This window comes from Helianthus annuus, chromosome 14, assembly GCF_002127325.2.
Source record: "Helianthus annuus cultivar XRQ/B chromosome 14, HanXRQr2.0-SUNRISE, whole genome shotgun sequence".
In the NCBI taxonomy this organism is placed as follows: domain Eukaryota; kingdom Viridiplantae; phylum Streptophyta; class Magnoliopsida; order Asterales; family Asteraceae; genus Helianthus; species Helianthus annuus.
This window is the reverse complement of record NC_035446.2, coordinates 126,194,771-126,266,859: the sequence shown is the minus strand read 5'-3', so window position 1 is coordinate 126,266,859 and position 72,089 is coordinate 126,194,771. Positions and strand designations below refer to the sequence as shown.

At 39.4% G+C, this 72,089-nt stretch overlaps 2 protein-coding genes across 2 annotated transcripts; one reads left to right on the top strand and one right to left on the bottom strand.

Moving 5' to 3' along the window:
• The first annotated feature begins 21,929 nt into the window (after positions 1 to 21,929).
• LOC110909343 (acyl carrier protein 1, chloroplastic) lies at positions 21,930 to 25,006 on the top strand. Its single transcript, XM_022154369.2, has 4 exons — positions 21,930 to 22,279; positions 23,566 to 23,664; positions 24,462 to 24,584; positions 24,681 to 25,006. The coding sequence occupies exons 1-4, from the start codon at positions 22,232 to 22,234 to the stop codon at positions 24,807 to 24,809; spliced, it is 399 nt and encodes a 132-aa protein (XP_022010061.1). The 5' UTR covers positions 21,930 to 22,231; the 3' UTR covers positions 24,810 to 25,006.
• A 4,085-nt stretch (positions 25,007 to 29,091) lies between these two features.
• Positions 29,092 to 34,591, bottom strand: LOC110909342 (zeta-carotene desaturase, chloroplastic/chromoplastic). Its single transcript, XM_022154368.2, has 14 exons — positions 34,172 to 34,591; positions 32,999 to 33,123; positions 32,636 to 32,770; positions 32,452 to 32,524; positions 32,286 to 32,359; positions 32,088 to 32,192; positions 31,760 to 32,004; positions 31,515 to 31,602; positions 30,590 to 30,632; positions 30,322 to 30,478; positions 30,086 to 30,214; positions 29,934 to 30,006; positions 29,670 to 29,834; positions 29,092 to 29,520 (listed from the first exon to the last, which is right to left on the bottom strand). The coding sequence occupies exons 1-14, from the start codon at positions 34,365 to 34,367 to the stop codon at positions 29,365 to 29,367; spliced, it is 1,764 nt and encodes a 587-aa protein (XP_022010060.1). The 5' UTR covers positions 34,368 to 34,591; the 3' UTR covers positions 29,092 to 29,364.
• Positions 34,592 to 72,089: the final 37,498 nt, after the last annotated feature.

Genomic DNA, 72,089 nt, shown 5'->3' with positions numbered 1-72,089 from the left:
GATGGTCTTAGCATCATCCATTCGTCAACTTCGAATTCACCCATCTTGACTATGGATCATCAATTACATTAGACCTAAAGCCCACAGTTCCTGGGTTTGGCTCTTCTTCAGCCTGCATGAGCTCGGGTTCTCCGGCATCAAGACTGTTATAAACTTTCTTAAACTTTTTGATCTAGTTTTCCCTATGGGTTGAAATTGAAAAGGTGTTAAACGGGTTGTGTCAAGAGTTGGCGGGTTTAACCCGAAACACAGATTTTCTACACGAACCTTAACAAAACTTTTGTATTCGCTAGTTAACACAGAAACGCCCAGTGTAACCCAATTTTTTTTTATTTTGCGTATTACTGCTTTAAAATTACAAATTTACAAAAGAAAAAACACACACGCGCGCACAAATTGTCTCCAAACAATTGTACTTGAACTATAAAACGCTACGCTCATTTTAATAACTTTTAAGGTCTTGTGTAATGGGGTTTTTTACATCACGGGAACAAGGGCCATAGCGCCGTCCAACACCACCACTGGGAGCGCTATGGGGGGTGAAAATATATATATATTTTTTTTGGAGCCGCGATACGCATAGCGGCGTTAATCCTTTGCACCATGTTTCCCCCACTCACACACACACACACATATATATATACATACATACATACGTATGTATAATTGAAGGGTTATAAAAACCCCTTACCATTACACTCTCTTGTGATATAAAGCCTTATAAAGCCCATTTCTTACGCATTTCGCCACTTGTCGCATAATGCCCCCAAAGGGGCTTTATGACTACACATGGCCTAGTAATACACAGCCGGTTTAAATTTTGGCATAAAAATACCCCTTAATGTTTTTTTTTTTTTTTTTTTTTTACAAAAATAGGTAGTTTTTTTTTTACAAAAACAGGTATATCTAACGACAAGCCCATCATGTTAGGTCCTAAGGCCGATTTGTTTAGCTAAGTGTCTTCACTGGTCTACTTAAAATTGACATGAACACGTGTTTGATTAAACAAACCCTCATGAATAAGACGTTTTGAGTTTCAATGGACCCTCCAACTCTAAGACTGGTGGGTGTGGGCGTGGCCAAGGGGCGTTGTTGGCTCTTTAACGTCGGGTACACCACCCCGGGTTGGCGTTTTGGTGGGCGTTGCCCGCTTGGCGTGGCAATAGGGCTTGGCGTGGGGTGCTGGCCTGGGGTGACGTGTCTGGCAATGGTTGGCTGGTTGTTGATGACCGTTTGGCTAGCCGTTAGACCCATAGTCTGAATGGCACCTTAACGCCGGTATGGCCACGCCCCTTCCACACCCCACTTTTTTGGGTTTGGACTGGTGGAGCTCACACCTGTCACGTGTCGAGCAACGCCTCTAACCCAAGCCCTTCCACACCCCATAATCTAAGATAATATTGCCAACTCCTTGAAAAGATATTGATTTAGAGGTTAAATTTCTTTAGAACGAGAGACACGCGTTCTCTCTAATTCTACACAATCTGGATACCCATAACAGGGTTTGAATCCTTGCTACTTGGTTTAGCCGTTTAGGCCTCTTAGTGTGTACTATGGAAGCTAACTACTAACTAATAACTAGTGTCATAAAAGAATAAAAAAAAGCACTGCTTATTATTTTTAATAATTTCTATTCTCATTCCTAAAGATTTGAGGATGGATATGGTCTTATCTTAATGAAGGATAATAAAACCAACTAACGAACTAAAGGCCTCGTGTCTAGATGTTTAAATATAATTATTCCACTAGGAATTCAAAATAAGCAGGTTTGGTTTAATATCTATACATATAACAAAGTAAACCAATAGTGGACACGTGTCATTTACTGGAACTATCTATTTTTTTGTTTTCCCGCCTCTTTTCCCTCTTTAATTATCTCCTACTTAATTATAAATACATATTTTTATATAATTAAATATATCTATTATCTCCTCCTTAATTATCTCCTACTTAATTATAAATACTTATTTTTATAATTAAAAATATTCATTATATAGATATTAATAAATGATAAGACTAAAATTCAAAGATATATAAAAATAATCTATTCACTTCACATAAAATTATCTTTAAATTATATAAAGAGTTAATTACATACTTTGTGCAAACCACAGGGACTAACTATGTAATTAACTCTTATATAAATAAAATATTAATACATGTGATTTTCAGTATTCTCCATCGACTTTTTTTAACGAGTTAATTATATAGTTAGTCTCTGTGGTTTACACAAAATAACAGACTTAGGTACTAATAGTTTAAAATCACCTTCTAGGGTATTAACTTTTCATTTTGTAACATTTGGACTTGTGAGCGAGTGTTGTCTTCATATGCTTTGCTTTATTTATAATGTCGACTTAACTTTTAATTAGCAATTCCTAATTATAATGCTGAGTAAAGGACTTTAAAGAATCTACTTAATAAATGGATCGTTTTGTCAATCAATATATTGATTAATATAACGGGTTATTTATTAATAATAATTTCAATGATTATTGCTCTATAATTATTTCATTTCTTTTTTTTTGCTTGTCTCTTATATATTTAATATTTTTTTTCTTAAATCTGTCTTTTATTTTTTTGCTTATTAATAACTATTTAATATTACATTGATTCAACCACGTATAACACACAAGTTTCTAACCTATTAATAAAAAAATAAATAAAGTAAAATGTTATAACTTATGTAATACACAAGCATCTAATTTAACTTAATAATAAATAAAAAACAAAGTAAAATGTTACATCAAAGTTCATTTTTTTTTCTAAAAACATATATTGATAATTGTGTGTGTTAGTTGATTACATTATTCGTATTTAAGTCATGTAATACACGTGGTTATTCAATCTTGCAATATACGGGTTTTTAAAGATGTAACTTTTTTATTATTTAGTATATAAAATTATATTTATTCAGCCCGTGTAATACACGGGGTTCTAACCTAGTATGTTTATAAGTTATAACACTAGTAGACAAATTCAAATGAAATGAAACAGAATCGACAATGATGAAACCATTAGTGTTCCCATTTATATATTTTATATTATCTAAATTCTAATAAAAGACTCCAATTAATGCCACGTGGCATATTCTCCTTCAATCTTAAAAATAAAAATTTTAATTATATTTAATTATATTTTTTGATAATTAATAAATGAATATCATTTATTTTTATCCTTATTCTAATAAATAATTTCAAATAATGTTTTGATAAGATTTAGTTAATAAAATCATTATCATTATCATTGTAAATTAAAATTTAAAAGTCTACGAATTAACCCAAAATAAATATTAATGCATTACAGTACATAGTTTGTAACCCAAATTAAAAATTAGTGCACTACATGTATATAGTTTGATATCAGACGTAAATTTCCTAAACTGATTTTTTACCCTATGCTAAATAGTCCAATGTTACACATAATGATTTACGATTACTGCATTATTTTTTATCCAAAAACATGTATATGCATTGAGGTGTTGTACACAAAGCTTAGGGGTGTTTTCAAAATAAAAAACTTAATATTACACTTTTAATCTAAAATTTATTTGATTTTTCATTTTTAACCCAAAAGTTTTCATATTTTGCAATTTAATCTCACTTTTTACTTTCAACTTTGTTCCCCTATACTTATCATATTTATCAATTTTTTGTTTTACGTTTCATTCTAAATTTTTCGAGTTAACACGGTGCAACGTGCGTGTGTGATTCAACGTTATTATGTTTCATTTAACACTTCATTCTAAGTTTGCAAGTTAATAAGACGCAACATATGTGTATGGTTCAACGTTTTTAGGTCGTTTTTTCCCGTTTAACATAACAGGCTGGTCGCAACGAACGGGTACTAAGTCGACTTAGTTATTATTTTCTATGTTTTATGTTATGATCTAATTTCTTCACATTAATACGTGCTGGTTGTTGGCGGTGGTGTGACATTGGTACTATTTGAAACAATTTTACACCCCTACCGTAACGCGGTGGGGCTTAATACTAGTGAGATAATATGCATATGACATATCAAAGTATCAAAAAGAAACTTTCATTATCCTTTTTCTAAATAGAAAATTATAACATACATTAGGTTTGTTTTGATTGACTGATGGTTATTTTATTTTTATTTTGTTATTCTCTTCCACCTATGTTCTCATGTCACCATGCTAACATAATTGTCATATATCGTTCCACATTCTCCCTTCAAGCCCCTCACACCATGTGTCATAGAGCCCACTAAAGATCTGCAATCTTAAGAGTCCATCCAAATAGCAATTTCATTTGACTTTGTTTCAATTTTTGTAGTAACTAATTTAGTTACTAACAAAAGTTATCAGTGAAACATCAAATTAATAAAGTTTAGTATTTATATACGTTTGATAGATAATCTAATTTCTTAGTGGTCAAGGGTGATAAAATTGTATATGATTGTTGATGATAAGCAATAAAGCAATCCAGTGGCGAAGTTAGCCCATTAATTCAGAGTATCTTTCTATTTGTTTAGGGGTATCGTTTGTATAAAACTGGAAAAAAACACTAAAAAAATACACTATGAATACGGGATTAAGCTGTAGCACGTACTACCCCTCTTAATACATTAGTTCTGCCGCTGAAGCAATCATCAATGATCAAACTAATATGGTTATAACTACTAGAAAACATAAGAGTTTGGACGGTTGAAAATTTTGTTTTGTGCCGGTCATAACCTAAAACTCCCAAAATATTACTTTTATTATTTGCAAACATGTTAATCGCCTAAACCCGTCTAAAGCGTAACCATTCTGGACGGTTTGAAGTGGGCCCTAAAAATGGTTTTTTCCATAATGTATTTTTCCACAACAAAATAGGTGAACGCCCATGTAGTATTTTCTAAAAGCTAATTTTAGGAGACCGCCCAAAAATATGGATTTTTCTCACCCACTAAATTGATATTATCTATATTTACATAAACCATGAGAGGGAATAATGCCAGGCATATGCATATTGCATAGGGGCTTTAAAGCCTTTTTATTTAAGCATTGGTTTAAAGTCTCTATTATGATTATCTAATTATTTAATTTTATTTTATATTTTTTTAAGTTTATATACATTTTTTCTTTAAAACAAAATTAAAAAACATAATATTAGTAAAACAATTAAAATATTACAAACTACTTAAAAATAAAAAATTACAAAGTTACTTAAAAAACAACCAACTTAAAAATAAAAATAAAATCTACTAAAAAACTACATATATTTTGCTCGGATTTTTGACTTACGAGCCTCTAAAATGACTTTGTCCTCCTCGGCTAGGTTGGAAAAGTCTTTCTCGAGAAACTTCATATCTTTCTCGATTTGTTTCTCCATTCTAAGTTCATGCTCCTTTTCCTGGATCGAGTGAAGCCGGTTGAGTCTAGCGTCGAACTCGTCCAACCTTGACGGGCCATCTGATGGCGTTGAAAAGTAGGTGTCTCGTACTCGTGCTGCTATCTTGCTTCTATCCCTCTACCCTTTGGTTACACCTAAACATACATACCCTCCATATGAAAGATCAATTAATTTTAATAGAGAAAAATGTTCGGATAGTCCATGTAGTTTGCTCATTTATCACCTTTAATCCCTAACTTTCTAATATTACAGCTATAGTCCCCAACTTTTGCAATTTCGTTCTCGGATAGTCCCTGGCACGGATGGAGGTTAAGTTTTGGTGTTAAGTGGGTGTGAAATGACCAAAACACCCTTACTAATAAATAAAACATAAAAATATAATTAATTATTTAAAACCCTACCCCACCCCACCCTATCCCATTTCTTTCCCAACCACTGTTCTTCCCCAAATCAAAATTATTGAAAACCTTTGTCCCATCTCTCCTGAGGTTTGGAGTCTGTGATTTCGACAAAATGATTTCGAGTTAACTGAGTTTTTCGAGATTCATTGTTTTGTGTCACAATCACCTCCACGGTTTGGAGTTGCCACCGGTTTCGTGTTCCATAGTTTTCGAAGTTATAGTCATCATCTTCATCCCTGTAACAACCACCTGCAACTCCGGCTACCGATCATCGGACATCATATTCATCAGTAATCACCTCTGTCAATCATCATCTCCATACCATTACTTTCGGCGACCGCTCAGTAATCACCTCTGTCAATCATCATCTCCATACCATTACTTTCGGCGACCGCCTTCTACACCGAAAATCATCACCACCTTAACTATCTTCAATCACCAACGACATCACCTCTGAATCATCCTTCACCCACATCGTTCGACCTCCAACCTCACTATTACCGGTCACCACCACCACCACGTCACACTTCTCTCGATCACTGGTGTTCACAAGTTCGGGGTTTCGAGACGGTTCCACGACTCCTCTTGGCCATCATCGTATACTATCATTCACCATAGTCACTTTGATCATGTCACTCTCCGACAACTTTTGAGTTCTCAGTCCTAGTGGATCCCCGGTTTCCGTAAATCACCACTACCCCGTGCGTAGGTCTGTAAACGAGCCGAGTCAAACCGAGCTCGACCCGGCTCGAGCTCGGCTCAAACTCAATTCGAGCTGGCTCGGCTCGAGCTCGAATTTCAAATCGAGCTGAGATTTGAGGCTCGAGCTCGACTCGATTAAAATTCAAGCTAGCTCGGCTCGGCTCGATCTAGCTCGAATTAACAAAAAACCGCAAAATTTACTACTTAAAAAAACCCTAAAAATGAATATTTTCATAGACTAAGGCCATAATTGCAATTATATTTAACCAAATGGCTAAATATGCAAGTATAAATACTTAAATCTCTTTGTACATTTTCCTTACCTTCTTTTATATATAGGGGAGATACTCCCTTAGTTTTTGTCTTTTGAGCGATGTGGGACAAAAATACGAAGGATGTAAACCTTATCGAGTTGGCTCACGAGCTCGCGAGCCGAGCCAGGCCAAGCTCGAGCTCGAGTCGCTTACAAACCGAGCCTAGCCGAGCTGGCTCGTTTACAACCGAGCCAATTTCGAGCCGAGATCTTTTCGAACTTTTTTCGAGCGAGTTTCGAGCGAGCTGCGAGCCATGGAGTTTTTTTAACACCCCTACGGCCATGCGCCACCAACTGTAACACCCCGTGTTTCCGAAAGTCAAAGTCAAAGTCAAGATTGAAGTCAAAGGAAGAAAAGATCGCTAATTGTGATCTGTCACTCCTTGCTCAATCCCTGCTTGACTTCTTTGACTGAAGTAGCTTATTTTATGTTTTTACGTTAGTTGTATTATGTGGAGTAATTAGCTAAATTCGAAGTAAGTATATATCTCAATACGAACCGCTTTACGACTGTGAATAGTAGGAAGTAACAATGCGATAAAGTCAATTAAACGATCATCGAACTAATCTAAACATCATCGAACTCGAAACTCGAATTACGCAATTTTGGTGGTTACTATACGTGTGTGTGTGTGCCTTATGTGTTACTTGTGCATGTTTACTTTATGTTATGTGTGGTAATCAATCGAATTGCAATCGAAACTCAATCGAACTCAATCGAAATCGAATTATGATAATTGATGGCAAAAAGACAGCGCGAAATATAGATGCTTGTATGTTAGATATAGTAGTTGGGATTAAAAGTAATTTGAATAGGAAACTCTATCGTGTTCTCATCAAGCGCAATCGAAATCGAAATATCAAAAATCGTCGCACTGAACACTCGAATCAGGCAGCTGAACGATCAGGCAACCAGCTGATCAGACAAGCTGTCCGATCTGCCTGGCCGATCGGCCAGCCTTTACCCCTTTTGGCATCCTATAATACCCCTGTCATTGTCAAACTTTCTACTTTTGGAAACCTTTGTCCGACCAGCACGCTCAGCTCACTTTTTCTCAGATTTCTCTCGATTCCAGTAAGATTTCATCCTAAATCTTGTACTTTCTTGATCTACACGCACTCCTACACCTTTCTATCTTTCGAATCTTAACTTTTAACCATGAAATCATCAAGACTCAAGTGTTCTAGGATGATGTCATCATGGGTTCTTGAAGAACTTCATGTTTTGGCCTCAATCCACCAAGAATAACTTGGATCTAGCCGATTTCCACATAAACAAACAAAGATCTTTCATAGATCTAAACATATACACGGTGAAAAGGATTGAAGGATGGTTTTCCAACTTTCTTTCAACTCTTTTACACTCATTGCCTTCAAACCGATAGAGACGGAGCTTGTACCGACTTACTAATCATTCTAGTAGTTGTGCGGTTCAAGAACCGGATTCTATCCACGAGGTTCACCGATTCCGGGTTAAACATTAAACAACCGTCCCGAACAGTTCACTGACCGGGTTTGGGTGATTCCTGTCCGATCAGGAGAACCAAGTAGAGACGAGTTTTCTGTTGTTTGACTCGTTCTCAAAACACCTCAATAAAACGACAAACAATCAGAACAATCAAGTGTTAGACGAATAGGCTGATCAGGTCAGGGTGCTGACCGATCGGACTGCTGTCCGAACGGACAGCCAGCCGATCGGACAGTCAGCCGATCGACTGGCCAGCCGATCGACTGGCCAGCCGATCGGCTAACGCATGTTCCCACACTTAATTAATTTATTCTTTTGAAGTTGAGTATTGAACGAACTGCTGTTCGATCGAACGACCGCCCGATTGGATTACTCTTCGGATCATGAGATACTATACTTCAACACTTAATCCATTTTTCATCATGTTCGACGCACTAGGAGTGCCACCCGATCGAACAGCCGTCCGATCAGGTGACACCCTGCTGAGAACTTGTTTTGCTGAGGTACCTAGCCGATCGGGTTGCCAGCCGATCGAACGACCGTCCGATCGACCGACCTGAAAGGTAAAGATACTTCAATGTTTTCAAATGCTACAACAAAAACTTTGTTGGGATTGAACCCTACCAGAGGAACAGATAATGAAAGCCAAAACCGGATCACTAAAGTGGATTAATCATAAGCAGTTGTTTACATTAAGCTTTCCCCTTGACAGTGAATCCAACATCTGATATGCTCCAAGTACTGCCCTTATCAACAACTGCTGATCCTGTAAACTACTGTTAAGCTAAAGCACTGATAAAGGTTAAAGGCTAAAGCTCAATCTACTGACGAAATCCAAGTACTGCTGAAGAGTTAAAGCACTGCCCATTCAAGGCCTGATCACCCTTTGAAGAAAGCTCTGTTGCTCAAACAACAGTGGTTGACTACATCAGTGGAATGAAGAGTCAGTGTTTATACATCAGTGTTTAGAATGCAATAAGTGTCTGTATGGTCAGTTGTTATAGAACAGGAGATAGAGTTTGTTAGTTTGTTAGATGTCACTTTCATGGTGACGTCAGCTGAGATGCCTCAGTGGTTTGGTTTGCCTATAAATGGAGCAGTACTCTGTACTGTTACATTTGATCATTTTGGGTGAGTCCTTCTCCTCAATTCAATCCTTTCATCTTGTGCAACCAACCTTGGAGTATCAGGCTGAGGGGGAGCTTAGTTTTATAAGCATGCTTTGTAATCTTTTGACTTAATTGTAATCATTCAGCTTAAAGTGAAGCAAGTGTTTATCAAAACTATTTTCTCTTTTGATTGTGTTTACAAAGTTTGTTGTTCATTTCCGCTGCACTTAAACTCTGTTCATTTCTGTTGATTTGTTTAATTTATACAAACAAACACAATCATGACAGCCTCCGATTCTAACAATTGGTATCAGAGCTTTGACAGTCAAATTCGATCTAACAATCAATTTGACGTAACAGTTCAGCTCAAAATTCATTGATACTAAGGTTGATTGTATTTAGTTGAAAAACAGAGTAATGAGTATGAACGTTCAAAGTTGCTATTCAGATACTCTGTAAAACAACCAAGAAGTCATAAGACACACAAACTTCACATAACAAGTGATATCATGCATAAAACACCTATAGTGCTCAGATCTGAAAATATGTCTGATAACTATGGTATAATCATTTCCTTTACAAAATTGATTTCAATTGTTAATATGAAGTTTGTGCTGTTTCCATCATGTTTAATACTAAGGTATGAACCTCCTGTCAACAAAAGACCTAGTTCATAAAAACAATAGTGTTTTTGTTAACACAAAAGGAGGGAAATTAAAACTTTAGCTACTACATCTTATGTGTTGAAAAACAGGTTGAGAATCCGGTTGAAAAGGATCAAATCAATTCTGTTAAGAACACATTGAGAAAATCACGTGCAAAACAGACGAAATCATACGTGATGTGAGATTTAACATAAGCTTATGCAAAAATGTCCAAGTCTTTCCAAACATTGCTATAAAATGATTCTGGTCTGGATATCTCCTCAATAAAATCTCCCAGTAAGTATTTTTGTACTTATGAATGGGAAGGGTAAAAAGGGAAGAAGAAATTCAACAAAACTCAAGAGTGTGTTTATCTCAAAACTTTTGAAGTCAAAAGAAAGGAGTATAAATATAAAACACTTAAGAGTCCAAAGTTGGGTAAACAGTGGTCATCAAGCAATTTTGTGCATTCACAGATTCAAGGAAGTTCAAGTAAAAATGGTATCACCAATGATGAAACTGATAAGAGGACTAGACAAATTTCCTAACATGTTTCCTCTTCTTGCAATCAATTAACAAGGAAATGGTCACACAAAATAGTCATTTCAAATCATTGACCATTTTCTTAAAACTTGAGACTGATATGACTATGAGTTTTAATTGGAAAATGTACTAAGACTTCTTTTGATGATTGTTTTCAGAATAACCTTTAATTATTTTTTGAAAAGGTTTTTCTCAATAAAACAGGATATATTATTTTTTATTTTTTTCTGAAATAATATATTTTGTATTTTTACTTGTTTTTTATAGTAAAAATATCAATCTCCTGTCAGGATATAGAACCTCTATTTTCGTTGGTGATATTATCCTTAAAAACTGATCAAAAGGAAAAGGTACTAGTGCCAAGGTCATATCAACCTCAAGTTTGTTTTGTTACAGACTAAAAATTGATTGCTAACAGATTTTAAACTACTGAGATACTCATGTTCTAATTCAAATAATTAGACACAAAATGAGTAGACTTAGTAAAAAGATTTTCATCATTTGGGATACTAAACCACTGTCAGGAATTTATAAAGTTTTAAATCTTACAGAAAACATGTGGAAAAACCTAGAACATAAATTCCTGAAAAACTGCTGACAAATTAAACTTGATAAGTTGCATCTAAAATGTAATTTGTTAAGTATAGCATTTCTGCAGATTGACAGGTGTTGGACATAATAGTGTGTTTACACAAGACAAAATAAATTACCACATCTAAACAAGCAGATGCTTAAATTTTAAATGTCAAAAGTTCAAACACTGTTGCACTAACAGTTGCTGAGCTAAGGGTCTTTCATTTTTCTACCACTGTCTTTCCCTTAACTACTGTTGTGCCTCAAACATCTGCTTTCTAAAGTCTGTCCACTGCTGAAAGTCAACCCCTGCTCTTTCAATTTCTTGATAAGCACTGTTGTACAAAATCAGTGTTCTATCCACTGATGTGCTATCCACTGATAGTAAAAATCACCCACTATTTCATTTATTACCGTTGTAACTCCTGATGTTTGATCCATCAGTGGCTCTCAAAACAACTGTCCTCCATTATTTAATCTTTCATCAGGGGTTGGCACGTGTTCAGTTTTTAGCCCTCAGATTGTTGTAACCGCTGCCTCATCAGCGTTCACTTTTTCCCTAAATAAAACCCTGATCAAAACCCCAAACAGGGTTTCCCTGTCGAATTGAATTCCAAAATTCTCTTCACAAAGCAGTTTCCCACTCATCATTTCAAAAATCATTCTTCGATCTTCTTCATCAAAATGACGAAATCAAAATCGAAATCAAAATCAAAACCATCTTCTTCCTCTGCTTCCACAGACGCCACTCAAATGGCCGCTGAATCCATTGAAATCCCATACAAATCCCCTCACAACTACTTGGGTCTACTCACAAAACCCACTTCCACCAACACCTTCGACTCCATCATCGACACCTTATCTGCATCAAAGTACAAAACCTTGCTAACAGCAGATGCTCCCATTTACCAACAAACCCAAAGAGAGTTCTGGAAAAATGTTATTCTTGAAAAACAAGATAACATCATCATAGCCATTAACTCCTCTATACAGGGTAAAGCGATTCAAATCACTCCACAATCCATTTCAGAAGTCTTTAAACTCGATGATCAGAAAGGAAAAACTTCTTTTTCTAAAACCAAGTTGAAAAATGATTTCTTAAATAGGGGGTATGCAGAACAACCAAAAAGGGATACCTTACAAAAAGGCTATTTCCCTTCTGCACCTAGGTTTTTATTTCACACTCTTTTGATGTGTGTTTCAAATAAAACAACTGCTTTTAACGAAATACCATTAAAGATCCAATGTCTGGGATATGCTATTCTAAATAATGAAAATTATAATTACTCCCAGGAGATCTTTAATGACTTGGTAAAAAATGTTGATAGCAAATCATTCTTACTTTTTCCAAGGTTTTTAAGCTACTATTTTGAACAAAAATTTGGAAAAGAAGATGAAAATTTGCTCAAACAAGATACCTGTTTTCAAATAAATGGTTTAACACCTGAGACATTCTCAAGAATGTTAACACCTTCAAAAACAAAAGCAGAGGTGCCTGAGCAGAATTTAGCAGTTACAACTGCTCCTCAGGTATCTGCTGTTGAGCCCACTGCTCCATGTGATCATAGCAGCACAACCACTGCTTTGAAGCCCACACCTGCCATTACCAAAAAGAAAACATACAGAAAGCCCTCCAAACCTAAAACAAAGGCACCTCTGGAAGATGAGATCCCAGAGCCACTGCCAGTGATAATACAAATGTCACCAATAACCAATGCTGCTACTTCCTCACAGCAGTTGGTACAAAGATCTCCACCCTTGCTTCAAACTCCTACTGCATCCTCACAAAAGGATCAGGTTGTAAACACAGGGACCCCACATTATGAAGCTCTGGATCCACTCGGATCCATCTTCCTCAGTCCTGATCCCAAGGACATGCTCTTTCAACACCATTATCTTCACCCCTCACATTACCACAATCCATGCTACCTTTGTTGCATGCAGTTAATATAGCTCAGACACAAACCAGTTCCTCTCAATCACCTATCACTGAGAGTATACTCCCACAAGTGACTGGGTCTGATGTCTATACCTCTGCTATCCCAGCAACAACTAAGGAGGTTACACTGCAGGAGTTACAAGTAACTCCTGTCAGTAGTTCAAGTGGAGCAGCCACTACAAATGTTGAACCCATTGGTTTACATTTGGACAGTGGTTACATTCATAAGACTCCCTTGAAGGCAATTTCTTCAATAGCACCACTGAGAACCACCAGTGTGTTTGTGATGCCCACCGGTAACCTCAACAGGTTATCAAGTGCAGAAGAAAGAAGTCCCCAGTACCAAGAACAAGGGGCATCAATGATTGACTTTTGGGATTCAGTTCCTAAGTCACACATTGGTACAACCACTGCTGGTGGGGATTCAGATGATCCCATTAACTTGGGTGATGATTCAAAATATCAGGAATTGACGGGCAGAGTTGAAAATCTTGAAACTTCAGTTGCTGAAATAAAGGATATGGTGCAACAGCTGTTAAAAGCTCAGAAAGCACAATCCACTGCTGTCCCAGCTCAAGCACCTGCACAACATGCACCTGCTGCAAATGAGCTATGGAATGTATTTCAACCCCTGCTGGAAAAACAAAAACAGATGACTGATCAGCAGCATGCAATACATGTACAAATGCTGACAAACATGGTTGAGTCAAGGTTTAAAGATACTCAGTCAGACATCAAAGCTATCAAGGCTCACATTCAAAGTACCACTGGAAAAGTTCCTCCCATTGTCCTTTTCATGAATGAACCCTTTCCAGATAATGCCAAAAAGGGGGAGAAGATCAAGTGGAAGAAAAAGGGAATTGAAGATGGTATCTATATTGAACCTGAAAAAGATAGCCAAATCAAAGCTGATGTATCACCACACACCACCACAACCACTGCCCTACCACCATCATCATCATCTATGATCACATCACCATCACCAAAACCACCTTCACCACTAAAAACAACATCTCCACCATCACCTCCTGCCAAAAAGCAGAAGACAGCAGATGTTACAACATCTGTTGTAATGACAACAGTGGTTGAAACACCAGTTGTTTCAACAACTGTTAGTCAATCACAAACCACTGCCACCAAAATCAAAACCACTACTCTACCATCACCATCATTACCACCTGCCATAAAGCAGAAGACAACAGATGTTACAACATCTGTTGTAATGACAACAGTGGTTGAAACACCAGTTGTTTCAACAGCTGTTAGTCAACCATCTACCACTGCTCTCACCATTCCTACATCACAACCAAAATTCCCTTCATCCATAAAGCTTTACACCAGAAAAAGGAAACCAATCTCGGCCGATGAGGACATACATGATCCTATTGCTGCAAAATATCCACTGGAACTAGAAGCTATAAAAAATGAGATGAGACAATTCTACACTGAGGATGATCCTTCAAACAGAAGATTCCCTTCACTCATAGGCTTCATAGTCCCAGAAGATATGGATGAATATCTCAAGCTCAAAGCAAGGCAGGCTAAAATAAGAGCCAAGATTGAATGTGAAGGTCAAAGTGACGAAGCCATCTTTGAAAAATTGGAATTCTTGCTCACTAAGGTCAAGCAGATGGAAGACTATGCACAAGATCTAAGCAAAGAAAAGACATATCAACGAAATAAAATGAGAAAAGAATATCTTGCATATATCATGAAAGAAAAATTCTATCCTGCTGAAGAAAAACAATTTGAAGAATAACCAATAGTATCTTTAAAGCATGAGGCAAACGGGATTGAAAGAATTAAAAATGATCCAAGAAAGAAGAAGACAGCTCCAAATTGGAACAAATACAAAAAGCTCATTTCTGACCTCACATCTGAGTATAAAAGAAAAAAGCAAGAACTGGTGCACGCAAGGGTGGACACTGCCACTGCCATAGCAAAATGGACAAAGCAGTACACTGATGACGCTTATGAAAGGCTTAAGAAAAGGAGGATAACAGTCTCAGACACTCCAATCAAGCCCGACTACAAAAAGCTGGAACAACAGATTAATGCTCTTCAATCACTGGTCACATCAGTAGATAACCATATCCTTGTGAAAAAACCAAGAAAAAGGAAAACTATCGACCAGTGAAGAAGTGAAAGAAAAGGAAGCTGAGTACTTCACAGAAGCCATCAAGAAAATGGATCTAAAAGAAGACAGATCAGCAAAGCTTCAAGACCTTGCCAAAAAGGTATTAACCAAACCTGCATCACCAAATAACTCAGCAGAAATATCAGACTTTGAGCCAGATCAACTAAAGAGACAAGAGCAGATTGAAAAAGAGACTGTAGAAGATATAACTGCAGCAAATGATGTCATCGAAATGGCCTTCAAACAAATGTCTGAAAGCTTACAACTTTTCTCAAGGCCAATATCTCCAAACTCATCAATAAATAAATCTCTCCCAAGAAACCCATTAGGATCAAAAATACTAAAGTGGATGTCTGATCAAAAGACCCATGTATTGACCCTGGTCAGATCCAATGGTGAAGTGAAGTACATATCAAGGAAAGAAGCACTAGGTCTTGGTGTTGAAGATTTGCAGGATCTCCTTGAACTTCCACTGTGCAGGGATGAGGATGACTCAAGTTCCAAAGACTTTGAAGAAGAATTTAAAAGACAAGCTAGGGAACTTCTTATGAGAAATAAAAATCCAGAATAATGAAGGGTTTTGGCATTATCTGTTCCAGGGGGAGATTATTGCGATTGAACCCTACCAGAGGAACAGATAATGAAAGCCAAAACCGGATCACTAAAGTGGATTAATCATAAGCAGTTGTTTACATTAAGCTTTCCCTTTGACAGTGAATCCAACATCTGATATGCTCCAAGTATTGCCCTTATCAACAACTGATGATCCTGTAAACTACTGTTAAGCCAAAGCACTGATAAAGGTTAAAGGCTGAAGCTCAATCTACTGACGAAATCCAAGTACTGCTGAAGAGTTAAAGCACTGCCCATTTAAGGCCTGATCACCCTTTGAAGAAAGCTCTGTTGCTCAAACAACAGTGGTTGACTACATCAGTGGAATGAAGAGTCAGTGTTTATACATCAGTGTTTAGAATGCAATCAGTGTCTGTATGGCTAGTTGTTATAGAACAGTAGATAGAGTTTGTTAGTTTGTTAGATGCCACTTTCATGGTGACGTCAGTTGAGATGCCTCAGTGGTTTGGTTTGCCTATAAATGGAGCAGTACTCTGTACTGTTACATTTGATCGTTTTGGGTGAGTCTTTCTCCTCAATTCAATCCTTTCATCTTATGCAACCAACCTTGGAGTATCAGGCTGAGGGGGAGCTTAGTTTTGTAAGCATGCTTTGTAATCTTTTGACTTAATTGTAATCATTCAGCTTAAAGTGAAGCAAGTGTTTATCAAAACTATTTTCTCTTTTGATTGTGTTTACAAAGTTTGTTGTTCATTTCCGCTGCACTTAAACTCTGTTCATTTCTGTTAATTTGTTTAAATTATACAAACAAACACACTTCAAAAGGTCAAACCATCATACACAAACACATCCTTCTCAAACGAAGAAACAATCCACTCGAACAGCCATTCGATCGGCCTACCGACCGACCGGACAGCTGTCCGAACGGACTGTCGACCGAACGATCAGCCGCCCGATCGGACCATCGTCCGATCGACCAGCTGTCCGACCCTCCAACACTTGTTTCCGTTTTACGCGTTGCTTATCGTTATGCTATCAAACTATTCAGGCTAACCCTACTCTCAAGCGCTCCCTTCAATCCATCAACCGCTGTGAGTATACCCGATCCCTTTTTTCTTTCAGCACTTTTGGGTGTTACATGCGTTACTTATACGAAATCACATCGAACACCCTACGCAACATTTTAAATGCTAACCGTTACCGCATGTATTACATGACTAAATGAATGCTTGTTGTTATGTTTACATGTGGAATGCTGTCTACCTGCCTTAATGACGATAGTACGATAGTTTGGACTCAGCACCCGTTCACACGGGGGTTGTTAAGGACAATTACTTGCATGGATTACGGTGGTAATCATGTATTTCGAACTGCCTCAGGCAGTCAACCCGCAGTCATTGGTATCGATAGATCTATGTCGATAATTAACATGCTTCGTTTTCCTCTGTGTACGTGCTGGTTATGCGTAAACTATTTCGAATTCTATTATGCTATTATCAAACTTGTATGCTCACCTTTACATTTTATGTATTGACTTTATTTTAACGTATGTGACAGGTGTTTAAGATGCTTATCTGCTAGGAAAGTGAGGCTAGAATAAAGCTCTAGAGCCCAACAAATAGTTGTCTGTAGTAGTCAAATTAAGGGTCTCTAGAAGCAGATAAACAATTGCTGTTTATTTAAATCTGAGTTGTCGGAACGGAATATTTGCCTGGTTTTTGTCTGTAATAATTTATTTATTGTTTGAGATACGGTATGGGACATATTATTTAAATTGAATAGTAATGATAATTGTTATGGAAACTCCTGGACAATCTGTTTCGCTCAGTGCCATGCCCCGATGATTCCGCCATCGGTTGGGGTGTGACAGATTAGTACCAGAGCCATAACTATAGGGAATTAGGCAGACTCGACCTAGTCCGGGTCGATGTCTTAGAGACCTAGACTATAGTTAGGAACCAACAGACCGAGCATACATGCTATATCTCGTTATTCTCGCTTACACTACGCTATCACCACACTCGAATTTTCAATAATGAGAAAGCGATTTAGCCAAGATTAGGTGTGAAAACCGCAAACTCTCGACTAAATTGCTTGATCACTGCTGTTTTATCAACTTATCATTGATCTCTTCATTCTTTTTCAATAACGAACACTTGTTTAACGGGGAGAATTATACCAAACCAGGAGTGAAATCCATATTTTGATGAATAATCTCCTCTATTTTACTAAAATCAAGGGGAAGTTGTCAAGCCAGGGGTGAAACCCTAACCTTGATGGCTTGTCCATGGATTTTACCAAAACTCTCACCAAAGCCTCGACGGACTCCAACGACCTGAACTCACGGTATGACTAGAGGAATGCGTGCTGAATGCCCAAGAATCGAGGCCGAGGCCGATCCTGAAAGTCGGAATATGATGACAAGTCTTTGAGAATAGTCGAATCGCTTTGGGTAGTCAATGTCTAATGGCCGCAGACAATCTATTTCTCGATTTTTACATATTTCGATTTTGAGCCCGCAACTGCTAACTCTTTGATTTTATGTGTGTTTAACTGTTTATGAGTTTAATTTTGATATTTATTCGATTTTTGCTCTCACTTCGATCGACACACACAACCCGCATTGCTCTTCTATCTCAATACTCTAACGGGTCGCTACAATCTGGACGACATTATGCTATACGCTATTACTATACTATTCGATATATTATACGCGATCGCTATATTCAAACGACTCGCGAGCTTTGAATGATAGGTTTCTGTATTCTGACTGCCTCTGTGATTGAATGCGTATGTGCTCCTGTGTTTCTGTGCTTCTTTGCCCTACGTGCTTACGTGCTTATGTGCTTCTGTGATTACGTGAATTTGTGGTTATGTGCCTATGTGTTTATGCTTCAACGTGTTCCTACGCTTTAGTAAGTGGTAGACGTGTGAGGTGAGATTCGATTATGATGTGTCTGAGACCTACAACGATGTCTGTTGCAGACAATGTCGTCATATGGACACCGAACCCCACTTACTCGCCAAGAAAAGAGGGACAAACGTCTTGCTGCTATCATCGCCAAACAAGTAGCAAAAGTTGTGAGTGAGGTTTATGAGAACGTCAGCAAGTCATCTGAGGAGTCGAGAACTGAAGCTCCCAAAGATGCTGCCAAGACTGTTTTCAGCTTCAAACAGTTCAAGGCATGCAGACCAAAGGAATTCACCAGAGAAGATGGCCCGACAACTATGTTTCAATGGTTTGATTCCGTCAAAGTCACTCTGCGCCAAGGCGGCTGTCCAGAAAATCTTCGTACCCTAAACACAACCGGTGTCTTCCAGTCCCGAGCTCTAGACTGGTGGACGGCCGAACGAAACAAACGCGGGAATGATGCAGCTTATGAGATGACTTGGGAAGAGCTGAAAGCCATTATGATGGACGAATTCTGCCCTCCCAATGAACGCCAAAAGCTGGAGGACGAATTTTGGAACATTAAGCAGAAGGATGGAGACAACGCTGCCTTGACTGCTCGCTTTAAGCAGCTCAGCATTATCTGTCCCGACCAAGTCAAGACGCCAGAGATAGCTCCTGCCACTGCTCATCAAGCTCTGCTCCCAGCCCCGCAAGGCCAACAAGAAGCTCAGGCACCCGCGATCAATGCTCGAGTCTGCTTTACATGTGGTGATCCAAACCACTTTGCAAACATGTGCCCGAACAGGGTTGTGAAGCATGAGCCCCAGAAACAGCAGCAACAGCCTCCGCAGCAGCAACAAGCAGCACGCGCCAGAACCTTCAACATCAATGCTCGTCAAGCCCAAGCTGACAACAACGTGGTTAATGGTACGTTCCTTGTGAATGGTATTTATGTGTCATGTTTGTTTGATACTGGAGCCGATAACTGCTTTGTGTTGTTTGAATTCGAGAAGTTCCTTAGTCGTAAGCGCTCTTATCTTCCCTCGTCATTCGAAGTTGAAGTCGTTACCGGAAGAACTGTCACCGTTAATTCTGTTCTTCGTGATTGTACCCTCGAGCTCAACAATCACATCTTTCCAATCTACCTCATTCCGATGCAACTCGGAAGTTTTGACGTCATAGTAGGCATGGACTTTCTTTGTGAAAACAATGCTGAAGTTGTGTGCTTCGACAAGATGATTCGATTCTCGCTCGCGAATGGTGATTTATTATGTGTGTACGGCGAAACTGCTTCTAAAGGTCTCAAACTTATGTCCTGCGTCCAGGCTAGCAAGTATCTCCGCAAGGAATACAGAGCTTTCTTGACCAACATTGTAGTAGCGGAGAAGGAAAAGAAAAGAAAGACAGAAGTCAAAGACGTTCCTGTGGTCCGTGAATTTCCTCAGGTATTCCCTGATGATCTTCCTGGACTACCGCCAAGTCGTGATATCGACCTCATTCCTGGAGCTAACCCCGTTGCCAAAGCCCCTTATCGACTCGCGCCATCCGAAATGCAGGAACTCTCGAACCAACTACAGGAATTACTTGAAAAAGGTTTTATTCGCCCGAGCACCTCTCCTGGGGCGTGCCAGTCCTCTTCGTTAAAAAGAAGGACGGGTCGTTCAGGATGTGTATCGATTATCGGGAGTTGAATAAGTTAACCACCAAGAACCGCTATCCCTTACCTCGCATCGACGATTTGTTTGATCAACTGCAAGGTGCTACGTGTTTCTCGAAGATCGATCTACGCTTAGGCTATCATCAGCTACGCATTCAGGAAGAAGATGTACCCAAAACCGCCTTTCGCACTCGCTACGGCCATTATGAGTTCGTTGTTATGCCTTTTGGTTTAACCAACGCACCCGCGGTTTTCATGGATCTGATGAATCGCGGTGTAAGCCATATCTGGACCGTTTCGTCATCGTGTTTATCGACGATGTCTTGATCTATTCCAAGTCGAAAGCTGAACACGCGCAACATCTACGTTTGGTTCTCGAACTACTCCAGGGGAATCAACTTTATGCCAAGTTCTCCAAGTGTGAATTCTGGCTAGAAGAGGTTCAGTTTCTGGGTCACATCATGAATAGTCAAGGTATCCATGTCGATCCTGCGAAGATTGAAGCAGTTAAGAGCTGGATTACGCCAAAGAACCCGTCTGAAGTCCGTTCTTTTCTCGGATTAGCGAGCTATTATCGACGATTTATCGAAGGATTCTCCAAGATCGCTGTGCCGCTTACCGCTTTTACGCATAAAGACAGGTCTTTTGTTTGGGGAACTGAACAAGAGTTTTATTTCCAAACCCTCAAGCATAAGCTTTGCAATGCTCCTGTTCTCACATTGCCCGATGGAAACGACGGTTTTATTGTCTACTGTGATGCTTCCAACCTTGGTCTTGGCTGTGTCCTCATGCAACGAGACAAGGTTATAGCTTACGCTTCTCGACAGCTCAAAATCCATGAGAAGAACTATACAACCCATGATCTCGAGCTAGGCGCGGTTGTTTTTGCATTAAAGATTTGGCGACACTACCTATATGGTACCAAGTGTACGATCTTCACCGATCATAGGAACCTGCAACATATCTTTGATTAGAAGGAACTCAATATGCGTCAACGCCGGTGGGTAGAACTTCTCAAAGATTATGACTGTGAGATTCGTTATCACCCAGGCAAAGCAAACGTCGTTGCCGACGCACTCAGCAGACGGAGTTATTTGCTCAGCATCCGCAATACCCAAGCCCAATACGATCTCGAAACTACACGCCTGTTTTAATGAACGCACCTTGAAGAGGGAGAGAATCTATCACGATGGAGCTCAGCTTGTAAGCAAATCGAATGGGATCTTCTATTTTCTGGACCGAATTTGGATCCCTAAGCGGACTGAATTGCTAAATTTGATGAACGAAGCCCACAAATCCCGGTATTCTATTCATCCCGGTGCCGATAAAATGTACCAGGACATTCGCTACAAGTACTGGTGGCCGGGCAAGAAAAGGGATATCGCTCTCTACGTTGGGAAGTGCCTGACTTGTGCAAGGGTCAAGGTTGAAAAAACGCTCGGTTCGGTTCGGATCGCTTTGTAAACGAACCGGGCACGAGCAAAGGTTTGATCGGTTCGGTTCGGCTCGTGAACAGCCCTAATTTTAATACAAAAACGTTCACCAAACATAAAGGAGGTACGTTTAGCCACACCCTACGGTACATTTAGACCACGTATAGTACTTGCCAAGTGAGGCCAAAGGGACGCCAAGGGTAAGAGCATGAGTGGCTTGGCGAACGTGGTGTGGACGGAGACGAGTGTGTGGGCCCTGTGCCAGCCCAGTGAACGCCAAACGAGCACACAACAAGCGAAGTGGGGTGAAAAAATAAATTATCGCCCATAGTTTAATAGTAGTATCAGTAACCCCTGACCGGCGGATTTCTCGATGTCAAAATGAACCTAATATTTTACCTATAAATACCTAACACACTCTCATCGTCTCCTCCGCCGATTATTCTCGAATTCTTGTTATCAGATCAGATCATATCAGATCTATCCATGGCAGCCTTCACCGGATCATCCACCCTACCTTCATGCCAATGCCTGGTATATCACTATCTCATCTGCAATCCATTTTCATTTCACTTTTCTCTTGCTTTCATCAATGTGTAACGTCTTTTCTTCATTGATCTTTGTTGTGTATATTTGATTTCTCTTTCAATTGCTTCTAGTTGTTAGATCTATGGATGAAAAAAAAAAAAACCCGAGCTTGATCGGTATACCGGAAACCCGAAAGGTTAGGGCCGGTTTACCTGAAACCCGATGGTCATGGGACCGGGTATGGGGTTGGATTTTTTTACGGGCATGGGGCGAGTATTGGATACTTGGCCTGATTACCTAAAACTATGGGGCATTAATTTACAACTGCGTATGGGACTAGGATTACTAATACAGTAATACCCGACCAATCGCCATCTCTACTGTGCTTCATAAACCCTAAAATACAATACTGTTGATTGTTGAAATGTAATTTTTTATAGTCCAGTTTTCAGCAATAATTGATAACTTACTAGTTAAAAATTTGACTCAGACGGTTCATTTTGTTTAGGTTATAGGCTGTCAGTGTTGTAAGAACCGCTAGGCGCTAGTCGGGCGGTGAGGTACCGACTAGCGATTAATCGGGATTAATAGGGATTAATCGAAATTAATCGGATCGAGATTTTTATATGTAATTTTTAGTTATTTATATACACACACATTTTTATATGCAGTTTAATAAAGTAAACATGTTTTAACCCCTCATTGACCCATTTTTTTAAGTAATTGGAAAGAATTTATAAGGTTTGGTCGAAATTTAGCCGGCGTATGGCCAAATTTTGGCTAGATTAGGACCGCCGTTGACCGCCTAGCGATTAATTGGCCATTAATCGGTGAACCTCCGATTAGTGATTAATCGGAGACTAGTTGGGAGTTTTACAACCATGTAGGCTGTAGTTTCAAGTTTTTGTTAAATTGTTGCTTTTCAGCTGCAGATGTTTAATGATTTAGGCTATTATGTGTTGAGATGGCTGTAGGTGCCAACTCTTTACATATGGTTTGACTCAAAGAAAGAATCAAAGATTTCTTATATAAGTTGACCAAAAAGAGTTTGACTAGTAGCAACTAAGTATTAAATAAACCACACTTGTTAAGATGCAACACTAATACACAAAATTTTCAGTTTTCTTATTAATTGACTACTTTTGAGATTTAATAATTTGTCAAAGCTTTTATTAAGTTAAATAATATTTTTATGTTTTATTTGTTTGTGCAATGACTGAGAGTAAAACTTAGTGCTACTAGTTTAGATATATATATCTCTTTATACTTCTGTTTAAAATGATTTTATTCAGGCACCAACAAGGGTCTCTGGCCTGAAGATGGTTTCTTTCTCCAATATGGGAAGAACCAATCTCCCATTGTCATTCCGCCGCCTTCAAATTTCATGTGCTGTAAGTTATTCTTCTTTTGTTGCGATTATATGCTGGCATTTGTATAAATATACATGTAATAAACCATTGTCTTTAGTGTCTTGCATCCCTATTCTTGTATTTTAAACAAATCAGGGTCAAAATGACCAGGCTAGGGCGGTTGGGTAAGTGGGTAATAGATCAAAATAAATTTGGGTTAAAATGTGTTTTTTTGTCCGGGTTGAAACAGGTTTGGCTGACCCACAACCATGTTTTTCTCCATTTCTATTAATAGTCACATGTTAATTATGCTTACCATACATTATTATTGCAATAATAGTGTAAATCTTTGAATAAACGGTTTAGGAGGATGTGTGCATTACATTAGAGGTGCTAAACGGGTCGTGTTCGCAGGTTGGCGGGTTCAACCCGACCCGAACCCGAAAATTCTACACGAACCCGAAAATCGTATTGTACATATTAACCCGAACACGACCCAAAACTTCATGGGTTGACCCGAACCCGACCCGTTAACTTAAAACGGGTTCACGGGTTCAACCTGAAACTGACCCTAGCCCGTTTAGACTAAACCTAAACCCGCAATTTTCGTGTTAGGTTCGTGTCAGAAATTCACACCCCTACATAACATAAAAAGAGATTTTGGTGACTTTCATCTCATTGGACTTGTTCCCCTTTTAGCAAACTTCTTTTTTATTTGACCCGTTTGAATTAAAACAAAACCCAAGTATACGCATCATGAACTATAAGCCGATGTATATTCATTTAGGTATCTTTTCTTAAAACTCGAAACTCATTCCACACATTTTTTTTTTCTGCAGGCCAAACCAGAGACAGTAGACAAGGTTTGCAACATAGTGAGAAAACAACTGGCTCTAAAAGAAGATATGTCAGTTTCTGGTGAATCAAAGTTTGCTGCACTGGGAGCTGATTCACTTGACACGGTACTCCAAACTATAATCTTTATTTTTTGATGAATTTGTTTCCAATTTGATTTTTCTTTTTGTAGTTTTCAATTCTGACTAGATTTACATTTGCAGGTCGAGATTGTGATGGGGCTTGAGGAAGAGTTTGGTATCACCGTTGAAGAAGAGAGTGCCCAGAATATTGCGACGGTTCAAGATGCTGCAGATCTTATCGAGAAGATTCTTGAGAAAGACAGTGCGTAATCAGTGAGGTTCTGGTATACTTTTTCTTGTTTTTGTTGATTTCAACTGTTCCTGGTGTTTGTTGGTGTATCATGGAGTATTGTTAGTTGTTTTTCAGTTCTTAGTTGGTATGCTGGTGACAGGATTAGAGTGGTATTTTTAATGAATTTGCTTGCTACAATAAATAAACTATTACTATATCAAAGTCTCTTGGTTAAGACGAGATATACACGTTGGTAGCGTCGATCAAATACCGTTTGATAAGAGCTTCTGCAGTGCAAGCCCCGTCGACGTTTAACAAAAGTCACAAACACTAAATCTGCTTGTTGTATAACAGGGACAAATGTATCAAAAGCATAAAAGTGAAATATGAGACAAATCTGTGTAAATGCGTAATCCTTCATATGGTGTCAATGTCTAACCCGTTGGACCTGTTTTCAACATCTTAACATATACTTAAATGGGTTGGGTCTTCTTGCGTTGGGTTACTATTATCATGGTTTGGGTTGACGACTTGACGGCTATTTAAAAAAAAAAATCGGGGACGGCTATTTAAAAAAAAATCTTTTAATTATTTTCTATATAAACCAAACATTCCTTACTCGTTTTTACCATTCAAAAATTCAAAAATCACTATCAAATTCCAAAAAAAATATATAAAATGAATTCTTCAAGTTCAAGCGATTCGTATGATAAATTTGGGTGTGGACTAGTGGAGCCCACACTTGCCACGTGTCGAACAATGCCTCCAGCCCAAGCCCCTCCACACCCCATAGTCTTAATTTAAGAAAAGAAGGGTATGATGGTCTTTTCTCCTAACTTTCGAGCTGATTTGGTAGAACATGTTTCGACACTTTCTAGATTCAACTCCAATGTAGATGAAGATGAATATGATTGATTTTTTTTGGTGGTATAATGTATTTTTTTATTGTAGTTATTTATTTTAAATAAAATGTGTTTTTAAAATTATTTACTAAATTCTATGATTAATATAGAAAAAAAATAAGAAATTTAGGTGCCACATGGTACCCCAACGCCGCCTAACCACGCCCCTTCCACACCCCACTTTTTTGGGTGTGGACTAGTGGAGCCCACACTTGCCACGTGTCGAACAATGCCTCCAGCCCAAGCCCCTCCACACCCCATAGTCTTAATTTAAGAAAAGAAGGGTATGATGGTCTTTTCTCCTTTTAACTAGTTTCCTTCTTGATTTTCAAACGGCTATCACTTTTTTATACGTTAATTTTTTTATATTACACCGTATTAACGAGCATTTCATGCTCTTTAATACGAGCAACCTATTGCTATAGTGTTCTTAAAAATAATTTACATGACTTTGAATACCCCTTACGTGATTTTGAATACCTAGTATCCATTACATGATTTTGAATACCCGGTACATCACTGCGCGATTTTTGAATACCCATTACATGATTACACATTCAACATAAATCATTACGAATTCAATGTAAATTCATTATCTGATTACACATTCAAAATGATTTGTTATAACTAATGTTAATACAATTATATTTATTACGTGATTAGACATTCAATAATAAGAACATGATTGTTTATGCTTTATCACATGGTTAAATCTCTAATATACGACATTATGTTGCTATTATAAGTTGGTTTGCTAATGTTTTGTATATAATTTATCCTTAATACGTGATTATACCTGAAATATTAGGTATTCCATATGAAATATTATGTATTACATTTTTGTTTATACGTAATTACATAATCACTCAGTAGGGTTTCATATAAATACTATAATGAAATCACGTAATCACGAAATGGGTATTTAAAATCATGTAGGCATGTAATAATATATAGTCAACTATTGTTACATAATTACGTAATCACTTAGTGGTGTTTCATAGGGCTGGCAATTCTGACACGAACACGATAACACGACACGAACCTACACGAAGTTAACAGGTTTTGTGTTTGACCTTAACAGGTTTCGTGTCTAAACAGGTCGACACGATAAGACCTGTTTAAATTTCGTGTCTAAACAGGTTAAAACCCGTTAACCTGTTAAGACCCGTTAGTAACCTGTTTATAATTTAAATTAAAAAGATATATCAAATATGTGGGGTTAACATGTCATGTTCGTGTCTTAACAGGTCGTGTTCGTGTCTTAACAGGTCATGTTCGTGTCTTAACAGGTCGTGTTCGTGTCTTAAACAGGTCATATGATATGTTGATAACATTTTCGTGTCTTAGCAGGTCATTTCGTGTAACCTGTTTATTAACAGGTTCGTGTTCGTGTTTGGAAAATCAAACACGATAAGATTTCGTGTCGTGTTCGTGTTTACAGGTTTCGTGTTCGTGTCTTATCGGATTCGTGTCTTAACAGATCGGGTTGACCCGATATGCCAGCCCTAGTGTTTCACATGAAATCAAGTAATCACGCAATGAATATTCAAAATCACGTAGTCACTTACTGGGGTATTCAAAATCATGTAATCACGTAATAGGTTTTCAAAATCCTTCAATTTTTTTAAAGAAAAATATAACAATAGGCTGCTTGAATTAAAGAAAATGAAATGCTCGTTAATATAATGTAATTTTTATAAAAAAAAATATTAACGTATGAAAAAAGTTATAGTCGTTTGAAAATCAAGGGGGGAGTGGGTTTTCCTGATTTGCCCTTTTCTCCACATGTTTCAATTGTTTTTAGTTATATGAATTCTATATTTGGAGACCACTTAATCTCAACCATTGATCTTGTAAATAAATGGTCAAACTTTTTTCCTACATTTCGTACACTTATTTCCTCTTGTAGAATAACTTTTCTCTTTACAAATAATCTAATAGGGCTTTCGCTCCTTTCTCATCCATTACTTCCATTACTTGATCCTTTTTCCCTCCTCGTTGCGAGATATATGTGCCCATTTGTAACCTGTTTCGAGAATTATTGTCGGCATGCTTTTAAAACATGGCGAATTCGAATTGTTGTGTTATGATGGATGTTGGTTTCGTATTTCAAATCCTATCTTACTTTCAACTTAAAGTATTTCGTGGATATATGAAATCAGCAATCGGATAAGACAAAAAGTGTTTAGCGAGAACAAGATATTCTTCCATGTGAAAATGATTGATAAAATCGTGTCTTAAATAGACCAAATGATTTTCTTTATATAAGGGTTGAACCATCACAATGTTTTAGTTGCTGGGTAGTTACAATAGTTATGCTAGGGGAAACCATAAGTAGGAACTTTTGTAAACAGCTCAATTTGTTAAGTTTCCAATACAACCAATTTTGCCACTGATGCATAGTAGCCAGTAGCCACTAATGATTATTTTTCTACCGATGAACAAAGTTGCTAGGGGCTCTGCCTTTTGGACCCTCATTAAGGCATTAACCCGGACCCCACCAAGGAGGCAATGCTCTCTTGGATCCTCCATTAGAGGCTTCGCCCATATGAAACATTGAGATTCTATGGTGCTATGTATACACCACACCCCCGTATCAATGTTTATTGTTATTTATCATATGGTGTTTAAGTAAATCCCAGTCATCCAAATAATTTGACGACAAACAATCAACACACTAAATGGTGGACACAATCGTGGTAGGTAGTTGTCAATTTATCATTAGTGGTGGCCTTAAAAAGACAAACACCGGTGAAGGTGTAGTATTAAGTTGTTATCAACATATGCAAATATGTATGTATTTATTTGTTTTACTTGTAATAGTTGAAATATTTAAAAAATATAACATTTTTATTCTCTTTGGATTTACTAATATTCAGATTTGTAATATATAAATCGTATTCTGTTTTGATCATTAAAAATCCCTAGGATCCTATTCAACTGCAAAATGTCTCAAATACTTTGAAGTTTGAAGCACTGATATTCTTGGCAAGGTTCTAGGCCGTCGTTCGAATTCCAAAGCATGGCCGGCGATACTTTCGCTAAAGCGTGCTCATTGGTAATGAAATTATCAACCACGCAAAGAGAGTACGCATGAATACCTCGACATCCACGGTTAACTTTGAGAATGCATAAAACAGTACTTATTTTTATGAGAATGCGTAAAATGGTACTTCTTTTAAACACTGTTGATCAAGACTGGAGATCATTCATGCATGCAGTGTTCTTGGTGATTATACAGTCTTTGAAACCGACTTCTAGATGTGTTGATCAAAGTCAATCGTTAGGCGTTCCAATCCACCACCATCCAATGATCAAGTCAGTAAAAATCATCCGGTGTAGTTTTGTTAAAAGTGTATGTATGCTACGTATGTGAAAGACGGATGACTATATTAAGAAATGAGAGAAATAAAACCACTGCGAAATAGGAGAGAACCCCTCTCCTAGTAAGGTTAATAAAAACATTCACAGTTGTAAAAATAAAAACGGTCAAGTCAGAGGAGCCATTTACAGTATCTGGCGTGTAAGAGCGTATGTATCATGTGTAGCATGAGATAAGAGATGAGGATAGTGAGAGATGGAGTTGGGATAGCAGGGAAGAAGGAATCCATATTTTTGTAATTTAAATGACAAATTAATAATGTATTATCTTACATCCCCCCAATCACTTACACTATTAACCCGCATCTTGTCAAACAAGACTCAGCTCATCAACTCCAACGTTGTCTATGGATTGAATGGCAGCAAGTACCTTCCTTAAAGCTGCAAGTTCTTCACCTGCATCACATATAAACGCAGAAGCTTGCCTGCCTGATAACGTTGCTCCTTCCATGCTATCTATATAATCCTGTATGCATTAAAAAATATACGTTAATAAATAATAATCCTCCATACCCCAGGATCAAAACGATACTTTTCTGTGTCCAAACGGGTTGGGTTAAATAATGTTAATAACATTTCATAAAAACATTTCAACAAGAATGAAATGGGTGAGACCTGTTTTGTATATGAACCCGCCAGGAAAAAGTTCTTCACCGGTGTCTTCTGATCAGGTCTAAATGGATCTTTACCGGGTCCCTCTCGGTACAATGATTGACCAATCTTGACCACAGATGACCAAGTAACTTCCAGACCTTGGGAAGACGGGAATAAAGCCAAAACCTAGTCCAATGGGAAAAAAACCATATAATTAAATAAATAAATATATATAAACATGAAAGCAGGTTCTTTAAAACAAAAGGTCAAAGACATCTATGCAACCTGTTTAGAAACACGGCTTATAATTTCTTCATTTGGTAAAGGCATGTACGGGTCTCCTGGAGTCAACACACATCTGAATCATAAAAAAAGTACTCCATGAGTTACAAATGCAGCATATATATTATTATATTTTATAATATATAATTCCTTACTGGAGCAATGAGCCTTGTCCCTCAATATAATAATCTTCAGGTGAAGCCAGTGCCAGGTCAGCAAAACAGGAAAAATCTGCATCAGGGGTATAAAGGAGATTGTCCAACCCTGCAGCTTGCCTCAATTGCCTAGAAATTAATAATTTAGATGTTAATTCAGACGAAATATCTGAAATATACCGGGGATAGAAGCAGATCTGTATCTCAGCGAATCAGATTTGGACACATAAGCTCACCTAGATCGTTCTAGATCCTGCAATTCTGTTACCCAGCCATTGTACCGAAGTTGCACGGTCACAACGGGAACACCAACTAATTTGTAGATATTGTCAAAGAATTCCCATTCCCTCCAATTAGAAGGCAAAAGTCTCTTGATACCAGGGACATCACATGCTGCCATTTGATGGGACTTTGTTAATTACTTATATTTGTTGGATATATATATAGATATATACACACACACTTTTGGGTGGGGGAGGGGTTGAGGTATAAATATGTACAAACCTGCTATATATGCATCTGCTTTCACAATTTTCTTTTGAGTAGCCTGGAAAAGTTCAATAATCAAGCAGAATAATGTTACTTTTATGTAAAATTAAAATGGTGATAACTTTTAAGCTACCAAACAGTGTTTATACACACACACATATATACACGTATATACGTGTATATATGTGTGTGTGTATACACACACATGCAAGTTTATGTGTGTGTATTTTTCAAGTTCCGAGAAAATAGAACTTGGGCAAAGTTTTATGATTTATGTAACAAACTTTTTTTTTCAAGTTTACACTGCAATGGCAGGCTTTAAGGATTAAAGCATATTAGTTCATGAAAGTCGAAACACATTGTAGGAATTTCTTAAGTTTAAGGATTAAAAAGGAACTCCAATAAATTTCAAATTGTGCTTATGGAAAGAACTCATAAATAAATAATACTACATGAACTGCACTTGCAATAGCATTTCATAGTGGAATTAAAGTCAACTTTTTATTTATTGGTCCTTTATTGATGTGTTTCATTCTCACTGATGGATTTTAGCATTTTTTATAAAAGCTAGTGGTGCACTGGTGCTAGACCTGACATGCACCAACTACTGAGCCACCACTGTTGTACCAAATTGCAGAAACTAGTAAATAATTAGATAGACCATTGTACGCGTATAAAATAACAAAATATTTTCAGTCATTAACAGAGTGAAAAAGGTAGCTTCGACAATAGACCACATATTATCAATTTGGTAACGGATTTGACTCTCATTTACCGCCATCATTTAGGCATGCGACCTTTTTATATGATCTTATTTTGAAAACTATTATAACATATGCAAGTATGTAACCAAACATCCTTATACCAAGTCCATAAGCATGTATTACCAAATAAGTTATCTTAACAACTAATTCACAAATATAGAAGAGAATGAGTGTACCTTAGACATAGCAAGCCCTGTAACGTATGTGTCTCCATTAGCTGATTTCTCATAAAGAATCTCTCGGCACCCCCATCTGAGATGGAACCTGAACTAGCATAACCATATTATTAGTTGCAATAAATCACATTTTTCCGAAGCATAATTGCACTTTAATTTCTTTGATATAAGGTCTTTATTGTCCATATACTAATTATTTCATACTGTTATTCATGATTAAATTAAGCAACTTGAAATAATCATACCTTCCTCCTTTTTCTATAATATAATCTCTGATAGGACCACTTAGGTAGACATCAGGAGAACCCTTAAGCATACGTAACAGTGAGGCCTCTGTCTTGGTGGCAAATAACGAAAAAATGGTGAGCATACACCGTGCACTGATATTATCACAGTCAATAAATCCAAGAGCATAAGCAACAGGGTCCCACATTCTTTGAATACTTGTTCGGGTTCCCCCTTTAGACATAAACCATTCAGAGAAGCTAATCTGTTGAAAAGTCATTATCAGCCCTGTTAGAAACTTACACATAAAAGAAGAGTAAATTATTAATCTTTGACCATGGTTCTTACGTTATCGAGGTTCCGTATTTGTGTCATCGCTCCATCTGGGTCAACAAGTGCCCTCACAACTGGACTTAAAGCAAGTGCAACAGCATTTCTGGCTTTATCATATGTCTGCATATCAAGATACAACAATTTAATTAATGGATGAGACGCATATGATATAATCATTACAGAAAAACTGTAATTCCATTAATATGATGTTACCTTAAGCTGATTTGTAGTTAAAAATGCGTTAATCCCGTGTAATGGTGCTCCAACAGGAAAACGAAAATCAAGTTCTGCAGTGAGTACATTAAATTAAGAATATATTAAGTATTTAACTAGCGTATATTAATTAGTAAAGAATTTCTGAACTAAACTTAAAACTTACCGCCAAGTTCTCCTCCTTTGTTTACAAAAGTGTGAGTATGATCCTTGACTAGAAGATTCTTCTCAGCACCAACCTAGGTTACAAACAAACCCCACAAAACTTATCAAAGATCCTTACAAATGGACGTTTTCATATCAACTGTGAATTTGTTATATTTGTTTCAGAATCTGCAAAGGGGTTTCACCTTTTTCAGAAGACGGAAAAGATTATTGTAACAACCAAAGAAAACATGGAGTCCCATTTCAATGTGGTTTCCTTGTTTATCAACAAATGAACCGACTTTTCCACCGATAAAGGTCCTTGACTCGTATATATCCACCTGCAGTATTAGAACAGTTGTTTGGTGACAATTTGAAGTGAAGTCATGTGTGCAAACTTGGTAAAGCATAGTTAAACAATTTACTCTACTGCACCAAAAGGCAAGCCTAAACCGATGATATAACCGACACATTCTCATATTTCTTTTCAATCAAGTTGTTAAAAGCAAAGTAGTTAAGAACACATATTAGCACTGTCAAAAGTGGTAAGAAAGAAAACTTTTAAATACCTCATGCCCTTGATCTAAAAGCTCCACCGCGGTTGACATGCCAGCAAGGCCAGCACCTATGATAGCCACTTTCAATTTAGGTCCCCGATAATGTTCAGGTTCCGGTGGAAATAATCCTTTTGGAGCTGATTATTCAGTAACACAACAAGCAAATCTGAGCTCAGTACCATGTCATGTTTACTTAAAGAAAGACGATAACGCGATAAAGTTAACATCACAACAACTTAACACCTAAACATTAAGCACTACCACAATTTTAATCCAGGGGTTGCTCAAAATTATAAACCAACGTGTAAGCGGAAGCAGAAATGAAACTGGTAATCTAATCACCATTATTGTCACTGTTGGCTCAACTCTTGTTTGGCCCGAGCGAGGGGTCCAACCCTGTAATTAAATGGGTTTATTAACGGTAACAAGTCACAAGTTGGTGAACTTGGGGGGACCAAATTTGACAAGTTGGTTAAAATGGTTTAGTTTCCTAATTATATTATAATTAGTATGGTAATGCCTTGGCTAGCAAGTTAGGATTAGTCTATATAAACCAAGTTAGGGTTTGAGATTATTATGAGAGAAACCGAGTTATTGTTTGAGAGTTGTAATCAGTTTTTAGAGTTATATTTTTCTGATTAATAAAACTGAGAGTTATTCAATCCATATTCATCGTGTGTTATTCGGTTTGATTTTTGATTGGGACTTGAGTCATAACTGAAATATCATTGTCTGTTAAGGCAATAATTCTAAGCCTGCATCATAATTCAGAAACTGGCATAAGAATTATTATGCTAAGCTTGTCAAGAAAAGCCCCAAATTGCAGTGTCAGTACAAGACAACTGCAGAGCCAGATGAACATCACATAATCAAATTAATTAAAAATCTATACTCCCTAAGTTCCAAAACAATAGAATTAGAAATCTCCGTTAACAAACTAGGCAATCACATTAAAATTCCAACAAATACTACAATTCTGAAAATCTCGTGACATCTTAGTAACAAATTCTATACTCATATTATTATCCTAAGCAATCATGTAAAAAAAAATCAACAAAAACATATACTATCAGATAATAACAGAGTAATCAACAACCATAAGTACAGTCTATACCAGCTAAACAGCTATTAATCTAACCAAACAACAGTTTCAACAATCAAACATCACAATTAAACCTAATTTACCATTAGTTCTCATATCCGAAACATCTCTGTCCAAATCTGACCGAATTACGGCCTTGCGAACCTTCAATCGAGTCAATTGACGGCTCCGGCGACACCGTAACAACGTACTGGTAGTAGTATGAAAAGAACTACGAGTTCCGGCAGCAGAAGTGGCCGGAAAACAGAGAGAAGCGGTGGAAGATGATGAAGTAGCCATGTAACTAACTTAACATTCAGAGAAGCAACCGCTTTTGTGTTCTCTATCTGAGATTAGATAGAGAATTGAAGAGAAATTGAGTGATTGTGTTTGAGTATGCAAATTGGGTGAGAAGTAGAGAGAGAGAGTATCTGAAATGGAGGAGATGCTAGTGGTGAAGGTTTTGTCACGATACTGGAAGTTGGAACTAACGCAACATGACATGAGAACCTAAGATACCGTCTATCTCTTGACAAAATTAATATGGATAATATAATAATAATACGGTTTTATTTTATTAACTTTTTTTTTTTTTTTGAACGGTGACTTTCTTTTTTAGTGACCTAATGTCACACCGCCTAAACGACGGCCCTAGTCAAGATATGTCTAGACTACGTTGCCTTAACCAGGGCCCGCGTTGGGTTGGCCAGACTTGGTTACGACGTTTCTCCGGAAACCGTACTGCCTCCACACAAGATGTCTCGCGGAAGTAACAGCCGGATGAAGACCGGGGTACGGCTCAGAATCGAAACCCCCTCGGTGGGTTTGTACCATCATTGCTCATTATCCAACCCAATATGACACAAATGGGAATTGAACTTGAGTCTCAATTGGAAAACCCAAGTCTCCTACCACTTGGCCACAAGTGGAGGGATTTTTATTTTATTAATTGGTTTGTTGATTTAAATACACAACACGATACACAATTAAATAACGTGCTTATCTATCTATATATACTTAAAAATTTAGTTATATCAATTTTTTACAACCTTCATTATGAGTCTCTTAAATACATTTGTGTATGGCAGACTAAAAGTCTCAAACAAAACTCTATATTTTTACATTTTTCTTCCCATTTTGCCATGCTTTCCCTACATCAAACCCTCAGAATGTTATCATCAGTTTCTCAACTCAATCGTTCCCTTTAATCGTTGCCCTTTGATTCCTGAATTGCCCCAATCGATTCTCCTTCCCTCAAATCAGTTTTAATCGAATGGTGCTCTTCCCCTTTAATGCCACCGCTAAAGCTTCCTTCACCTTCTGTCTATACAAAACAACCTTTTTTCTGTCTTTGTATCTTAATTTTCTCCGGCGAATACGCATGTTATAGTGACAAAGAGGGAAATCCGGTGTTCCTTCTGATGCTTCCGATTGCATATTCAGAGAAGTGAGTGAGGGAGAACCAGAGAACACAGAGAAAGAAGGAGATGCATGAGCGGCTATTAACAGGGGTTAAAGCGATGTCAGTTCAGTCGTCTAGGGTTCCGACAGAGTCGTTCAACAGATGAGCTGTAATCCGGGTTTTAAATTACAAGGTAATTCAAAGGTTCTTCAAAATCTATGGGTTCTGTTTAGATTCTTGGGCGTTTTTAATCACTTAATTTTCGTGGTAGTTATTATTTGTAGTTGAAAGATCGAAAAGGATTTCATGGACTTGAATTCAAAAGATTCCAATTTCATGGTCAAAGATGAAGCTGATGAAGTATGCAAAGAATCAGGTTTTTTGTTATATTTTTCTTCAAGTTTTGTAACACCTCGAATTTTTGTGTCCAATGATGTGTTAACACGTGTCATTTGATTACACGTGGCATCTATAATAAATTAAGGGCTAATTTTGACAAACCTTGAAAGTATATAAATTCGAGGGTTATAAATGTCAACAAGGGTAAATATACTGTATAGTAACCCTAAATAATGCTTGAACCTTCGAACGAATGAATCATAGATCGTACGGGAGCGAAACGCAGAAGAAAGTGAGAGATTACGAGCTACAGGGGTTAACTGTGTCAACATGTTTAATTATACCTCTGAGTGACCCTTTGACGTTCCCAAGGCTTGTAACGGTATTATACACTCACTAAAATATAATATATAAATTTCGCGAAGTTTCGTTATGAAACGAGAAAGTTACGATCGAATTCGTAGAAGAAGGGTAAAAAGCGTCAATAATGAAAGTTAAGTCTTTCTGAATAAATAATAAACTAACCGGGGATTTAATAACGCGGGTAAATAACACGAGGTCCTTAGTTGTAATTAACCGAGGGCCAAACCGCAAAGTTACCCCTTCAAACCCGAAAGGTCAGGTAAATCATTACGAAAGATTTCGTTATTAATTACCAGGATTTCGTAATCATTTCAAAAGATTTTAAAAATCTGAAAAATAAGCCTCTCGCGACCCGCGTGAAGTTTAGGGCTAAGTTGAGGCGGGCCGCGAGCCTCCTATTATACGCGCCTGATATTTGAATATCAGGCGACCCGCATTAAACATACATGGAACTCCCATGCGGGCCGCGTGGGACGCCCAGATGCAGAAAGCTTGTAACTACTTGCCTTTTGAGCTTGTGAATGATCAAAACCTCAATCAATGAGGCATGGGCGCCCCCTACTCGACCCATACCACTTAGGGGCACCTGCCCATCATCCATACTCAGTGTAGCATGAGTTGTAATGATCCTAGAGCCCAAATTTCACTATAAATAGCCACATTTGGCTCATAACATTCACACAACACAAATCAACTTCTCTGATCATTCTAAGGAGCTCCCAAGCATCCATCTCTGCTCTATAAACAAGAAATAACTTCTGTAAGTCGTTCACAATCAATATGGTCTTGCATTTTCATAGTTATAGCTTATAAACACAACCGTCGTAACTAACGGTTGTCATTACAATAACTTGCAAATGGTTCAGTCTTATGACGAATCAAAAGTGGTTATGAGTTGGTATTTATGTGGGTAATAAACCTCTAAAAGGGTTCCCTCTGATCACCACTCTAACTATGTCAAATATCGAGTCAAACGCGCACTTAAAAAGTCAACAGAAAGTCATTTTGCCGTTTTCTACATAATCTGTAATGTATACGTTATGAAACCTGTTTTGATGTTCATAAAACATGATATTAAGCATATAAACTTGTTTGCGCTCGTTTGAATCGACCATTTGCTATATTGACCCGGTTCGGAGCCGAATGTCGCAAAAGTTTGACTTTTGCTTTGACTTCAGTTCTGACCCGTTTTAGTGAGGTATAGATATACCTTAGGACTCACTTAGGACCAGGTCACATATTGGTATAAACCTCTGTGATCGGTTCATGAGTTATCCGAGTCTTTTGCGCATTTCCGTTAATCGCCTAAAAGTTGACCGTAACGCCATTTTGAAAATAAAACGAGTATTTCGGACACGTGAACGGACCAGAACCTTGCTTATTAAATTATAAGTATGTCCTTAAAGTTTCACGTCAATCCGAGGTCTAGAATGAGAGTTATGCTAATTAGCGCAATTAAAGTAAACTTTTGTAATAAACGGCGCGATTAGCATAACGCCTATCTAAACCAAGATTTCGTCACCAAAACTTTTACCCACTGTATTAAAATAATATTTTGGGAATTTCAAAGATTTTTAATAATTTTTACCTCGCTCATAACCTGCGGTTATGGCTACGGTTCGGTAAATACCGAATATGCCCTTTTTGGCCAAAACATGAGTTCTACAAGGTCTTTTGACCCGATTCCAGTTGCTACTGATTCCAAATAATAAATAAAGTATTTTAAGCTTTATAAGCTGTTCGGGAAACTCAGATTTCCTGTAGAACTCGAAAAGCTCTTTAAAAGTCTTTAAAATGACCGAAAAGCCCCTACGGGGCATAATATTAACTTAAACTCGTTACGGGCATCACGGAAGGTATCCTACTGATACCACAACCTCTTTAAGGCATATTGACTTAGGAAATAAGTGTACGACTCTCATGGTTAACCGTTTCGCCTATTGCGCGCACGGTTCGGCTGATGAAACTAGTTTTCATAAATTAGCCGATACGGGTCAAATTATATTATTTGGACCCCAAAATCCAGAGTGTGAACCATAAACCCATATAAAACAAGTCTCTGAACTTGTTGGGTCAGAATCGCACTCCATTCTCGGTTTTCGCCTTTTCACGCGATTAAACCATATTCACATATCGGAACCAACCGGTCTAGGCTACGACCATTATAACGACTCGTTAGGATTCTAAGAGGTTAATTAAAACCTTCGTTCCAGATTAGGAGCCCCAGTAAAAGCTATCGGTGATTTAATCCAAATTAAGGAAATATACTTGCAAAGGTAAATACTTTAACTTATTTCCCCTATATGGGCTTGGGTTACGGTATGTTAATACCGCTTGATTGAGCATTATATTTTTCCATCGCTTAGGTGGTTAATTAAATAATATGATCGGCTCATTTAAACAGTTTTGTTTCTTAAAAGCCTTTGGGGGGTTTAATGACCGTTGTCCCGGATATCCTTGGCATCATTTTACGAAATGGCCACGACCATCGACATCCCGGTGTAGGCGTACACCCGGTATATATTGTCGACACTAAATTAAAAGACGTAGCCGTTGGTTTTTATACTACGGTTTTACGCAATGTGGTGTGTCTATAAATCTTTAACCCGGCACGACCCGGGCTACTGAACGCATAAAAGAACATGTAAAACGTTCACAAGATTTTACTAATTTTCCCAAGTTATAAAAGAGTTTGTGCCTTGTGCATTCAAATCAATTTTAATAAACATTTTCAAATGTGTCAGTTGAATGTATTTACCAGTGTAAACTGACGTCTTTTCCCCAAAAAGATTAAGTGCAGGTACTATACGAAATGGGCTGGTATAGGCGTCCTAAGCATCGTACATAGTCTCGCAAACTCGGTGCTGCATCTGAATGAACAATATTTATTATTTTTGATCCGCTGTGGATATATTCAACTTCTGTAATACATTTGATATTACAACCAGAGGTTGAAGTTTATATATTTATCTTAAGCTTCCGCTGTGCATTATATAATTGTGTGATTTGACTATATTGTTGCCAACATCGTCACGGTAATCCCCCACCGGGCCCACCGGTGAGACACGTGGAAATCGGGGTGTGACAGGTTGGTATCAGAGCCAACATTGAGTGAATTAAACACTATCCTAATGTGTTTAATCTCAATGACACAATTGCACATACTTGAGTCTAGACAAGAACTTAGGACAAATTCGAATTGTTATTCCAATTTTGTCTTTCCTTTTATTATTGGAATTTAAAGTTTTATAAAGCAGGAAAATGCCACCTGTTATATTCCGAGGAAGAGGAAGGGGAAGAAGAGGCAGAGGAGATGTCGTGACACATCACGATAACGAAGCTGGACCATCAGGTACAAGACATCCTTCAATGACAAGGAGCGAAGAACCACAACGACGAAGAGATCTCTACGAACCCGCGAGGCATTCCACCTCACACAGCTCGACGCCATCTTATCGGCACTCCTTTGGACCAAACTCAGAGAATGATCCCAACAACCCACAACCTTCCTTCATACCTCTACAACGTTCGGTATCGCACCGAAATTACGACGACCCTACTCCATACTTCATAGGTCAGTTTAATCCGGCCGACTACATACAGGAACCTTCAGGCTTTGTTCCATTAGGGCCACAAGATCACTTCTCCGAAGACCACATGGATGAAGATACTGATCCAACTGAACCTGCTCGTGGTACGCCCACGCATCCGATAGAAGTCTCTGATGGGTCATCCTTCCATGGCACACCCTATCAGGGACCAGACAGTTTCCAAGCGTTGTTCGACCGACATGAGTGGTACTACACGCCACCTCAACAGACATCACAACAACCGCGACATCCACAGGATCCCTCTGAGGATTCACGCTTTGAGGCAGTTACGCCACCACCTCCGCCACCGGCGCAACCAGTAATGCCTGATCTGCCAAGGCGTAGGAGGACAAATGCTCGTATGTCCACACGAGGAGGAGGGGGTATCCACTTCAGCACCCCTCGACATTCTAGTAGTAGCCACTATCCGCCACCACAAGAAGAAGGACCTTCAAGTCCTATACAGGAGGCGAACTCCGCACCAGCTGCACAAAATTCGCCACCATTTGGGTATGACCAACCCATACCTGCTTACACGGGTCCAACGGCTTACAACCCGTTCGAACCATCACAAGCACAATACAACTACGGCTATGAGCGCGACCCATATGTGGTGTCGGCAAGATATAATGCGCGCTACCCTGACGGAGCACATGGAAACATGGGACCATCGGACTACTCAGCTCATGGGTATCCAATACCTCCCAGACCTCCAGTTCCGCATCAAGCGCCACAACCACGTTTCTCTCCTCCTGAACAGGAAGAAATACTCCATCGACTAGATCGTGTGGAGAGAGAGTTCGAGGAAGAGAAGAAAAGCCACCGAGGATTTCTCAAAGGCTTGGCGAACCTACTAAAGGGCAAAAAGAAGAAACGTGACCACTAGCCCTTAATAGTAGTACTAATGTAATTTCTACTTTGAAATAAGTCCCTGCGAGGACACTTATCGTATTCCAGTCCCTACGTGGACTTATCTTTTAGTCCTTGCATGGACACCTATCTTGTATTAGTCCCTGCGTGGACTTGTCACTTATTTTATACCTCTAAGGAGGTATGTACTATTTGAAAGACCCGTTTAGGGCAATATGTAATTGTATTTGAGATTATGGAATGTATGTTATGAGTTTTGTTTTAATATGTATAAAATAAATCAAAACCATTCCTTTTATATTGATCTGCCTAGATAAAGAATCTTAAAAGGTGAAACCTAGCTTGGTGTCTTTTAAGATCCACTCAAGATGGTACGACCTAATTGAAAAGATTCTGATTCCTTGTTAACCTCTGTACGCATGTTAACAATCATGGCAGATGTGATTCGTTAAAATCACGCACGTCATTCTTATACAATAATCCTTTAAGGATTTCAAAACCCAACTAAATGATTTATAAATCGTGGGTTAAATCACCAATGAAGGTGATCAATCTTATTAAAACATCCATTAGTGATGTAGTGCCTACGGGCCAATATTATTAAAACATCCATTAGTGATGTAGTGCCTACGGGCCAGTATTATAAAAAAAAAACATCCATTAGTGATGTAGTGCCTACGGGCCAACCTTATTAAAACATCCATTAGAGATGTAATGCCTACGGGCCAACCATATTAAAACATCCATTAGAGATGTAGTGCCTACGGGCCAACCATATTAAAACATCCATTAGAGGTGTAGTGCCTATGGGCCATAATAATTGTCTTATAAAGACAAAAGGCAGCGGTAGTCTATGACTCTCTGTCAGAAAGAGATAAAAGAACTACGGTTCAAATCTCTATGCCTTTGATTCTCTGAAATCTCGGCTAATAATATAAAACATCCTCGTGATTAGGCTTTATGCCGCCAATACTATTTATATAGCTGAAATAGGATATATTCAAATCCTAATATGTAATGAAATAATAAGTTAACCAAATATGGTCTCTGTACCATGGTTGACAATTGTCATAAAAGACAATTATATAATAATCTCCTGAATAAAATTTTGTTATCTTCTGTAACAGATTCAAGTTACAATGGCGGATCCCAACGGAGAGAATAGCCATACTAATGAAGATGACTACGACAATACGCCAGTGCATTTGACAGGCGCACAACTGAAGGCTCTGATTGACAATGCTGTTCAGGCAGCTCTTGATCGTCAATATACTGAGTCCCAAGGCAGAACCGTGTCAAAACCACCCTCTAAACCAAAGACACACTCCAAACCACCCTCTCAACCCAAGAAAGATGACGACAAACACTCGTCCACTGAGAACAGCGTTCATCGCGATAGAGAATATACTGATGCATCAAATGCTAATGGTTGCACCTACAAATACTTTGTATCTTGTAAGCCCTGGGAATTTACAGGGGAGAAAGGTGCTGTGGATTGTATCACCTGGCTAGATGAGATGGACACTATTGTGGACATCAGCGGGTGTGCAGAGAGGGATGTGGTGAAGTATGTGTCCCAGTCATTTAAGGGCGAGGCCCTGGCGTGGTGGAGAGCGTTGGTGCAGGCATCAGGTAAGTCTGCATTGTACAAGATGACATGGGAGGAATTTATTGCTCTCATTAAGGAAAACTACTGCCCTCAGCATGAGGTTGAGAAGATCGAGGCTGACTTTGTGTCACTGGTAATGACGAACCTGGACTGCCAGGCATATTTGACGAGCTTCAATACGATGTCTCGCCTGGTCCCATACCTTGTGACACCAGAACCCAGGAGAATCGCCCGTTTCATTGGGGGATTAGAGCCTGCATGTAACACCTCGAAAAATTTCGTCCAATAATGTCTTGACACGTGTCATAAGGTTCCGTTATGTGAAAACATACTTTAGAGGGACTAAAAGTGACAAACAGTGAAAACTATGGAACGTAAGGGTCCAAAGTGTCAACAATGGATAAATAGACTCTATGATAACCCCACATAATGTTTATAACCTTTAACGGATGGTTCATGGATCATACGACGCGGAAATTGCACGAAAGTGAAGTATTGTAAACTATAGGGGCCAAAAGTGTCAACATGTTCAATTTATACCTCTGAGTGAACTTTTGGCAGACCCGAAGCTTTGTATAGCTAAAATATACTCACTAGAATATGTGGTAAAAATTTCATGAAGTTTCGTCAACGTATGAGAAAGTTATGGCCAAAACCGTACTTAAGGGACTAAAAGCGTCAACGTCGAATTCAGGGCTTTTCGGTTGAGCGCAAAGTTATCCGAGGGCATTACCATGTTGGTAAAAGTCCTAAGGTTCTTAGAAACCAAGTTTGGGGGTTTACGGGTCGAGAAAAGTAGCCGAAACATCGCGTACAAGTTCAGGGGTCAAAGCTGTCAACATTGGAAAGTTGTTTGGCTGAAACAAGGGTCAGGCGACCCGCCTGGGAAAGCCCAAGCGGGCCGCGTGGGACTGCCAGCGACCAGAAATTCGGTTTTGGGTCGAATTGAGTCCGAATTTGAGTGGAATCCAGCTGGTTTCGCCTCCAATTGCACCAATTAAGAGCCATGCATGGCTACTACTACAGGAACCTCGAAATTATGGGTTTAAATCAGATTATTGATCATTTCTTGATCATTTTTCATAGTAACAAGTGCTCTCTCTATCAAGAACCTTCAAGGCAAGACTTCTGGAGCTAATCCGATCAACAAGGCCGACTCCTAGTGTTCACTAAACACCTATAGGACTCTTGTAAGCTTTCAATTCGTTCTTTAATCCGTTTTTGCTTTGATTATTAATAAAAGACAAACTGGGTGTTCATAACCTTTGACTTTCTGATTATACGGATTTCTTTCAGTCATTTCTCGAATTGAAACTTGTTATAGATTGGTATTTATGTGGGAAACAAACCCTCTAAAGGGTACTAACTGATTCCCACTACATGCATGCTTAATGTCGAGTCAAACCTATTTCTAAAAAGTCAACAGAAGCGATTTTTGTGAAAATGACATGATTAATGATATAGATGACATGCAACCTGATTGATCATTAAAAACAACTTGTAACACATATAAGAATGTGTTTTAATCATCATCAACTCGACAATCTATAGTGTAGACACGAATCGGAACCGAAAGTCTTGTAAAACGATTAATTCGTAGACTATCGATTCGGATTCGTACATGCATGTTCGAGATCTGTATTAGAAAGCATTTTTGACTATTTTTATTTTAGTTAAACTCTCTGGAATTTTCTTTGATTGAGTCTATGCTTAGCCTATTCGAATGCATGTTTCCGGTTTATGCATAAAGTTGACTATTTTTCCCTTTTTGACTTAAAACGGGATTTTTGGAAAAGTAAAAGAGTAGAGATCTTTATTTTTATTATATAAACTTGCACCGAAAATTTCGGATCAGTTGGTGGTCCAGATTGTGAGTTATGGCCATTAGCGTAAAACTATATTATAAATTTACATAAACGGTCCTTTTTGCGTAGAACCCGTTTCTGGCCACGTTTTGGTACAAAACTTTTTACCAACAGAAGTAATATAATATTCTGGGAATTTTGATGATTTTTAATTGATTTTTGGCTGAACGGATCCTAGGTCGCCTAGTCATTTCGGCTTATGTCGGTTTTGACCGTTTTAGCCATAAAATGAGTTTTACACATCCGTTTGACCCGAAACCTTTTTCTACTGATTTTATATGATGAACAAATTATTATAAGACTTCTGGAAATATAAAAATCTCAGATTTACTGTGAAAACCCGAAAACGCCCTTAAACCGTATTTTTAGCGTTTTAACGCATAGTAAAGCGTTGCACTTGTTTTAAACCTACAAGACTTATACCTACTGATGTAAATTACATATTTTCATATAATAACAGTAAGTATAATATTTTGAACTCAGGTTTCCAGTTTTGGCATTTTTAGCCCTTGTGAAATTACTAAATTGCCCCTACGGTGCATAGTTTGGTTTTAAAATGATATATTTGGTATATGGGTCATACCCTACTGATATAATATGTTATATTAAGTATATTTACTGTATGGACCAGACCCGAAACTCAGATTTCTAATTTTACCCTTTTATTATCTTTTAAATGACCAAAATGCCCTTCTAAGGCATAAATTGAGTTTAAAATTATCCCGGGCAATATAGAACATAACGTACTGATATAATATCATATTCTAAGCATATTAATTCAGGGAACTTGCATTTGAATCTTTTGGTCTACCCGTATCGCCCTTTTCGCGTTCGGTTCGGTTTACGTAACTAGTTTGCGTAAATCGACCGAAACGGGTCAAACGATATCATTTTTATTTCAAAATCCAGAATGTATTTAGTATACCCATATTATACAAGTATTCAAACTTGTCGGGTCTAAATCACATTCTATCCGGTCTTTCGCTTAATCGTGCGTAAACCGTATCATTCCTAAAACTAACCGGTCAAAGCTTAAGCTTAAATAAAAGGCCGTTAGGAATCTAATAGGTTAATTATAAACCTTTGTTCCAGATTAGGAAGCCCGGTAAAAGCTACCACCACTTATCGTTTGTGACTTATACTTGCTCAGGTAAATACATTTTGACTTATTTTCCCTATACGGGCTTGGGGTACGGTATTTAAAATACCGCTTGATCGGGCGCACAAGTCCTGCGCCCTATGGGTGTACAGTCTTGAATAGCTTGTGTGATTTCGTTTAAACAGTCTTGTCTTACTTAAAGGCTTTGGGGGGTTATTGACCATGTCCCGGATATCCTTGGCATTATCTTACGAGATGGCCACGACCAGAGCACGGGGTGTAGGCGTACACCCGTCGTGTATAACTCTTTAATGTGGTGTGTCATTTAATCTCTAGCCCGGACAGCAGATCCCGGGCCACCAGAGATATAAGTGCATGTAAATCGTTCACAAGTTTATATTTTATAATTATCCCAAGTTAATAAAATATTTATGCCTTGTGCATTTAAATCGATTTTAAATCATTTTCAAAATGAGTCAGTCGATTTGTATTTACCAGTGTAAACTGACGTATTTTTCCCCAAAAGATTAAGTGCAGGTACTATACGGAAATAGGCTGGCTGTTTTCCTAGAGAGCGTCCACAATAGTCTCGCAAACTCGGACGACATTTATCTGTTGAACTATTTAATTCTATTTTTATTTGATCCGCCTGTGGATCCATTTCAACTACTGTGATATTTATTATTACACTTTATTTAAAAGTTGAAATGTTTCTATTCTGCTTCCGCTGTGCATTATTATATTGTGTTGATTGTCTATGACGATGCCAACTACGTCACTGTACCCCACACCGGGCCCACCGGTGACACGTGGAAATCGGGGTGTGACAGGTTGGTATCAGAGCCAATGCTGAGTGAATTAAACACTGTCCTAATGTGTTTAATCTCAGTTACACAAATGCACATTCCTCGATTTTCGAGTCTAGACAAAGAACTTAGGAATGTCCAACTTTTCGTTTAATTTATTTTTATTTATTATTGCATTGTCTTATGTATATTGTTGTGCAACTTGTTTGATTTTTGACAGGATCACTATGCCGCCAAGAATGAGAGGTCGAGGAGGATTTGCTACTACCCACGACCATGAGGCAGGGCCCTCACATAGGCGAGCACCATCTGCTACACACAACACAGCCGCTAACGACCTTTGGAGGTCTTTTGCCGAGCCTGCTAGGCATTCGGTTTCCGCGAGCACTTCTCCGTCATTACCCCACTCGTTTGGGCCCCATTCGGAGAACGGGCCCCATGGTTCGCATGGATCCTACATACCATTGCACCAGTCACCGCAGCAGTACCCAGCGCCAGCCTACCAGGGTTTGTATAACCCTAATGCTTATGTGGATGAGCCAGTGGGCCATAACCCACTTGGACAGGAGGACCACTTTCCTGGTGGTCACGAGATGGACGTAGACGAGGAGACGGACCCTTCGCTCCCACCATCAGGTACACCAAACCACCCGATTGAGATATCGGATGGGTCGCCATACACAGGATCACCATTTAATGGTGTGGACAGCTTCCAGGAGAGGTTTAAGCAGCATGATTGGTACTTCACCCCTAGCCACAACTCTCCTACGCTTCAATCACTCCATGGTACTCCGATGTTCCAATCGCTCCATGGTTCGCCGGTGCACTCACAGCACCACTCGCAGCAGCAGCAGCTCCAGCAGCAGCCGCCTCTGCCGCAGGACCTATCTGAGGCCCTGTGGCGTGACGTGATCACTCCGTCACCACCGCCGCCGCCAGTTTTACCTCCTCCGCCTCAGAGGCCTAGGAGGAATGCGCGCATGTCTACGCGCGGAGGGATTCGCATAGGCACCCCTCCACGTGTTAGTAGCAGCCGCTACACGTCTTTACCCGGGGAGTCCGAGACAGGGGAGTCTCAGCATCCCGTATCGGAGGTTACTTCTGTTCCGATCCCGCCTCTACCGCCGCAGAATTTTGGAGAGCCGATTCCGGCTTATGCTAGTGCCGCTCAGTTCAACCCGTTCGAGCAGGTATTCCCTCAGGGTTATGATTACACGGGAGACCCTTATTGGCAAGCTGTGAACTACAGCTCACTCCCACATAGTGGTCCACTTGGAGACCCTTGGGCTGCTGGCCCATCTACTTTTGGTTACCCTCCGGGTTACCAGCAGCCACCACAGCCGCAGCCTTACCAGCCGCCGCAGCCGCAGCACTACCAGCCACCACCACCGGCGCCTATGATGTCGCCGCCGCAGGTTCAGGAGATCCTGCATGGGATTGATAGCATGCGACGGGAGTTGCAAAATGATCGCCGTCACAACCGTGGCATGTTCCAGAAGGTATTCGATCTGCTCAAGGGTAAGAGCAAGAAGGATCGTTGAATCCTTCAATTATCATTTCATGTACTCATGTCCCTGCGTGGACATTTATTCCAGTACTCTACCCCTGCGTGGGTATATCTATCTTATTCTACCCCTGCGAGGGTATGCTATTCTGTTGACCCCTGCGTGGGTTTGCTTTATTTTGTTTTGTTATTGTTGTTACTTGTTAGCCCCTGCGCGGGCCTGTTACTCATGTTATCCATGTTATTTCAAAGTCCCGTATAGGGCAAATATGTACTGGTATTTTATTGGAAATTTAAATGGTTAGTTTGAATTTATCATTTTATTTATATGCATGAATAATAATAAAATAATGGAAAATATCAATTTTTATTTGATTTGCCATTTTATAAGAATCTTAGTAAGGTATAACCTAGCCTGAATGCCTTATTAACAGGCCTGGCCCTGATGGTAAAACCTGGTTGAAAGGATTCAACTCCCTGTTAACATCTGAGAACATGTTAACATTCTGGGCTAAGCGTGATCTGTAGAATCACACGACCCACCTTTTTAATAAATTATCTACAGATTATATCTGTATACTAGTCTATTAATGACTTGATACCTACGGGTTATGACTATGTCATACAGTGGCAGTTGTGGTCTATGACTCCCTGCCTAGTAAAGAATTATCTACAGATTATATCTGTACACAAGTCTATTAATGGCTTGATACCTACGGGTTATAACTATGTTATATAAAGACAGTTGTGGTTTATGACTCTCTGTCTAGTAAAGGATTATTTGTTTAATTATACAATTTATAGTCCTATAAAAAAAAAAATCTAAATTTATAATTTAGTGATTGTCCGTTGTGACTAGGCCTATGGTGCCAATATATATATTTTCATTCCTTGATTGCTAATAAGAGCCTGAATGAAATTTATTAAATTAACTGCTAAGGTTTTTGATACCATGGTTAATAAATCGTCTAGGACGATAATACTGTTAGGTTCTAAATAAGACCTTGTCCTTTATTGTAGCTTAAAGCTACAATGGCCAAATCGGAAGAAACCAACAGTCACTCTGGGGAACGCTCAGATAATGCAAAGATTCACGTTACCGGTGCAGAATTGCAAGCACTGATTGATAATGCTGTCGCCAAGGCTATGGATAGGCAGTTCAAAGAATCTAGTGGTACTCAGAGTAGAACCCGCTCAGTGACGCATGTCAAGGCTAAGACTCATTCTGGGGCTCATAGTAAGCCGCCGTCTAAAAAGAGTGAGCCGAAGAAAGCCGAGGATGATAATCATTCCTCCAACCACAGCAGCGTCCCAAAGCAGGAGATTGAACTGAAACGTGACACGTACAGCAGGTCCTGTACGTACAAATACTTTGTGTCTTGCAAGCCCAGAGATTTCACTGGGGAAAAAGGAGCCGTCGACTGCATGACGTGGATTGACGAGATGGACACTGTAGTTGATATCAGCGGGTGTGCTGATAGGGACGTCGTGAAGTACGTGTCCCAGTCATTCAAAGGAGATGCGTTAGCATGGTGGAAGTCACTCCTACAAGCTGCCGGTAAGGCCACACTGTACGGTTTGTCATGGGAACAGTTTGTGGCCCTGATTAAAGAGAACTTCTGTCCGCAGCACGAGGTCGAGCGAATTGAATCGGATTTTGTATCCTTAGTCATGAAGAACCTCGATTGTCAAGCGTATCTTACTACGTTCAACACGCTGTCTCGTTTAGTGCCTTACTTGGTGACCCCGGAGCCGCGTAGGATTGCTCGATTCATTGGGGGTCTGGCACCGGAGATTAAAGCCAGCGTCAAAGCTTCAAGACCTACAACATTTCGATCCGTAGCGGATCTATCCCTCTCCCTCACTCAAGACATGGTTAGATTGAGAGCCATGAAGAGCTCTGAGGAGAACAAACGGAAACGTGAGGATGACACCTCACGAAGATCTGAAAAGCGACATAGAGGGAACAACGACCACAGGAAAGGGTCGGGGTCTAGGAAAAGTGATCATCAGTCGGGTGAGAAACCCAGATGCAAGATTTGTAGGAGACACCACTTTGGGAGGTGTCGGTTTGAAACAAAATCCCAGTCTTCGGAGAAGCGATGTGGAATCTGCAAGTCCACAGATCATAAGGCTGTGGATTGCAAGAAGATGAAGGATGCAACGTGTTTTGGTTGCAACGAAAAAGGTCACATTCGGCCCAACTGTCCAAAGTTTGCGAAGAAGGCCGAGGAAGGGAAGAAGACTAATGCGAGAGTCTTCAAAATGGACGCAAAGGAAGCAGTCCTTGACGATAACGTCATTACCGGTACGTTTCTTGTAAACGATATATTTGCTAGAGTTTTGTTTGATTCGGGGGCTGATAAGTCATTTGTAGATAATAAGTTTTGTAAACTGTTGAACCTTCCTGTTAAAACCTTAAGCGTGAAATATGAGGTGGAATTAGCCGATGGAACTATAGAAACCGCCTCGACTGCTCTAGATGGATGTGTTATGTCCATTAGGAATCATTCCTTCCCGTTATCCTTGCTTCCCTTTAAGCTAGCTGGATTTGATATAGTGATAGGCATGGATTGGTTATCAAGTAACCAAGCCCAGATTCTGTGCAATAGAAAGCAAGTGATAGTGAAGACTCCGTCTGGTGAGTCGCTTACTATTCAAGGAGATACCCAGCATGGATTGCCCGAGCAAGTGTCCATGCTCAAAGCATCCAGATGCATGCAGAAGGGATGTGTCATTTATATGGCACAAGTTACCATTGATGAGCCGAAGCCGAAGATCGAGGATATCCCTGTTATCTCGGAATATCCTGAAGTATTCCCTGAAGAACTACCCGGGTTGCCACCGGATAGACAAGTAGAGTTTCGGATAGATATCATACCAGGTGCAGCACCTGTAGCAAGAGCACCATACAGGTTGGCACCAACGGAGATGAAGGAGTTGAGGACGCAGTTGGATGAGCTTTTAGCCAAAGGTTTTATTAGACCTAGCTCATCTCCTTGGGGAGCGCCAATCTTGTTCGTTAAAAAGAAGGATGGTTCGATGCGTCTGTGCATCGACTACCGTGAGCTTAATAAGGTCACTATCAAGAATAGGTATCCGTTACCCAGGATCGACGATCTGTTCGATCAGTTGCAGGGAGCAAGTTATTTCTCCAAGATTGACCTCAGGTCAGGTTACCATCAGTTGAAGGTCAAGGAGGAAGACGTACACAAGACCGCGTTTAGGACTCGTTATGGACATTACGAGTTCCTAGTGATGCCGTTTGGGCTCACTAACGCACCAGCCGCGTTCATGGATCTCATGAATCGCGTCTGCAAACCCTACTTAGATAAGTTCGTTATCGTCTTTATTGATGACATTCTTATCTACTCGAAGAGCCAAGCTGACCATGAGAAACACCTTCGTTGTATTCTCAAACTTTTGTATCAAGAGAAGCTTTATGCCAAATTTTCGAAGTGTGGATTTTGGCTTCGAGAAGTCCAATTCCTTGGACATGTTGTAAGCGAGCGTGGTATCCAAGTAGATCCCGCTAAAGTCGAAGCAGTCATGAATTGGCAGGAGCCGAAGACGGCTACCGAGATTCGTAGTTTCCTCGGATTGGCAGGATATTATAGGAGATTCATCGAGAACTTCTCAAGGATTGCTGCGCCCCTAACCTCATTGACCCGTAAGAAGATTAAATTTGACTGGGGCCCTAAGCAGCAGGAATCCTTTGACATTCTGAAGCAGAAGCTGAGCAATGCGCCAGTATTGACGTTGCCAGATGGTATAGATGAATTTGTGGTGTATTGTGATGCCTCACATACTGGCATGGGTTGCGTACTCATGCAGAAAGGCAAAGTCATTGCCTACGCTTCTCGACAACTCAAAGTGCATGAGAAGAACTACACCACCCACGATTTGGAATTGGGTGCAGTTGTATTTGCTTTGAAGTTATGGAGACATTACTTGTATGGAACCAAGTGCATAATTTATTCGGATCACAAGAGTCTTCAGCATCTGTTCAATCAGAAGGAATTGAACATGCGTCAAAGACGATGGATGGAAACTCTAAATGATTATGATTGCGAGATACGATACCATCCAGGCAAGGCAAATGTGGTTGCCGACGCCTTAAGCAGAAAAGAAAGGGTTAAACCGATCAGAATCAATGCCAAGCGCATTGAAATAAGAAATAACTTGAATGAAAGGGTGTTAGCTGCACAGAAGGAAGCTGTGCTGGAAGCTAACTATCCTGCAGAAAAGTTGGGAGTAACTGAGGAGCAGTTATCCCACGACAAAGATGGAATGCTACGCCTAAACGGACGAATATGGGTTCCAGTATATGGGGGACTTCGGGATGTTATCCTCCAGGAAGCCCACAGCTCTAAATATTCCGTTCATCCTGGAGCTGATAAGATGTACCAGGATTTGAAATCAAACTACTGGTGGATTGGTTTGAAAAAGTCCGTGGCCGAGTATGTGGCCAAATGTTTGACTTGTGCGCAAGTCAAGGCTGAGCATCAGAAGCCGTCAGGTTTGCTTCAGCAACCTGAAATTCCCAAGTGGAAATGGGAAATGGTGACAATGGATTTTATCACCAAGTTGCCAAAGACGAAAAAGGGAAATGATACCATATGGGTCATAGTGGACAGACTGACTAAGTCAGCTCATTTTCTACCCATCAAGGAGACGTATAGCTCAGATATGTTAGCACAATTATACGTCGATAAGATAGTAGCGCTACATGGTATACCTATATCTATTATCTCCGATAGAGATACTAGATATACGTCACATTTTTGGAAAAGTTTCCAACAGTCGTTGGGCACTCGTTTGAATTTTAGTACAGCTTACCATCCTCAGACTGATGGTCAGAGTGAGCGTACTATTCAAACTTTGGAAGACATGCTTCGTGCATGTGCGATCGACTTAGGTGGTAGTTGGGATAAGAACTTACCACTGATTGAATTCTCCTACAACAACAGCTACCATTCCAGCATAAAGGCTGCGCCTTTTGAGGCCCTATACGGTAGAAAGTGTAGATCGCCCATTTGTTGGGCAGAAGTTGGAGATGTCCAGTTGTCTGGACCAGATATCGTCTTTGAGACGACAGACAAGATCGTTCAGATCCGTGATCGTTTGAAAGCTGCCAGGGATAGGCAGAAAAGTTATGCGGATCCTAAGCGCAAAGATTTTCACTTTGATGTGGGTGAAAAAGTGTTGCTTAAAGTATCACCTTGGAAAGGTGTAATGCGATTTGGAAAGAAAGGCAAGCTAAGCCCGAGATATATAGGACCTTTCGAGATAATCGAACGTGTCGGGGCAGTCGCTTACAAGTTAAACTTGCCTGAAGAGCTTAGTGCCATTCATAATGTGTTCCACATCTGTAATTTGAAGAAGTGTTTCGCTGACGATTCACTGGTTATACCGCATACAGATATACACATAGACGAAAGTCTAAAGTTTGTTGAAAAACCTTTGTCGATTGAGGATCGACAGGTAAAGAAGCTTCGAAGGAAGCACGTGCCTATTGTAAAGGTCAAGTGGGATGCCCGTAGAGGTCCCGAATACACGTGGGAAGTGGAATCCACGATGAAAGAAAAATATCCCCATTTGTTTGAATAAATCTCGGGGTCGAGATTTCTTTTAAGGGGGTGAGGATGTAACACCTCGAAAAATTTCGTCCAATAATGTCTTGACACGTGTCATAAGGTTCCGTTATGTGAAAACATACTTTAGAGGGACTAAAAGTGACAAACAGTGAAAACTATGGAACGTAAGGGTCCAAAGTGTCAACAATGGATATATAGACTCTATGATAACCCCACATAATGTTTATAACCTTTAACGGATGGTTCATGGATCATACGACGCGGAAATTGCACGAAAGTGAAGTATTGTAAACTATAGGGGCCAAAAGTGTCAACATGTTCAATTTATACCTCTGAGTGAACTTTTGGCAGACCCGAAGCTTTGTATAGCTAAAATATACTCACTAGAATATGTGGTAAAAATTTCATGAAGTTTCGTCAACGTATGAGAAAGTTATGGCCAAAACCGTACTTAAGGGACTAAAAGCGTCAACGTCGAATTCAGGGCTTTTCGGTTGAGCGCAAAGTTATCCGAGGGCATTACCATGTTGGTAAAAGTCCTAAGGTTCTTAGAAACCAAGTTTGGGGGTTTACGGGTCGAGAAAAGTAGCCGAAACATCGCGTACAAGTTCAGGGGTCAAAGCTGTCAACATTGGAAAGTTGTTTGGCTGAAACAAGGGTCAGGCGACCCGCCTGGGAAAGCCCAAGCGGGCCGCGTGGGACTGCCAGCGACCAGAAATTCGGTTTTGGGTCGAATTGAGTCCGAATTTGAGTGGAATCCAGCTGGTTTCGCCTCCAATTGCACCAATTAAGAGCCATGCATGGCTACTACTACAGGAACCTCGAAATTATGGGTTTAAATCAGATTATTGATCATTTCTTGATCATTTTTCATAGTAACAAGTGCTCTCTCTATCAAGAACCTTCAAGGCAAGACTTCTGGAGCTAATCCGATCAACAAGGCCGACTCCTAGTGTTCACTAAACACCTATAGGACTCTTGTAAGCTTTCAATTCGTTCTTTAATCCGTTTTTGCTTTGATTATTAATAAAAGACAAACTGGGTGTTCATAACCTTTGACTTTCTGATTATACGGATTTCTTTCAGTCATTTCTCGAATTGAAACTTGTTATAGATTGGTATTTATGTGGGAAACAAACCCTCTAAAGGGTACTAACTGATTCCCACTACATGCATGCTTAATGTCGAGTCAAACCTATTTCTAAAAAGTCAACAGAAGCGATTTTTGTGAAAATGACATGATTAATGATATAGATGACATGCAACCTGATTGATCATTAAAAACAACTTGTAACACATATAAGAATGTGTTTTAATCATCATCAACTCGACAATCTATAGTGTAGACACGAATCGGAACCGAAAGTCTTGTAAAACGATTAATTCGTAGACTATCGATTCGGATTCGTACATGCATGTTCGAGATCTGTATTAGAAAGCATTTTTGACTATTTTTATTTTAGTTAAACTCTCTGGAATTTTCTTTGATTGAGTCTATGCTTAGCCTATTCGAATGCATGTTTCCGGTTTATGCATAAAGTTGACTATTTTGCCCTTTTTGACTTAAAACGGGATTTTTGGAAAAGTAAAAGAGTAGAGATCTTTATTTTTATTATATAAACTTGCACCGAAAATTTCGGATCAGTTGGTGGTCCAGATTGTGAGTTATGGCCATTAGCGTAAAACTATATTATAAATTTACATAAACGGTCCTTTTTGCGTAGAACCCGTTTCTGGCCACGTTTTGGTACAAAACTTTTTACCAACAGAAGTAATATAATATTCTGGGAATTTTGATGATTTTTAATTGATTTTTGGCTGAACGGATCCTAGGTCGCCTAGTCATTTCGGCTTATGTCGGTTTTGACCGTTTTAGCCATAAAATGAGTTTTACACATCCGTTTGACCCGAAACCTTTTTCTACTGATTTTATATGATGAACAAATTATTATAAGACTTCTGGAAATATAAAAATCTCAGATTTACTGTGAAAACCCGAAAACGCCCTTAAACCGTATTTTTAGCGTTTTAACGCATAGTAAAGCGTTGCACTTGTTTTAAACCTACAAGACTTATACCTACTGATGTAAATTACATATTTTCATATAATAACAGTAAGTATAATATTTTGAACTCAGGTTTCCAGTTTTGGCATTTTTAGCCCTTGTGAAATTACTAAATTGCCCCTACGGTGCATAGTTTGGTTTTAAAATGATATATTTGGTATATGGGTCATACCCTACTGATATAATATGTTATATTAAGTATATTTACTGTATGGACCAGACCCGAAACTCAGATTTCTAATTTTACCCTTTTATTATCTTTTAAATGACCAAAATGCCCTTCTAAGGCATAAATTGAGTTTAAAATTATCCCGGGCAATATAGAACATAACGTACTGATATAATATCATATTCTAAGCATATTAATTCAGGGAACTTGCATTTGAATCTTTTGGTCTACCCGTATCGCCCTTTTCGCGTTCGGTTCGGTTTACGTAACTAGTTTGCGTAAATCGACCGAAACGGGTCAAACGATATCATTTTTATTTCAAAATCCAGAATGTATTTAGTATACCCATATTATACAAGTATTCAAACTTGTCGGGTCTAAATCACATTCTATCCGGTCTTTCGCTTAATCGTGCGTAAACCGTATCATTCCTAAAACTAACCGGTCAAAGCTTAAGCTTAAATAAAAGGCCGTTAGGAATCTAATAGGTTAATTATAAACCTTTGTTCCAGATTAGGAAGCCCGGTAAAAGCTACCACCACTTATCGTTTGTGACTTATACTTGCTCAGGTAAATACATTTTGACTTATTTTCCCTATACGGGCTTGGGGTACGGTATTTAAAATACCGCTTGATCGGGCGCACAAGTCCTGCGCCCTATGGGTGTACAGTCTTGAATAGCTTGTGTGATTTCGTTTAAACAGTCTTGTCTTACTTAAAGGCTTTGGGGGGTTATTGACCATGTCCCGGATATCCTTGGCATTATCTTACGAGATGGCCACGACCAGAGCACGGGGTGTAGGCGTACACCCGTCGTGTATAACTCTTTAATGTGGTGTGTCATTTAATCTCTAGCCCGGACAGCAGATCCCGGGCCACCAGAGATATAAGTGCATGTAAATCGTTCACAAGTTTATATTTTATAATTATCCCAAGTTAATAAAATATTTATGCCTTGTGCATTTAAATCGATTTTAAATCATTTTCAAAATGAGTCAGTCGATTTGTATTTACCAGTGTAAACTGACGTATTTTTCCCCAAAAGATTAAGTGCAGGTACTATACGGAAATAGGCTGGCTGTTTTCCTAGAGAGCGTCCACAATAGTCTCGCAAACTCGGACGACATTTATCTGTTGAACTATTTAATTCTATTTTTATTTGATCCGCCTGTGGATCCATTTCAACTACTGTGATATTTATTATTACACTTTATTTAAAAGTTGAAATGTTTCTATTCTGCTTCCGCTGTGCATTATTATATTGTGTTGATTGTCTATGACGATGCCAACTACGTCACTGTACCCCACACCGGGCCCACCGGTGACACGTGGAAATCGGGGTGTGACACTGCAATAAAGGCGAGTGTAAAGGCCTCTCGGCCGACGACCTTCAGGTCAGTTACTGACCTCTCCTTGTCTCTCACCTTAGACGCTGTCCGTCTGAGGACACTAAGGAGCAAGGAGGCTGAGAAGAGAAAACGTGAGGATGATACCTCACGAAGATCAGGGAAGAAGCACCGTGGAAACGGTGAAGGCAAAAGAGGGTCGGAGGTGAAGAAAGATGGGCAAGCTGGTGAAAGGCCCAACTGCAAAATCTGCAAGAAACCCCACTCAGGGAAATGCAGATTTGCATCGAACTCACAGTCGCAATCAAAGACTCCTTCCTGTGGACTATGCAAGTCCAAGGATCATAAGACTGTGGAGTGCAAGAAAATCAAGGATGCAACCTGCTATGGTTGTAATGAAAAAGGGCACATCAAGAGTAACTGCCCTAAGTATGCCAAGAAGGCGGAAGAGACCAAGAAGTCAAATGCGAGAGTTTTTCGCATGGATGCAAAGGAAGCGGTTCAGAACGACAATGTGCTTAAAGGTACTTTTCTCGTAAATAATATATTTGCAAGAGTACTATTCGATTCTGGCGCCGATAAATCCTTTGTAGACCAGAAATTTTGCCAACTACTAAATATGCCTATCAAAACCCTTGATGTGAAATACGAAGTAGAGTTAGCAGACGGCACGATCGAAACCGTCTCTACTGTTCTAGAAGGATGTGAAATGTCCATTAGGAACCATTCTTTTCCCTTATCCCTACTTCCCTTCAAATTAGCGGGTTTCGACATAGTCCTAGGCATGGACTGGTTATCCCGTAATCAGGCCCAAATCATTTGCGGCAAAAGGCATATAATTTTAAAGACTCCGAGTGGTGAATCTCTTACCATTCGAGGAGATACACAGTACGGGTTACCCGAGGACGTATCTATGCTCAAAGCTTCAAGGTGTTTAAACAGAGGCTGTGTAATTTACATGGCTCAGGTGATAATAGGAGAACCTAAGCCGAAGATCGAGGATCTTCCTGTCATTTCTGAATACCCCGAAGTTTTTCCTGAAGAACTACCTGGTTTGCCACCAGATAGACAAGTGGAGTTCAGAATAGACATCATTCCTGGAGCGGCTCCGATAGCTAGAGCACCTTACAGGCTAGCTCCAACGGAAATGAAAGAACTGAGGACCCAGTTGGATGAACTGCTGGCGAAAGGTTTTATCAGACCTAGTTCATCTCCCTGGGGAGCACCAGTCCTATTTGTAAAGAAGAAGGACAGATCGATGCGGTTGTGCATCGATTATCGTGAGCTGAACAAAGTTACCATAAAGAATAGATATCCTTTGCCAAGGATCGACGATCTGTTCGATCAGCTGCAAGGAGCGAGCTATTTCTCGAAGATCGACTTGAGGTCGGGCTATCATCAGCTAAGGGTCAGAGATGAAGATGTACATAAGACAGCATTTAGGACTCGCTATGGTCATTACGAGTTCCTGGTGATGCCTTTTGGGCTCACAAATGCACCGGCTGCGTTCATGGATCTCATGAATCGCGTCTGCAAACCGTATTTGGACAAATTTGTCATCGTCTTCATCGACGATATCCTTATATATTCAAAAAGCCAAGCTGACCACGAGAAGCACCTCCGTTGTATTCTCGAATTATTACAGCGTGAGAAGCTCTACGCCAAATTCTCGAAATGTGAATTCTGGCTAAGAGAGGTTCAGTTTCTAGGTCACGTTGTAAGTGAGCGTGGTATCCAAGTGGATCCCGCTAAGGTAGAGGCAGTCATGAACTGGCAAGAGCCAAAGACACCTACCGAAATTCGTAGTTTCCTGGGATTGGCAGGTTACTACAGGAGATTTATTGAGAATTTTTCGAGGATTGCTGCGCCCTTGACTTCCTTGACCAAGAAGAAAGAAAAGTACATTTGGGGCCCAAAGCAGCAAGAGTCCTTCGAAATACTGAAGCAAAAGCTAAGCAACGCACCTGTGCTGACATTACCAGAAGGTACAGATGAATTCGTAGTTTACTGCGATGCATCACACACGGGCATGGGGTGTGTGCTTATGCAGAAGGGCAAGGTGATTGCCTATGCTTCAAGGCAATTAAAGGTGCACGAAAAGAATTACACCACCCATGATTTGGAGTTGGGTGCCGTTGTATTTGCACTGAAATTGTGGAGGCACTACCTTTATGGTATTAAATTTGTGATTTATTCTGATCACAAAAGCCTCCAACACCTGTTCAACCAAAAGGAGTTGAACATGAGGCAGCGCCGTTGGATGGAAACCTTGAATGACTATGATTGCGAGATCAGGTACCATCCCGGCAAAGCGAATGTGGTCGTTGATGCCTTAAGCAGGAAAGAAAGGGTAAAACCTATTCGAATCAATGCCAAGAGCATTGAAGTCAAGAACAATTTAATTAAAAGGATTTTAGCTGCACAGCGAGAGGCTGTGTTGGATGCTAATTATCCTAACGAAAAGTTAGGAGTAACTGAGGAGCAGTTGACTCTTAGCAAGGATGGAATCCTTAGATTGAACGGACGTATATGGGTTCCAATTTATGGGGGATTGCGAGATGTTATCCTCCAGGAAGCCCATAGTTCCAAATACTCAGTCCATCCTGGTGCAGACAAGATGTATCAAGATTTAAAGGCAAACTATTGGTGGATAGGCTTGAAAAAGTCTGTAGCCGCCCATGTAGCAAAGTGCTTGACTTGTGCTCAAGTCAAAGCCGAGCACCAAAAGCCGTCTGGCTTGCTACAACAGCCTGAACTTCCCGAGTGGAAGTGGGAATGCGTAACTATGGACTTCATAACCAAGTTACCCAAAACCAGGAAAGGAAACGATACAATATGGGTCATAGTCGATAGGCTGACTAAATCAGCTCATTTTCTACCCATCAAGGAGACGTATAGCTCCGATATGTTAGCCCAACTTTATGTTGATAAGATTGTAGCCTTACACGGCATACCTGTGTCTATTATCTCCGACAGGGATACTAGATACACGTCTCATTTCTGGAAGAGTTTCCAGCAATCTTTGGGCACGCGTTTAAACTTTAGTACGGCTTACCACCCACAGACGGACGGTCAAAGTGAGCGTACTATCCAAACGCTTGAAGACATGCTTCGTGCATGTGCGATCGATTTAGGTGGTAACTGGGATAAGAACCTACCCCTAATCGAATTCTCCTACAATAATAGCTACCACACCAGCATAAAGGCTGCGCCTTTCGAGGCATTATACGGTAGGAAATGTAGATCGCCTGTTTGTTGGGCGGAAGTAGGAGAGGTCCAATTATCAGGACCAGAGATTGTTTTCCAGACAACGGACAAGATTGTCCAGATCCGGGAACGTCTCAAGGCTGCCCGCGATAGGCAGAAAAGCTACGCTGATCCAAAACGTAAGGATCTTCACTTCGAAGTAGGTGAAAAAGTGTTGCTTAAGGTATCACCCTGGAAGGGGGTGATACGTTTCGGCAAGAAAGGCAAACTGAGTCCGAGATACATAGGACCTTTTGAGGTCATTGAACGGGTCGGGTCAGTCGCCTATAAGTTGAACTTGCCTGAAGAGCTCAATGGAATTCACAATGTGTTCCACATCTGCAATCTCAAAAAGTGCTTCGCCGATGAATCATTGGTGATTCCACACACAGATGTGCATATAGATGAGAGCTTAAAATTTATAGAAAAACCTTTGTCGATTGAAGATCGACAGGTGAAGAAGCTTCGAAGAAAGCACGTACCGATTGTAAAGGTCAAATGGGATGCTCGTAGAGGTCCCGAATATACGTGGGAAGTCGAAGACACAATGAAAGAAAAGTACCCATATTTATTTGAGTAAATCTCGGGTCGAGATTTATTTTAAGGGGGTGAGGATGTAACACCTCGAATTTTTGTGTCCAATGATGTGTTAACACGTGTCATTTGATTACACGTGGCATCTATAATAAATAAAGGACTAATTTTGACAAACCTTGAAAGTATATAAATTCGAGGGTTATAAATGTCAACAAGGGTAAATATACTGTATAGTAACCCTAAATAATGCTTGAACCTTCGAACGAATGAATCATAGATCGTACGGGAGCGAAACGCAGAAGAAAGTGAGAGATTACGAGCTACAGGGGTTAACTGTGTCAACATGTTTAATTATACCTCTGAGTGACCCTTTGACGTTCCCAAGGCTTGTAACGGTATTATACACTCACTAAAATATAATATATAAATTTCGCGAAGTTTCGTTATGAAACGAGAAAGTTACGATCGAATTCGTAGAAGAAGGGTAAAAAGCGTCAATAATGAAAGTTAAGTCTTTCTGAATAATTAATAAACTAACCGGGGATTTAATAACGCGGGTAAATAACACGAGGTCCTTAGTTGTAATTAACCGAGGGCCAAACCGCAAAGTTACCCCTTCAAACCCGAAAGGTCAGGTAAATCATTACGAAAGATTTCGTTATTAATTACCAGGATTTCGTAATCATTTCAAAAGATTTTAAAAATCTGAAAAACAGGCCTCTCGCGACCCGCGTGAAGTTTAGGGCTAAGTTGAGGCGGGCCGCGAGCCTCCTATTATACGCGCCTGATATTTGAATATCAGGCGACCCGCATTAAACATACATGGAACTCCCATGCGGGCCGCGTGGGACGCCCAGATGCAGAAAGCTTGTAACTACTTGCCTTTTGAGCTTGTGAATGATCAAAACCTCAATCAATGAGGCATGGGCGCCCCCTACTCGACCCATACCACTTAGGGGCACCTGCCCATCATCCATACTCAGTGTAGCATGAGTTGTAATGATCCTAGAGCCCAAATTTCACTATAAATAGCCACATTTGGCTCATAACATTCACACAACACAAATCAACTTCTCTGATCATTCTAAGGAGCTCCCAAGCATCCATCTCTGCTCTATAAACAAGAAATAACTTCTGTAAGTCGTTCACAATCAATATGGTCTTGCATTTTCATAGTTATAGCTTATAAACACAACCGTCGTAACTAACGGTTGTCATTACAATAACTTGAAAATGGTTCAGTCTTATGACGAATCAAAAGTGGTTATGAGTTGGTATTTATGTGGGTAATAAACCTCTAAAAGGGTTCCCTCTGATCACCACTCTAACTATGTCAAATATCGAGTCAAACGCGCACTTAAAAAGTCAACAGAAAGTCATTTTGCCGTTTTCTACATAATCTGTAATGTATACGTTATGAAACCTGTTTTGATGTTCATAAAACATGATATTAAGCATATAAACTTGTTTGCGCTCGTTTGAATCGACCATTTGCTATATTGACCCGGTTCGGAGCCGAATGTCGCAAAAGTTTGACTTTTGCTTTGACTTCAGTTCTGACCCGTTTTAGTGAGGTATAGATATACCTTAGGACTCACTTAGGACCAGGTCACATATTGGTATAAACCTCTGTGATCGGTTCATGAGTTATCCGAGTCTTTTGCGCATTTCCGTTAATCGCCTAAAAGTTGACCGTAACGCCATTTTGAAAATAAAACGAGTATTTCGGACACGTGAACGGACCAGAACCTTGCTTATTAAATTATAAGTATGTCCTTAAAGTTTCACGTCAATCCGAGGTCTAGAATGAGAGTTATGCTAATTAGCGCAATTAAAGTAAACTTTTGTAATAAACGGCGCGATTAGCATAACGCCTATCTAAACCAAGATTTCGTCACCAAAACTTTTACCCACTGTATTAAAATAATATTTTGGGAATTTCAAAGATTTTTAATAATTTTTACCTCGCTCATAACCTGCGGTTATGGCTACGGTTCGGTAAATACCGAATATGCCCTTTTTGGCCAAAACATGAGTTCTACAAGGTCTTTTGACCCGATTCCAGTTGCTACTGATTCCAAATAATAAATAAAGTATTTTAAGCTTTATAAGCTGTTCGGGAAACTCAGATTTCCTGTAGAACTCGAAAAGCTCTTTAAAAGTCTTTAAAATGACCGAAAAGCCCCTACGGGGCATAATATTAACTTAAACTCGTTACGGGCATCACGGAAGGTATCCTACTGATACCACAACCTCTTTAAGGCATATTGACTTAGGAAATAAGCGTACGACTCTCATGGTTAACCGTTTCGCCTATTGCGCGCACGGTTCGGCTGATGAAACTAGTTTTCATAAATTAGCCGATACGGGTCAAATTATATTATTTGGACCCCAAAATCCAGAGTGTGAACCATAAACCCATATAAAACAAGTCTCTGAACTTGTTGGGTCAGAATCGCACTCCATTCTCGGTTTTCGCCTTTTCACGCGATTAAACCATATTCACATATCGGAACCAACCGGTCTAGGCTACGGCCATTATAACGACTCGTTAGGATTCTAAGAGGTTAATTAAAACCTTCGTTCCAGATTAGGAGCCCCAGTAAAAGCTATCGGTGATTTAATCCAAATTAAGGAAATATACTTGCAAAGGTAAATACTTTAACTTATTTCCCCTATATGGGCTTGGGTTACGGTATGTTAATACCGCTTGATTGAGCATTATATTTTTCCATCGCTTAGGTGGTTAATTAAATAATATGATCGGCTCATTTAAACAGTTTTGTTTCTTAAAATCCTTTGGTGGGTTTAATGACCGTTGTCCCGGATATCCTTGGCATCATTTTACGAAATGGCCACGACCATCGACATCCCGGTGTAGGCGTACACCCGGTATATATTGTCGACACTAAATTAAAAGACGTAGCCGTTGGTTTTTATACTACGGTTTTACGCAATGTGGTGTGTCTATAAATCTTTAACCCGGCACGACCCGGGCTACTGAACGCATAAAAGAACATGTAAAACGTTCACAAGATTTTACTAATTTTCCCAAGTTATAAAAGAGTTTGTGCCTTGTGCATTCAAATCAATTTTAATAAACATTTTCAAATGTGTCAGTTGAATGTATTTACCAGTGTAAACTGACGTATTTTCCCTAAAAAGATTAAGTGCAGGTACTATACGAAATGGGCTGGTATAGGCGTCCTAAGCATCGTACATAGTCTCGCAAACTCGGTGCTGCATCTGAATGAACAATATTTATTATTTTTGATCCGCTGTGGATATATTCAACTTCTGTAATACATTTGATATTACAACCAGAGGTTGAAGTTTATATATTTATCTTAAGCTTCCGCTGTGCATTATATAATTGTGTGGTTTGACTATATTGTTGCCAACATCGTCACGGTAATCCCCCACCGGGCCCACCGGTGAGACACGTGGAAATCGGGGTGTGACAAGTTTATTGACCGAATTTGAACGCTTTTTACAAACTGAATTGAAGTTAGTTATGTTGTTAATTTAAACTATTAGGTTTGCAATTTTGTTGTTAGTTTTACTTTATCGGGATTATATTGTTTAAATTGTGTGTCGGTCCATGTCTTATCGCGTGCCTTACATTATCTGACAAGGCAAGATATGTCGAGTTTAGCGACGATGAGACGGCGGTGGTTAAATCTTGAGGCCCTATAGATTTGGTGGCCCAAGGCCCAAGCCTCAAAATACTTGGGTTTGGGTCGGCCCTACTGTCCAAAATACTCATCAAATAGGAACATTGTGTTTGACCGTACAAAATACTCATTAAATTGTTTGCTCCGCCACCGGGTCTTTAGATAAGTCAAGAAAGGTAATATGCCTGTACTATGTTCCCACATTTCACAATAATATATTTTGATTTTTCGCAGTATCGTAAATAAATAGCTCTGGGCAGATCATTGACGTTGATCAAGACATACATTTCTGAGTGCCCAGATAATGTTGTTGTGATGTCTCCAATTAACCATGTAAGTTTATAAGATACTCCAAATAATCTATGTTAAACAAAGTTGAAGCTGAGGTCTTTACGGTTATGAAATTCTCGAACTTGATATTGGAGAGTGAAGACAGACCGACAAATCCCAAGGTGCAACAATTGATGGAAATTCGTGATGCTGTTCAGCGCATTAGCAAAAGTTATCGTAATAATATTGTTTTTGTAATCGTAATTTAGATTGTATTTCGTTGCTGATGGGTCGAATGTGTAATATATGAAAAATAGTTATAAAGGAGGGTTGAGCATATAACCGAAATAATCGAAACAACCGAAAAATCCGAACCAAAATAATGGAGCCGAAACAAAAACCGATGGATCGATTTTGGATTTTTAATAACCAAAAATTTTGGAGATTTTAACCCATTTTGACCCGTTTGATACCTAACCCGCTTATGTTGCCAAATCTTTTAGGTGGCTAACTTACGGACCATCTAAAACAGAGAGAAAGGGTTCCGGCCACGATTCTTACCGGATGTCGCTTATATGGAGAGATAGTCGTGCACGGTTAGTCGTTTGTTATTCTCCCAACTGTTACGCTAAGGTAATTCTCTGTTTTATATGCCACATGGCATCAGATGTGGCATATTTTCAATTATGAATTGCTCTAAAAAATCTTTTTCAAAATTATGAGTTAATTTGGTTTTTCGTTCTTCACATAAGCATTTCTGTGGATTATTGCTTAAATACTCATATACATGTCACCTCTGATTGGGTTCTGATCCTTTTTTATTCGTGTCACAGATTTGATTGCAAGGGGTTTTTCTTTTCGTCATGGCGCTCTTGGTGTCGCTCCTACCCTCGCAAAAAAGCAGCCAAGGTATACAAATTAATTACAACTTTTCAACACTCAATTATTCTTATAGTTATGAGTAGGCCAATCTAGGTTGTGTTGTATACTTGTATATGAAACGGGTCAAATAAAAGTTCTTGCTAAAGGGGATGTGGGTTGGTTAAAAACGTGTTGAAAGGCGTTTTGGGCTCAAATTTTAATTTTAATGTATTTAACCTCCTAAATTGTTGCGAGAATAAAAGATTTTTTAAAAATTGAACATGTTGCACTGTGGTAGAAGATGAACCCATTTTGACCCGTTTGATACCTAACCCGCTTATGTTGCCATATCTTTTAGGTGGCTAACTTACGAACCATCTAAAACAAAGAGAAAGGGTTCCGGCCACAATTCTTACCGGATGTCGCTTATATGGAGATAGCCGTGCACGCTTAGTCGGCTTGTTGTTTAAATACTCATATACATCTCGCCTCTAATTGGGTTCTGATCTTTTTTATTCGTGTCACAGGTCTGATTGCAAGGGTTTTTCTTTTTGTCATGGCGCTATTGGTGTCCCTCTTTGATGTGTGTAAAATGCAACATATAAATTACATCAAATAAGGCATAAAACTAACCCTTTTTAAGTACTAATGTTGGAAAAAGAGTGTTTTTGTCTTCCTTTTGTATTTTCAGGATTAAATGAGCTCAAATTCACAAAAGAAGCAAAAAGACAGCTAAATCTAACATAAATACAAGAAAAGGAACAAAAGTGGATTGCCCGACCCCTCAACGGCATCCTCCCAAGCAAAATAGAGAAGTCAGAAGACTGAACACGCCCCATGCTCAGCCAGCACGGGGCCGTGCCCAAGAAGCAGCAGAAAAGACAAACCTATAGAAGCTTCTATTGCCCACCACGGGGCCGTGTCCAGTGAGCACGGGGGCGTGGCGAAAGTACAGCAGGCGCATTAATTGTAATTGCGAATTACAATTAATGAAGAGAGAGAGTGTCAGACGGGCACGGGGGCGTGTCCAGCGGACACGGGGCCGTGCCCAGCCTTATGTTCAGCCTATAAATAGGAGTGCTTGGTTTCATTTCAACTCATCCCTTGGCACACCACCTCTCTCACACTTCATCCACCACCCACCACCATCACAACACCATCATCCACCACCATCATCCATTGTCCATCATAGAGTGTGTGAGTCGTCTCGGGATCCAAGATTGATCGTAAGAGTTCTTGACAATCAAGGCCATGTTTGCCTAAGTCTCTTACATCACTTTGTGAAGACAAGTGTTTAGTATAATACTTTTTATTTTTAATCTTTTGCACTCTTTATTTGGTTTTGTATTAATGACTTTAATAACTAGTTGCTTATGTTGAAGGTGATCTTTCCTTATCGTTTGTCCGTGGTGTCTTGGCATTATTTTACTGTCTATATAAAATAAAAGATTTTCACCATTCAGATCTCCACGGTCTATATGGAGGTATGTTGGCTACCTGGTCGGGGTTTAAGGGAACGGTTTGGTAAGGGTCTTGCCCTTGTTCAGCGTTTAGAGGTCCTGCAAGGGACCTGGGTCAAATTTAGTGGGGTCTCCTTCAATGCCCATAGGTATTGGATGGTGGGGACCCAAACTCTTTGACCCCCTCATAAGTTAACTACTATTAATACTATAACCCGGCTATTTAGGACTGTATCCCTGCTGACTCAGACTACTTAGTCGAGGGTAACGTCACCGCCAAAAGCGGGGCCTACCATAATTTGCATTAATAACTTAATTCATTATCTTCCAATAATCCAACCCTTTAGGATTGTATCCTTGCTGACTCAAACTACTGGGTTGAGGGTAACGTCGCCTTCAAAAGAGGGGCCTACTACAATAACTAAGATAATCTCTTAAACAAGTGCAAAAGTGCGAAAATAATCAAAGGTTATACTAATACACGAGTCGGATCCAAGTGATTCATCTTGTCTATCTGTTTTTATTTTATTTTTATTTTTCAGCATTTAGTTAGTTTTTATTTTCTTAGTTTAAAAATCTTTTCTAACTTTTTGATTTGATTAGACGTTGAGGATAAACCGGTACTAAAAGCTCTTGTGTCCTTGGACGACCTCGGTATCTTACCAACACTATACTACGTCCACGATGGGTGCACTTGCCCATATGTGTGTTTAGTGTTAGTAAATATCGTGTTTTATAAATTTAAAACTTGGCTAAAAGTGTAAAAAGGGCTTAAAATATACATCAAAAATATATTACACTACACGGACATCAAGTTTTTGGCGCCGTTGCCGGGGACACAAGGAATTTAAGAAAGTTAGGAATCAACGGCCTAATCATACTTTTATTTTTCTTTTTAATTTTTTAGGATTTTCTTAGTTTTTCAGCTTCTGCAGAGCTCAGCACGGGCCGTGCCCGCTGAACACGCCCCCGTGCTCAATCATTGGAACTGACAATCCTGTTTTAAGTCAGACTGTAAGCTGAACACGGGGCCGTGCTCACTCAACACGCCCCCGTGCCCAAGATTCACTTACTGAAAACAGAACCGTTAGATCCCGGCGGTTGGTAATTTCTGACATAAATATGAGTGATAGTAATTCTTTTTACTTTCGGCACTCTTATGGTACGTGGTGTCAATTATGTGGAGGCGAACATAAAGAATTAGAATGTTACTTTCTAAATTATAGGCCCCACTACATAGACCCACCAATTCCTTATAACCTTAAGAGGGGCGAAAGTAAAAATAAGCACTATCTCTCCCTCGAATGCGCCCAGCCAGATATTCTAGGGGAAATGCTCCTTGACGAATTATTTCAACTAGAAGAGCTAATTCTAAATTGGTCAAAAGAGCTTAGGAAGGACTTTATTGATCCGCCCCAAGACGATGACCATGAAGAAATGTTGGAACCGCATTCCGACAACCTCGTTGCTCAAAAAAATACCTTTATACCTAGCGAAGACTTGGACGATAGTCGTCCCTGTGTCGATTGTGCCGTGAAGGACTCTCCATCGACTTCGTTCGGTGCATACATAGACCTGAGCGATTCGGCATACACCTTCTTTAACGAGAGCCCGGGAAAGGGTTGGACTTGTCCACCTAGAATGAAAATAGGAATTACCCTCACCGATAACCTCTTGCGTTCTCGTCTTAGTCTAGGACAATTAAGATATCTTAGGCACTTTGGGGTTGTTCCAACCAATCAGGAGCCACCCGATATTAGTGAGTTCCTTAAAAAAAACTAGACAACTTCATAAAACAGTCCCTCGACACGGGGCCGTGCCCAGCCAACACGCCCCCGTGTTCACCAAAAGATTCCCTTCTGATCAGTACGTCAGAATACGGACAAACTATGTCAGAACTCCATCTGCACACGGGGCCGTGTCCAGAATGCTGTCGTTTTCTATAAATGCAGCCAAGAATTCTGCACATTTGGACCAACTTGGGACAGAGATTTGAAGGAATCTTCTCTCAACTATCCTAGGTACGTCTAAAAGAAGGTTCCAACAACCCATCTTGTCCTTTCCTCTTTTAGCCATTTCCTTCTTCTCCATCTTTCTCCAAGAACTACCATTAAAAGTTTGAATTCTTCAAACTTTGTGGTAGGGATTAATGAGTTTTGTTCAAGGAATCTTGATAAAAATATGTTGTATAACATTGTTTTAAGTTATTAATGTTTAAAAAGACTCCACAAGTTCAGAAAATAACTTAAAATTTCAAGTTTCCTTGCTTCAAAATTCTGCAGAAAGATGAACACGGGGCCGTGCTCATTGAGCATGGGGCTGTGTCCGGACACTGTTTCATCATATAAACTATTTTCAGTTTATTTTTCGTACAATGTCGAGTGAAAACAGCGAAACATCTTCCGTGCATTCATCAAACAACCGAAGAGGAAGGAGGCCCTCCGTTGAAGCTACGCTTGTGCACTATGTGATAGCATTAAGGGAAGCTCTCGACGAAATGACTTCAGTAGAGGAGGTCCTAATCGACCGTATTAACGATCTTACGGTGGGACTCGAAAGCAGCTTCCAAGAAATTAACCTCTTGCACCAGAGGTTAAATATTCTTGTAACACCCCCGATGGAACCAGTCCTTCCACAACAGGATTGGAACCTGGCACTCGGGATTAACAACCCTACCAGGTGGGAAGACCTTCCGGCGGAACCTCCCGTGGAGCACCAACAAGAGGTCCCGGTGGAAATCGAAACTCCTCAAACTAATGCCAATGAGCCTTCTTTTCTCCTTCCAAGGGAGGTGGAGGAATGGCTCGCCGACATGTGAGGAAAGCCACACCCGGAAGAAGGAGTTCTGAAAGGCCTTGTCTAACCAAGATTAGTAGCTTCTTGGAAATTTTGCTAATTAAAATAAAGTATAGGCTAGAACTCCATGGTTTAATATTTCCTTATTTTCATATCTAGTCTAATGTAAGGTCTCTCTATGATTGCAATGAAATGATGGTTTTTAAAGTTTGATTGTTCATAATAAATAAAACACACTCGTGGTGGTAAGGGATGAAAAGGGGAACGAGAAAAATGACCCCATGCACAAGAACAAGGCAACCGACATCAATTTCTCCATTACAGAAGGTTCAACACGGGCCGTGTCCAACCAACACGGCCTCGTGCTGAACCCCCTGCAGAAAAATGCCCAGTTCAGGTAACTGGACAAGGGCCGTGTTCACCAGACACGCCCCCGTGTCCAGGCTTCTGTTTCTTTTCTTTAATTTTCGTTACTGGCACCTGAACACGGGGGCGTGTCCAGACTGCCAGTAACATAAATCTTTGCTTTTAACACCATATTACACATCCAATCAACCTAAAAATTTATTTTTGGGACACATTGAGGACAATGTGTAAATTAAGTGTGGGGGGATGCTAAAACCTTGAAATTTTGCAAGTCCTAATAACAAGCCTTACACAAAACTCTATTGGAACCGCTAAACACCCCAAATTTTTTCAAAAATTTTCATTTTTTTTACTTGTCTAAAGTTTAAGTTAGGAATCCTAAGATTAATAAGGTTATATTTTTACAAATTTACAACCGAGAGCGTCGTGATAATAAGAACCAACATAAGAAAATTATGAAACGGCATGACAAGCTTAGTTAAAATTTGATTATATATACTTGATCACATAAAAACCCATTCCCACAAAAGTGAGTTTTGAGCCTTTATTGAGCATACAAATTTACATCTTTAGACTAAATGCTCATTTTTCGTTTCTTGTGTGAATAGCCGCTTGGTTCTTACGACTCTAGAACTTGCCACGACGATTCATTCCCGGTCCTTACCAACTTAAACCCAAGTAAGTAAATGATGGAGGCATTAGGACTAATCATTTTTCTTTCTACACCATTATTTTTCAATTTTTTTTTACCACATACCGAAAAATCCCCCTAGTTAACCCCTTTGAGCCTAAACCTTTCATTTCTTTACCCTAAAACCTTTTTACTCACCAAAAACCCTTTTTATTTTTACCCTTTATTTTAGTAACAAGCTTGGTTTTCGTGTGACGATAAAAAAAATGATGAAGTTAGAAATAAACAAACAAAGCTCTTAAAACAAAAAGCTTGTTTGGAAAAATACTTCAAAATAAAAAGTCACTAAAACAAAGTGTTTTATGAAAACCGACGCTTTTTACGCTTTCGCCCTTTTCTACTAACCCATTCACCCACCTTTAGCCCAAGCCTATACCGAAAAAGTCCTCTTGATATTTACAAAGGTAACAAGTTAAAAAGGAGGAGGATTGATTGCTTGGCAAGCTTATGGTAGGAATAAGTTCCATGCCGCTCTCGAGTGATTCACTAAAAATACACCTTCGGCCGAGTGTGAGTGATTTCTCCCGTGAGGTATGTGAACTTGTATATAAATGGAATTTTAAAAAAAAGGCATGTTATGCCCAAATAAGTAATTTATCCTATGAAACGTTCTAAATAAATCATAACGAATAGGATTGTAAATAAATAAAAATAAAACCCAAAAAAATCTTGGATTCTCAACACTCTATGACAAGACAAAACCTTCTCTTCTACCCATTCCATTTGGGAGTGTAAGCCACATATTAAAGAGTTTTGCTTGAGGACAAGCAAAAGTTCAAGTGTGGGGGTATTTGATGTGTGTAAAATGCAACATATAAATTACATCAAATAAGGCATAAAACTAACCCTTTTTAAGTACTAATGTTGGAAAAAGAGTGTTTTTGTCTTCCTTTTGTATTTTCAGGATTAAATGAGCTCAAATTCACAAAAGAAGCAAAAAGACAGCTAAATCTAACATAAATACAAGAAAAGGAACAAAAGTGGATTGCCCGACCCCTCAACGGCATCCTCCCAAGCAAAATAGAGAAGTCAGAAGACTGAACACGCCCCGTGCTCAGCCAGCATGGGGCCGTGCCCAAGAAGCAGCAGAGAAGACAAACCTATAGAAGCTTCTATTGCCCACCACGGGGCCGTGTCCAGTGAGCACGGGGGCGTGGCGAAAGTACAGCAGGCGCATTAATTGTAATTGCGCATTACAATTAATGAAGAGAGAGAGTGTCAGACGGGCACGGGGGCGTGTCCAGCGGACACGGGGTCGTACCCAGCCTTCTGTTCAGCCTATAAATAGGAGTGCTTGGTTTCATTTCAACTCATCCCTTGGCACACCACCTCTCTCACACTTCATCCATCACCCACCACCATCACAACACCATCATCCACCACCATCATCCATTGTCCATCATAGAGTGTGTGAGTCGTCTCGGGATCCAAGATTGATCGTAAGAGTTCTTGACAATCAAGGCCATGTTTGCCTAAGTCTCTTACATCACTTGGTG

Bases quoted from the DNA above. Each gene is read 5' to 3' on its own strand.
- LOC110909343 (XM_022154369.2), top strand. From the start codon at position 22,232: ATGGCAGCCTTCACCGGATCATCCACCCTACCTTCATGCCAATGCCTG. The intron at 22,280-23,565 runs GTATATCACTAT...GATTTTATTCAG, and splicing joins TACCTTCATGCCAATGCCTG to GCACCAACAAGGGTCTCTGG. The intron at 23,665-24,461 runs GTAAGTTATTCT...TTTTTTCTGCAG, and splicing joins GCCTTCAAATTTCATGTGCT to GCCAAACCAGAGACAGTAGA.
- LOC110909342 (XM_022154368.2), bottom strand. From the start codon at position 34,367: ATGGCTACTTCATCATCTTCCACCGCTTCTCTCTGTTTTCCGGCCACT. The intron at 32,771-32,998 runs GTATTTAAAAGT...CTAATACTGCAG, and splicing joins TTTTAGATCAAGGGCATGAG to GTGGATATATACGAGTCAAG. The intron at 30,479-30,589 runs GTTTGTACATAT...ATCAAATGGCAG, and splicing joins AGCAGATGCATATATAGCAG to CATGTGATGTCCCTGGTATC.